The 72,089-nt window shown below is 40.3% G+C and overlaps 1 long non-coding RNA gene across 1 annotated transcript; it reads right to left on the bottom strand.

The window, feature by feature from the left end:
* Window positions 1-31,007: 31,007 nt before the first annotated feature.
* On the bottom strand, window positions 31,008-56,213 carry LOC123371698. The gene is made up of 4 exons (XR_006579907.1): window positions 56,065-56,213; window positions 49,862-50,042; window positions 32,626-32,738; window positions 31,008-31,290 (listed from the first exon to the last, which is right to left on the bottom strand). It is a non-coding gene; the product is annotated as an uncharacterized LOC123371698 (long non-coding RNA).
* Window positions 56,214-72,089: the final 15,876 nt, after the last annotated feature.

A 72,089-nucleotide genomic window follows, 5' to 3' on the forward strand; every position in this document is an offset into this window, starting at 1 on the left:
CCTCACTGGTGTCAATCTAGATCCATCAGAATGTATGGGAGATGTACTATAACTCTGGGGGGAATAGGGGCAGAGTAGTCTCTGCACGCCCTGGGGCGTGGAGAATTCTATCTGGCCATTATGCAGGCCACGCAAGGAGAGAGACATCTTTGTGACTGACCCCCACATGGCCTCCAGTGAAGACCCATGTAATAATCAGGCACATCTGGTCCTAAATTATGAAAGCTTAATTTCCCATGCCAAAATCTGAACCTTCTTCTACTGTTGTTAATACTTTTGGGATATGTGTGTGTGTATTGGATTGGTAAAATGAGGAGGGGAAATGATTACTGTGTTTGTTTATATATATATATATATATATATATATATAAAACAACATTATTATCACTGGTAAAGTGATGGGGGAGGATAATGATTATTATGTTGTTTTATCTGTATTCCCCCCCCCTTACTTTACCAATGCTAATGCACTGTGATTGTGGTGTGCATGGGTCCAAATATTTTTATTCATAAAATTTCCTCTATTTTACCCAGATTACTCAGCAATAGTCTTTCATAATTTATATTCAGCTTCTGACATTCCCACCAATGTTTATCAAAAAAAATTCTCAGAATCTTATTTTAATTTTCCATTTGGACTGCTGGAGTTGTTTACTTGCCCAGCCCTGTAATTAAGCCCTGACCAAGTTAGTACGTGGAACACATGAACTTGTGAAACTGATTGATTTAAATGTTAATTTAGTAGTAGCTATATACAGTGTGTGGAGGAATCAAAAAGGAAAAATTCATAGAAAGGGAATGTTTGATTGTACTATTTGAGCATAAATCTGCAATAATAGCAGTGTAGGAGCACTTGGAGAGTTTCTCTAAGAGGGAAGTAGAATAGCATTAAAAGGATGCAAATCTCCCATAATAGGTCACCTAGGCATTTCTACCAGGTATAGAGCTGGCATCAGCACATACCACGCCTGGCTCTAACCAGAGTGCACTCTGGCTGATCCCCACCAGCAAAATGTATAGATGTTTTAAACCTGTTTAAACTTACCCTGAGTGTCACATCGGTCCTAGCCTGCCCTCAGGAGTGGGGATTCTTCATCAAACAGAGCTCAACACCACATAAACATCTGAGCCAGTGAGATGTCTTGGCACCAAAAGGGGCAGAGCTGATTTGGGCTACCATTCACCCCTTGCCCCCAGTAAATGGCAAATTCACCAAAAAGTGCATTTTGGGTCATCAAAACTATGTATTCATTTGGGCTGAATTTGGCAAATAGTTTCAGCCAAAAAAAATACTTAAAAAAAATCAGAAATATCAATGCTGTTTTGAAATTTTGAAAAGAACTGTTTTGACCCTTTTCATTTGAACTGATTTGTCACGTCAGTCATTTTGAATCGATACTCAAGATGTTTCATTTGCTCAGAATGACTTTTTTAGCTTTTTTGTTTCAGTGAAGAACCTTCCTCCACAAGAAAATATTTTTAGCTGGGGAAATAATATTTTTGTCAGTTGAGCCACTGACCCACAAAATCAATTACTCACTCTGCTATAAGAGAGACCAAGTGGGCAAGAACGGTTAACCTGGTGCACTTACTGCTGTGAAAAACATAAGGAAAACAAGATAAAACTGTGGGGTGGAGGGAACTGAAAGACAATGCATCCACTTTCTTATAGTTCCTTTTAGAAAGCGGGAAAAGGGAAAGTAGACACAGTCTTGTTGGAGCAGAACAGTGGAGGAGAAGGTAATCAGCAGAGTACTCATATCCTAGACATCATATAAAATAGCTTAAGAAAGAGATCAGATATAGTTGGTCTTTGAAAACAGTACATTTGGGTGCAGTTCATTATCAAGAACGCAAGTTATTCCAGGTCAGCAGTTATACAGAATACAAGAAGTGAAGCAGTGATTAGCAATGTGTGTCAGGTGACATGAGGAACTATCATTAGTGAGGAAACAAGCTAAAGTTAGCTCCAGGACAAGCTGTGCCCTTACCAAATTACCATATACCCCACCCCTCTCAATGGGGTATAATGCTGGTCAAACACAAATCTAACTTTTTGTTTTAGTTGTTTACAAATGGAATTTCATTTTGTAACTGTGGAAAAATGCTCACTTCTCTCAATTTTTAATTTATTTCTCTTAGGCCTGGTCTACACTATGAGGTTATGTCAAATTTAGCCATATTAGGTTGATCTTATAATAAATGCGTCTACGCAACCAACCCTGTTCCGCCAACCTAAAGGGCTCTTAAAATTGACTACTGTACTCCTCCCCGACAAGGGGAGTAGCACTAAAATCGACCTTCCTGGGTCGAATTTGGGGTAGTGTAGAAGTAGCATTGTGCAATTTGATGTTATTGGCCTCTGGGAGCTATCCCAGAGTGCTCCAATGTGACTGCTCTGGACAGTACTTTCAACTCCGATTCACTAGCCAGGAAGACAGGAAAAGCACCAGGAACTTTTGAATTTCATTTCCTGTTTGGTCAGTGTGGTGAGCTGAGCAGAACAGGTGACCATGCAGTCCCAGAATCACAAATGAGCTCCAGCATGGAGTGAACGGGAGACACTGGATCTGATTGCTGTATGGGGAGAAGAATCTGTGCAGGCAGAACTCTGATACAGCAGAAGAAATGCTGATATATATGCCAAAATCGCACAGGGCATGGTGGACAGAGGCTAAACCAGGGACACATAGCAGTGCCGCATGAAAATTAAGGAGCTCAGGCAAGCCTATCAAAAGACAAAGGAGGCAAATGGTTACTCCAGGTCAGAGCTTCAGATATGCCACTTCTATGCCATTCTAGGGGAAGACCCTACCAGTACCCCGCCACTCTCTGTGGACACCTGCAAAGTGGCAGCCTCACACAACACAGATAAGGATTTTGTGGATGAGGAGGAAGAGGAGGAGAATGTGCAGCAGGCAACCAGAGAATCCATTCTCCCTGGCAGCCAGAACCGTTTCCTCACCCTGGAGCCCAAAACCCTCCCAGGGCATATTGTTCCCAGACCCTGAAGGCGGAGAAGGCACCTCTGGTGAGTGCACATTTGTAAAAACACTACATTAAAAGAAATCATTTTTAATGTTTGATTTGCCCTGAACAATTGGGAAGCATTTGCAGCCAGTACAGCTACTGGAAAATTCTATTAACATGTCTGAGGATGGAGCGGGAATCCTCCATGGACACCTCCATGAAGCTCTCCTGGAAGTACTCTGAAAGCCTTTGCAGAAGGTTTCTGGGGAGGGCTGCCTTATTTTGTCTTCCACAATAGGACATTTTATCATGCCAAGCCAGTAGCAAGTGGTCTGGAATCATTGCAGCACAAAGCATGGCGGCGAATGGTCCTGGGTTTTGGTCGCATTCATGCAATGTTTGGTCTTTATGTTTCTGTGTCAGCCTCAGGAGAGTGATATCATTCATGGTCACCTGGTTGAAATAGGGGAATTTTTGTAAGGGAACAGAAACCCTCTCTGTTTGGTGATCCCTGACACATTAGACCCCAGTCATGCTGGGCTGTTTGCGCTTGGCTATTGGATTATTCCGGAGTATAGCCATGCGGGGGGAGGGGTGTGCTGCACATCCACCACAAAACCGCAGCCTCTCCTTTTAAATGGCAACTGCAGGCCCTCCTTTGAAAAGGCAAAACCAACCAGCATTGGTTGCTATGGGAAAGAAGGGCACTGCAGTTTGAAACCATTCCCACATGTTATGAATGCAGAAGAAGCCAACCCCACAGACCCTTTGGCTTATCATGGCTGCCTGGAAACCAAATTCTGTTGCCCAGCCATGTGTGATGTGTCACCTTACCAGCAGGTGCTCAATATAAAAGGCAAAATATGAACTTGTACCTAAAACACATGTGCTGTCTGATGTGACTTGCTTGATTCACTGTGAAAGAGTCTCTCTTTTGTTCTCAGAAATGTTTCTTCTTAAATTCTACTCTCCCTTCCCCTCCGCCCTGCAGCTGAAAATGTTTCTATGTTCCCTGCATCAACTCCGCCCCTGAGATTATTGCAGATTAGAAGGAAAAAAATGCACTCAGAGCTCATGCAGTCCTCCTGCACTGATAGGGCACAGCTGAATGTATGGAGGCATTCGGTGGCGGAGGCCAGGAAAACATACACCAAGTGTGATCGGAACACGCAAGAGGAGATGCTGAGGCTAATGGGGGAGCAAACGGATATGATGAGGCATCTGGTGGAGCTGCAGGAAAGGCAACTAGAGTACAGACCCCCACTGCATCCATTGTGTAACTGCCTGCCTTCCTCACTAAGTTCCATATCCTCCTAACCCAGACACCACTCCATGAGTCAATGCTCGCTCCGGTATTGAGGACGCACTCTGCAGATCTAATGCGCTTAGTGGGGAGATGCATGATCGACTGTATAAAATAGCTTACTAAAGATCGACTTCTATAAAATTGACAAAATTTTGTAGTGTAGACGTGCCCTTAGAAAAGTGGAGGAAGAGTTAAAGAAAAGTTAAATAGAGGAATAACTTCATTCTTTAAAGTGTTACTTTTCACTTTTAAAAAGGAAATTTTCCAGTGTTTAATAGTGGTAAGTACTGAATAGCTCCTTAAAAGACAAAGTAATACTTTCACTCTTGAAATTCACACTTTCTCTCACTTCTTAAACACTCTTTCTCCTTAACTGAGAGAATTTAACACTGACATTTTCCAGTTAGAAAAGTCAGAAAGTAGGAGTACCGAGAAAACCTGATAAACTGGCAAAAGATGGAAAAAATAAAAAAGAAAGGAAAAGTAAGTCCCTCCCCACAACCTTTCTTTTTATGTATATAATAATTTTTTCCCACCACAGTCAAACTTCAAATGGGGATTTTCCCTGAAAATCTGAGTGTGAAAAATTCCCAGTTTCTGCCAGCTCCAGTTAGCATGACTTAGTTATACTTGCATATGGATTTACTTAGTGTGCTGTGCTTGAAATCAATCATGAAGTTAATACCCATGGCAAAATGTATGATCACAAAGCAGACCTGAACAGCCAACTAGTTTTCCAAAGTCTCATCCACAAATCAATAAATAATGCCCCACTGAAAGAGGAAATGATCTCGGCCTCCTCCTACTTTCCCTACCCCGCTCAGTCATGATGACAGGCTGGCCTTTTAATAGGCCATGATTAGGCTGTTGGAGATTTCATGAGATTTCCTAGCAGCCAACTAGCACAGTATATAGGGCTGATATTTGGCTAGAATGCCAAACAAAATTATAATTAATAGGCATCACATACATAGTAAGTAGCTTTCACATGTCCCTGTAATAAATGAAAGGTCTAATTACTGTCAGGCTAATTCTTGTTCATACAGTTTTATATTCCAGTTTGTTAAATGTACTGTGCACTATTTTTTGCTAGTTTTAGGGTTTAAGTTCTCAAAGTGCACTCACTTCCTTTGCAAATTAAAGAAAAATGTAGCCATTTCAACTTGAACTTTAATAGTCACAAAATAATTTAGATGCTGAACAATCAAGAAACATACTGAAATCATCACTGAAGATCAGATGAATACAAGCCTTGCTACATTTAATTTATGCAGGAGAACTCAATTCTTTGCACAGCCTTTCCCTCAACAACAGAGAAAAGGAAAGCACAGGTTAACAATTGCCAATAGTTAAAATATGAGAATGGTGCTTAGGAAAGCTTCTGTCCTGTTTTTAAGAGAAGTTGTTGCAAATCTTGTTTTAAGGGTTAACTAGATATTAGGGGTATGGGCACATGACTGGGATGTTTTGTCATAATTTACCTTCCAGTGCCTCAGTTTTTGTTCAGCTATTACTCAACTCATTTGTTTACAAGATGGTAATAGAGGGACTTGCTTCAAACCTGCATCTAGCTCCAATGATAATCTGAATTTTAGGAAAAGAAGCAGCATTTAACTTTCTGAAACCAATTCAAAGCAGATCATAATCTGTGTGATCTTCTTCCTAGATTCTTAGTATGTCCCGACCCTTACAGTTTTCGCTATCTAATACTGTCTGGGCCAGATACCCTACTCAAACTCAAACTGAGCAGTACTGTAACTCCAGCAGTCAGTGAGTGGGACTATTCAAGGCATAATATAAATAATCAACATGAGTAGGGGGTAACAGAATCTGTCCCTCTGCATCTTGAATCCTTCTAAAATATTCTCTCAGCCTCGCTCCTTGGATGTTTCGTAACCTGCAAATGTAAATGAGGGGATACCATGTAGTGATTCTTGACTGGCTATTGAACAGTCTCTTCAAGTTCCTTTTCCAGTCCTCTTGCTGAATAACCACTTGGTTTTCCAACCCTCAAGAAATCAGCCTTTAGCTCACTTAAGTTTTCAAACTTTTTAAGTACAAATGAAAACAGCTCAAATTTGAGTCATTTTATGCCAGCATAACCACATAAAATACAGCAATATAAAAATATTAGACTGCTGCTATATGTGACAGTTTCACTAAACCAAGGAATTACTTCTCCGCAATGTCATCTGCAGGCATTAAAAAGTGCACACTTAGAACCAAGTTTCCAAAGCCTTCACAGTTAACTTGATTAAATGAGATTCTTTTCCATAAAGTAAAAGAGAATATATATATATATATATATTCAAAGTCCAGCATGAAAGTAAACCTAATAGACAAAATTCCACTTTTGAAATATGAATTTGAAGGTTTGAGAGAGTTGGTCAAATACACTCTTGATGGAATTGGTCTCAACTCTGCTGCCTTCAGAGGAGCTGCACTTCCTTATACCAACAGTGAGCATTTCCCAGACATTTTATAACCTTTTAAATGTTTGCAATCCTTTTTCAGGAAATATCTCCAGCTGTAGAACCATTATTGCCACACTACCTGATTGCTCTTTTAATAGTTAACTTTTCCGGTATTATGTTTTTGAAGGGGAAGAATCACATTTATTCATATAATTTTAGATCTGATCATAAAGTATATTACAGATGCATCCCTTACAATCATATTTTCAGCAGTTAGAGTATGCTTTATTGCTGACCTTTGGCAATAATTCCAATGCCATGGGTGGTCTACTGTATTTTTGTTTCCTCTTGGAAACTGTGTTTCATTTGTGTGGTTTTAATGTAACAATGTATGCTGAAAACTTCTTTTGTCTATTAAAGGCTCACTATAAACTCAGAAATATGTATTGTATTTGTACATCAGCACAGCTTGAAAAAGGTTCTCAAAAAGTTCTGAGTCAATGTTTTTTCCCCTCACTGTTGGTTTTATACAGAATTCGATAGTGCAATTACTAGAGTGTTCCAGTATGACTTAAAACTGAAAACTTGAAGCCATCTGAACATTTATTTTTCAACAGTTGAACAGTAGATCAATGCAAAGTTAGTTGTAGTAGTCTTTTTATTATTATTATTATTATTAGACTAAAGACTGTAACATAAACCATGCAGGAATACTGGCTGCTCAGAACCCGCTAAAGGTTTTTGTTTTGTATTTTTCCCTTGAACTATCTGTGGTATTCTGTTTGGGGTTGCTTGTTTATTTTTTTATTCATTTATAAAATGCTTGACAAAAAAATCTTCACCAGAAACTTGGGGTCACTGCAACCTAAATAGCACATTGCAAAGTACTGAGACAATGTGGGACTTTCATTATACTCCTCTATAAAGAGAGATACACTAGATCTAAATTCAGGATAAGATGGATTTATTATACATGGAAACATACATAAAAAAGGGGAGGAAAAATAAGCCTTTTCTTTCATTATACTTCACATTTAACTGAATATTGAATGCCTAGAACACACACTATTATGATACTAAATTGAGTGGTCTATAAAATTGACTATACTGTGGGAACAATTAAGAGTAGGATTCTGCTTTCACATTGATATAAGCCTGGAGTAAACGACATAGAAGTCAATGACACAGATCCTTCAGCAGCTTTGCATTATGTTGATGTCATACAGATACTATAAAGCTGATTTAATTAGCCACACCAGGATACCCCAATGTAGTAAGCGTCTTGTGTTCTTAGAGCTACTGTAGCCAGCACAGGAAGTGTGGCCAAAGGAAAAGGGGTATGACTAAGCATTCCTGTTCCCTGGTAATCATAGAATCATAGCATATCAGGGTTGGAAGGGACTTCAGGAGGTCTTTTAGACCAAACCCTGCTCAAAGCAGGACCAATCCCCAACTAAATCATCCCAGCCAGGGCTTTGTCAAACCTGACCTTAAAAACCTCTAAGGAAGAAGATTCCACACCTCTCTAGGTAACCAATTCTAGTGCTTCACCATCCTCCTAGTGAAAAAGTTTTTTTCCTAATATCCAACCTAAACCTCCCCCACTGCAACTTGAGACCGTTACTCCTTGTTTTGTAATCTGCTACCACTAAGAACAGTCTAGATCCATCCTCTTTGAAATCTCCTTTCAGGTGGTTGAAAGCAGCTATCAAATCCCCCCTCATTCTTCTCTTCTGCAGACTAAACAATCCCAGTTCCCTCAGCCTCTCCTCATAAGTCAAGTGCTCCAGCCCCCTAATCATTTTTGTTGCCCTCCGCTGGACTTTCTCCAATTTTTCCACATCCTTCTTGTGGAGTGGGGCCCAAAACTGGACACGGTACTCTAGATGAGGCCTCACCAATGTCAAATAGAGGGGAATGATCATGTCCCTCGATCTGATGGCGATACCCCTACTTATACAGCCCAAAATGCTATTACCCTTCCTGGCAACAAGGGCACACTGTTGACTCATATCCAGCTTCTCATCCACTGTAACCCCTAGGTCCTTTTCTGCAGAACTGCTGCCTAGCCATCCAGTCCCTAATCTGTAGCAGTGCATGGGATTCTTCCGTCCTAAGTGCAGGTCTCTGCACTTGTCCTTGTTGAACCTCATCAGATTCTTTTTGGCCCAATCATCTAATTTGTCTAGGTTCCACTGTATCCTATCCCTACCCCCTAATATATCTACCACTCTTCCCAGTTTAGTGTCACCTGCAAACTTGCTGAGGGTGCAGTCTACGCCATCCTCTAGATCATTAATGAAGATATTGAACAAAACCGGCCCCAGGACAGACCCTTGGGGCACTCTGCTTGATACTGGCTGCCAACTAGACATGGAGTGTCCTTAGCTGCTTGCTGTATTGGACTACATGCAGGAGTAAGGACTAAAGGGTTACTCATATAAATAAGTCTTGCAGGATAAGGCCTTTAATGTTCATGTTGCATTTGCTATAAGAATGTCTCTCTTTATTTTTTCTATCTAGCCAGCTATTCATCTCTGATATTCCTAAAGTGTCTATTTATGTGGTATCTAAATGTCCCATAATTAAAGACTGCACTCAAGTTCCAAAGGTGGTTTCACTAGGGAGGATAACAGATCTTCTCCTCGCTGAGAGTCCTGAGCAGCCAAGGCTCTCAAGCCATTTCCCCGGTCAGCAACCCATACTTCTCCAGAGCTCTGAGTTGCAATTCTACTCCTTCAGAGGGCTGCCCTGCAGTGAGATGGGATCCTCCATTTTAAGGACCTATCAATCTCCAAGTTTGCCAAGTTTCACAGATGCACTGGGTTGGGGCTGACTGTGGCCAAAGGAGCAATTCAACTCCTGCCTGACTTGGTGGGGGGAGGAGGGGAATTTTCCCCACCACAGACACTGTATAACAACTAGAATAGAATACTTAGCTATGCCACATTTTACACATTTCTTCTTTTTGGTACATATAATCTGTGTGTTGGGCTCCATGTGGAACCATGAGCAATGAGGATATGGGCTCCCAACAATTCAACCAAACACTTATTGTGTGCTTATTTTCAGGGAAACTGTTGCAGGACTTGAACTTAGATCAATGAATATTGATGGCATTTCACAAGTAAAACAAACATTCCCAATAACTGAAAAAAATGTTTCCGAAACATCTTAGATAAGCTTATTATAATGGTTAATAAAATTACCCATTCATCAGAACTATAATTGAAATCTTCAGAACTACATATATAGAGGGTGTCTATTGATCTACTTTTCAGTCATCCCTCTTTATTGTAAAGTAGCAAAAGTGTGGGCCTAATCTTCTGAAATGACAAATGGTTCCAAAATGTATGACCCACTCTCCCTTTTCCACTGTCAATAGCTGGCACTTCAAACAAGTCAGTATTCAGATTTCTTCTCTGTTCTTCATGCAAAAGGGATAACATTTAAATTTGCATAATATGAATCCTTTTTCAAATGCTGATATTAAAAGTAAATGCTTCAATTTGTGCAATTTTCTTTATCTTGAACAGTAGTTTGTCTCTCTCTCATGTGGAAAAAATGTCAAAAGGAGGGTATTTTTCACTTTGGACCTTGAAGAAGGTAAAATGGCTAACTTCCCTGAATCATTACATTTAATCACAAGCAAAGCAATCACCCTTCTCCACAAAGCACAGTTGAAGCCAGATCTGCACAATGCACCTTTACTATAGGTAGAAGGGGAAATAAATTAGTCAATCATCTGTAAAATGAAGAATGACAGCCTTGCCAACACTTATGTGAATGATGGGTTTCATTTAATCAAATGTATTTGCAGTACATAAATGTTCATTGCAGAAGTCATGGTATTTTAGTAGTTACAGTAAAGCAGAGATGTTTTGATAGCTCCCATTTGGTACAGGGAAAATATCTTCTTACTTCTAACATGAAAGAATGAGGGCAGGAAATACTATGTATATAAATAAATGTGCTATAATATCGGGCTGGATGCCTTTAAAAAGCTTTATCTTTCATCCAGCCAATTATATGGATATATTACTTTTAAAAATATGCTGTGTAATGTGTTTTTAACACTTGACAATTTTGACTTCAATATATCTGTGCCTCAGTTCCTATCTGTAATATGAGGATAGTAATATCATCTTGCCTCACAGGGGTGCTGCAAAGCTAAATTAATTCATGTGTGCGAGCCACTCGGATACTAGGGTGAAGAGGGTTCTAGAAAAAAAAAACTATGATGAAATTAATAATCCTGTATTCAGAGTAAGGTAGGAATGGTGTGCTGCAAACAAGGCCTGGGGGCATGCGCTGGATGATGATTATGATAAATATTGAATAACTCAGTATGGGTTCATTCAGTATGTGCTCATGCATCATAGGCACACTCACAAGGTTGCACAGGCACCCTTAATTCTGGCATTTCTTAAACTTAAAATGCTTTAATGATTTAATGTTCTTTTAAATTCATTTTCACCCCCAGTGTAATATGATTATAATTTAGAGATGGGCCCACATGAAAAAGATATTCAAATTCCACCAGATTTCAGGCCCTGTTATGGCCAAGGGGAAAGTCAGTGAGAGTTGTGTGTGTTTTATGACTTTCATACTGTGGCATGTGGAACCAAATTACCTTTTTAAATAACATCTCACACAGAGATCTTTGGGGAAAAAAAACAACCTCAAGTCACCTTGGTTGTCCCCCTTCCCCAAATTACTATTTGAAACAAGATGGGGCTAAACTCAGATCAGCCATTTCTGGACCAGAAACTGGGGATTTGGATAAAAAGCAAGCTAAATTCAAATTACCTCTTAGTTTGAATTTTACAAGCTTTCCTTAACTCAAAGAATCTTTCTCAAAACCAGCACTTGTTTTTGTCTTTCTCCAACATTATTAGGGGTTTAAATGTATACATCTCTGATTACTAATACATTTATCTGGTGTGGTTTAACTCACTTTTGGTTGTTTTCTGAGCTGAAGGATGTATAAGAGATTTTGTAGGTACATTTTGTCACTGGTTGCTGCAGAAATTCCAGATGGGACTGTTGATCATGAGTGTAAAATGCATTTGGTATAGTAATGCTTCCAATAATTTAATAACACTCAAGATATTTAAACAGCATTTGATTGTTATTTTCTTTGGGATTACTAATATTGCTTTTAAAATATATTTTTTCAGCCACAGGCAAGAAATTCTGACAGGATTTTTTTTTAATTGTTCTACTTTTTGGAGGCATAGGGTACAGGATTGTCCATTGTGAGGTCAATCTTGTGAAGCTCTGAGTACTTTACATTTCTGTTGAAGTCAGAGGGAGTTGACCTCACGGAGGTGTTCAATACCTTGTAGGATCAAGTTCTATATCTCAATTCTCTGTTGGGATAAAACTGGACCTGAGCTGTAAAGTTCAGCTGTAGATGGCTTCTCTGGATCTGAACTCCCATAACTGGGGTGTTTGATTTTGGGGCTTCAGACCCTGGTCATTACAAAGAATGAGTGAACCATGACATTTAGATCAGATAAGAACTTTAACAGAGATTGGAGCTGATAGAATGTGTTTCAGAACAGATATTCCAGTTTGAGGCCATTTCTAATTTTAGGTCATGTATGAAATAATGTCAAACAAATGCCAACTGTGGAAAAGAAGAGCAAGGTAAAGATGTACAAAGTAGGAGACCTGCCAAAAAATCACACTCAGATAAAATCAGAAAAATGAATTTGGCATGCGCTACAAACATGAAAATATTCAATAAAGGGGAATAGCTTGTACTGTATCCAGAATCAAGCTATTATGTAGATCAAAGACACGTGGACTGTCCAGCTGGAGAAACAGTATAAACAGCAGCATAGGGATTGTTCTCAGCTGCAGATGGAGTTATACTATTAGGTCACTTTCAAAAATGGGAGTGTGTTGCGATGCAGAACAAAATCAAGTTTTGAAATCTCAAAATTTTTCATGAAATGGAAGTGTTTTCCAGCTACCCCTACCTCTAAGCACTATTTGTCATCTTAGAATTCTTTCCCATTCCTATTAGAACTGATAAGCAAATGTAATGAAGGAAAAAGGGAGAGGGAAGGCTGATTATGATTTTTCAAATCTTTATCCTTGGTCTCAGGCTAATGGGCCATGTAGCATAAGCGTTCAAAATAAAAAAAAAAGAGATGACCCTAAGGAAGACAATCAGAAAGGTAAGCAGTTCTATTAAAAAAAATACACTTTAACCATTTTCAGCCTAAAAATTTTATCATATTGTTAATATTTAAGATTACAACAAGAAACCACTTTAGGTTGTAACCAGAAATAAATTTTTACTGGAAATTTTAAATGGAATGTATTTTCAAAGTGAGGTATGGGAAGCAAGCTCACTGAATACCTTGAAAATGAACTAATTTACTTTAAGTAAACTTGTGTAATTCTACAATATGCATTACATCTCTATTAAGGTTTACCTTTCTTCTGTGTCTTGCCTATGAGTTTCTATAAAGGAATGTTTGCTCATAAAGGATAGGTGTTTACTTTATCCTACTTATGAAGGGAGGTAGAAAAAATGCCTTTAAGATGTCTCTGAAGTTCCCCGTGATGTCTAGCCTGGGGTTTTGCAATCTGTTCTCCTGTTTAATATTTCAGTAAATATCACTATGCTTCACCAAAAAGACAAATTCCAGTCTCCACTGCAATTGATGGTTGCCTGAGGGTGCATTCAAAGCATCAGGTGCGAGAGAGTGCTAAATCATGAGCCTATGGAATTAACATCAACATCTAACTTTTGAACAGATGGAAAATGATGCAATAAGACTACATATTCTATTTATTTTCTTTAAAATTCAGTCTCTCAATGGAACTATAGGCTACTATAGTACTTCATGATCACACATATACATCTACAATTGTGTAATCTTCACACTTATTCTCCCTGTTAATAGTATTGTTGACAAATGCATTTTTACGTAAAACAGGACACACAATCTTTTATCTGTCTCTGAAATAATACAGTAGTAGTTATAGTCAGAAATATGGTCTCCAGTTCATACCATCACTTGTCATAATTCCATGGATTTCAGTGGAGCTATGCCCTCTGAGGACCTGGCAGACTAACTTCAGTGGCAGCCAGCTATATTCAGTCCCTCCCAGGAGGGACCCCACAATTCTCAAGATCAGTCCTATTTGAAAAGTGATGCTTAATTCTGATTAGTGAGATAAACCCTCTGGTGGTCCTATTAGGATAATATTTCCTACAAAAATATTTGTAAATGAAAATTTAATATTTGATTTCAACTTTCACATTTTCCAGGACTATTTTAACCAGTAAAATTTGATTGCACAAATGTTCACAGAAAGTAAACACTAAATGGATCTGAGAATGGCCCAAATAGCCCCAGTTATCTGGGTCTGAGCTTCTCCAAACTGCAAGGATGCTCAGATACAAGGTTTGATTCAGACCATTACAGAGATAATGGGCACTCACAGAATACAGATTAGATTTGGGTTTGTGTCAGAATTTCTTCACACTATATGGGTTTAGGATTAGGGTTTTACTTCAGATGTATGTTCAGCTAAATTAAAATAGTACTTGTAGGAAATTGTGTTCTTAGCTAAAAGTCACATCATACACTTACACAAGCAATTACTGTTTCATGTACAGTTGCTTGTTCATTGGCATAATGGGAGCATTCAGAATCATTCAGGTGCAACATAGATGCCAATTTTTAAAAACTTGGCCCTAGCTTTAAGCATGTTAATAACAGCAAGGGATATTAATTGGCTTTTCAACTGCAAGGAAGATAATTTGACCATTGGAAGCATGCAGCAACTGTATGTAACCTCTAAATAATGTTCACCTATAGGCAGGATAAGCACCATTCAAAATATATTTGCTGCCAAAATAACCCCTCCTTATCTTTTCAATGGAATACGTGTACAGCATTATACAATGTAATCTGTTCAGGTGCTCCTCCATCACCAGAGTTTCTGACCATCTTTCAAATTCCTGAAGAACGCACAGAGAACTAACGACGCAAAAAACTTAAAATGTATTATAGAGGATAATTTTAGTAGTAGAGAAAGTGGAAGAGAAAGAGGTGAAACTCAAATTTATGGGAAAATGTAATTTGATTAAGAATGAGGCCAATCACCACAACAATTTAACTGTTTCTAAACACTGATTGTTTTAGCTCAGACAGAAATCTGATACTTCTTCCATTTATGCTTTGTGTATTTTACACATAGATATACTGAAGTTTAGCATTTCTGATATAATAACAGCTTTATACTTTATCTTTATATATAAACAGTTTCAGGATTATGGCCTTAGCTACTTGCTGGAGGATTAGTTGGTGTTCATGGTTCAGAGTCCTCCCTCATCAATTTGCCAATAGCCTGAGTCTTTTATGTGGCTCTCTCTCATCCATGTTGTGTAGTGTAAACTATGTTCCAGCGCTATTCTATATCCTACAGTAAATGCATCCTTCTCCTTGCAAAGTTCCCTTCTGTTGCTTCCTGGACTACTAGGAAACTACTTTCTACTAGCTTCCACACAAACTGCTTAATGTTGCTTCCTGAATTATCAAGTTCTCTGCCATCGTTCAATGATTGTTGGGCCACGTATTTCTTCTCACTGCTGCCAAGTTTCTATATAACCTAGGATCAACACCTTACATCTGAGGTGAGCGGTGTTTAAACCTTCTGGGACTAGCACCTAGCTTTAAGTCATTTTTTCATGGGTCTGGTTAGCTTCTCATGAAAGTGAGCCATATCAACTTTCCATTGTGCACACTAGTCCCTAGGCACTGGAAAAGGGAGAGGTAAGCATGACTGTTCAGAATGGTCATTTACCTGTGCTGCTGGGGATTGGTGTAAACAGGAGATAGGTGAATCATTGCATTTTCCTGAGCCAGGTTTAGCTGGCCCAATTTCCACATTGCAAATATATGTGACACTAAACTAAATTATGTGACACATAGTACCTTATAATTGAAAGGGGAGTATCTAATTGCTGGAAAGCAGATGATCTTACCCATTTGAGTATGCCTGATAAGAATAAAAAAGTTACTGGCCTGCAGCCGTACTCCCTGTGATTTTATCAGATTCTATCAGCTAAACACATTTGGATTTGGTTAGTGGTCAGTATTGGAGTTTTCCAAAGGAAAAGGAAACCCATGAAATCCATTGGTGTCTTTTTTTTTTGTACCAGTCTGCAGCCTCTATTTCATATCCCAAAGAACTCGCATCTTATATTTGCATCTAGCCTCTGAGCATTTTATCTCAAGTTCATCGCAGTAGTATTGATCACCTTTATTTTTGGATGCACTTCTCTGCCTGTCTTTTCACTTACATTGTTATTGCTAATACTTTTCCTTGTAGTACCTTTGTCTTTCCTGTGTTGTGTCAATTAATTCTTTATCCATAAAAAAAAAGAGATATATAAAGCCTGCATGTTCATTTCCTGGAACAATACAAAAGAAAATGCCAAATTATGTCTGTCCAAAAACAGTCTGGAGTCTGTTAAAGATTACACAGATGTATTAACCATTTAGAATTTCATACTTGATAAGGATCAAAGTAAGTGTTTTGTGATAGACTGTAAGGTATTTGACTTGGTACTGAACGACATTTTAATTAGAAATCTAGAACAGTACGACACTAACATGGCACACATGAAATGGATGAAATATTGCCTCACTGATGTAACAATAAATGGGAATCATCAAGTGGGTGTGTTTCTAGTGGGGTCAAGGAGGAATCAGTCCTCAACCCAATGTTATTAAATATTTGTATCAATGACCTGGAAGGAAAAAGAAAATTATTACTGATAAATTGGGGGAGTGTGACAGGGTGTATAACCTCCTCAGTGTAGATGAAGGGCCAGCCTTGCCCACAGCACCTTCAGCCCTGTCAATCATGTCAAGTGTGGAATAAAGGCTTAAAAACAAGAAGTTCCAGCAATTGCTGGGCAAGTGGATTTGACTGAAGAACTTGTGGATCTAAAGGCAGAGGAGATGCAGAAACTGTCAGAAGCCTGCATCTCAAGAAAGGGGAAAAATTCATAGGCAGACATTGTAGACGAAGCTGGATCAGCAAGCATCTCAGAGAGGTGATTAAGAAAAAGCAGAAAGCCTACAAGAAGTGGAAGATGGGAGGGATTAGCAAGGAAAGCTATCTTATTGAGGTCAGAACATGTAGGGATAAAGTGAGAAAGGCCAAAAGCCATGTAGAGTTGGACCTTGCAAAGGGAATTAAAACCAATAGTAAAAGGTTCTATAGCCATATAAATAAGAAGAAAACAAAGAAAGAAGAAGTGGGACTGCTAAACACTGAGGATGGAGTGGAGGTTAAGGATAATCTAGGCATGACCCAATATCTAAATAAATACTTTGCCTGAGTCTCTGATGAGTCTAATGAGGAGCTTAGGGATAATGGCAGGATGACAAATGGGAATGAGGATATGGAGGTAGATATTACCACATCTGAGGTAGAAGCCAAACTCGAACAGCTTAATGGGATGAAATCGGAGGGCCCAGATAATCTTCATCCAAGTATATTAAAGCAACTGGCAAATGAAATTGCAAGTCCATTAGCAAGAATTTTTAATGAATCATTAAACTCAGGGGTTGTACCATACGACTGGAGAATTGCTAATATAGTTCCTATTTTTAAGAAAGGGAAAAAAAGTGATCCGAGTAACTATAGGCCTGTTAATTTGACATCAGTAGTATGCAAGGTCTTGGGGAAAAAATTGAAGGAGCAAGTAGTTAAGGACATTGAGGTCAATGGTAATTGGGACAATACACAACATGGTTTTATAAAAGGTAGATTGTGCCAAACCAACCTGATCTCCTTCTTTGAGAGCATAACAGATTTTTTAGACAAAGGAAATGCAGTGGATCTAATTTACCTTGATTTCAATAAGGCATTTGATACTATTCCACATGGGGAATTAGTTAAATTGGAAAAGATGGGGATCAATATGAAAATTGAAAGGTGGCTAAGGAGCTGGTTAAAGGGGAGACTACAGCCGGTCATACTGAAAGGTGAACTGCCAGGCTGGAAAGAGGTTACTAGTGGAGTTCCTCAGGGATTGGTTTTGGGACCAATCTTATTTAATCTTTTTATTACTGACCTTGGTGCAAAAAGTGGGAATGTGCTAATAAAGTTTGCGGATGACACAAAGCTGGGAGGTATTGCTAACACAGAGAAGGACCGGGATATCATACAGGAAGATCTGGATGACCTTGTAAACTGGAATAATAATAATAGGATGAACTTTAATAGTTAAAAGTGCAAGGTCATGCATTTAGGGGTTAACAATAAGAATTTTGGCAATTAATTCATCTTTGATTATTAGCAGGTAAATATGCCCAATAATCTGTGATGGGATGTTAGATGGGGTGGGATCTGAGTTACTACAGAGAATTCTTTCCTGGGTGCTGGCTGGCTGAGTCTTGCCCACATGCTCAGGGTTTAATTGATCACCATATTTGGGGTCGGGAAGGAATTTTCCTCCAGGGAAAATTGGCAGAGGCCCTGGAGATTTTTCGCCTTCCTCTGCATCATGGGGTCACTTGCTGGAGGATTCTCTGCACCTTGAGGTCTTTAAAACCACGATTTGAGGACTTCAATAACTCAGACATAGGTTAGGGGTTTTTTCCAGGAGTGGCTGGGTGAGATTCTGTGGCCTGCATTGTGCAGGATGTCAGACTAGATGACCATAATGGTCCCTTCTGACCGTAAGTCTTTGAATCTATAAGTCTGGCAGAGAGTGACTGGTGGCTCCACAGCTTCTGGAAGCCTTCAGGGAAACTTCCCACAGGAACACCATTTACCAGCCTCCCCACCGATGCTTACAAGGAGACAGTGACCTGGTATACTGGCTGAGTAAGATAGGTCGAGCCAAGTAGGTGGTTGGTGCTGCTACCCTCTATCTGTTTTGGCGTTAGAAAATCTGAGAATAAACAAAAGGGACTATGGGAATAGGAGCCAAGAGCCCCATCGCCAACAATCTCACCCAGTTTGCGTCGTAGGGACTCCTATTTAGGGCACCTCTCTCTGCCTAAGAACTTGTCAATACCTACCCAGTAGAAGGCAACCCTTAGCATAAGAATGTTCATACAAGGTCTGACCAATATCCCATTTAGTCCAGTATCCTGGCTTCTGACAATGACCAATGCCACATCAGAGGGAATGAACAGAACAAGGCAATTATCAAATGATCCATCCCCTGTCCAACAGGCTCAGCTTCTGGCATTAGTGGCTTAAGATACCCAGAGCATGAGGTTGCATCCTTGGCCATCTTGGCTAATAGCCATTAATGAACCTATCCTCCATGAACTTATCAAATTATTTTTGGAATCCTGTTATACTTTTGGCCGTCACAACATCCCTTGGCAATGAGTTCCACAGGTTGACTGTGTATTGTGTGAAATAGTACTTCTCTTTGTTTGTTTTAAACCTGCTGCATATTAATCTCATTGAGTGACCTCTGGTTCTTGTGTTATGGGAAGGGGTAAATAACACTTCCCTATTCACTTGCTTCATACCATTTGTGATTTTATAGACCTCTATCATATCCCCCAAGTCATCTCTTTTCCAAGCTGAACAGTGCCAGTTCTTTTAATCTCTCCTCATACGACAGCTCTTCCATACCCCTACTGATTATTGTTGTCCTCCTCTGTATCTTTTCCAATTCTAATATATCTTTTTTGAGATGTGACAACCAAAGATGCATGCAGTATTCACAGTGTATGCATACCATGTATTTATATAGTGGCATTATGATATTTTCTGTCTTATCTATTCCTTTCCTAATGGTTCCTAACCTTGTTAGCTTTTTTGACTGCTTCTGCACGTTGCGTGGATGTTTTCAGAGAACTATCCACAATGACTCCAAGATCTCTTTTCTTGAATTGTAACAGCTAATTTGGACCCCACCATTTTGTATCTATAGTTGGGATTATGTTTTCTAATGTGCATTACTTCCCATTTATCAACACTGAAATTCAAATGCCAATTTGTTGCCCAGTCACCCAATTTTGTGAGATCCCTTTGTAACTCTTTGCAGTCAGCTTTGGACTTAACTATCCTGAGTAATTTTGTATAGTCTGCAAATTTTGCTACCTCACTGTTTACCCCTTTTTTCCAGATCATTTATGAATATGTTGAACAGCACTGGTCCCAGTACTGATCCCAGGTGGAAACCCCTATTTACCTCTCTCTGTTAAGCCTGGGAACTGTGACAGGGAACAGTAAATAATGAGGACAGGCCACTGATACAGAACAATTTGGATCACTTGGTAAGCTGCGCTGGGCACAAGCAAATAATATGTTCTAGGTAGCCATAATCATTTTTTGGTTAAAAAAATGTAGGCTATACTCACAAGATGAGGGGGATGCTATTCTGGGAAGCTGTGACTCTGAAAGCGATTTGAGAATCATTGTAGATAATCAGCTGAATATGAGCTCCCAGTGAGATACTTGCCAAAAGGACTAAAGAGATACTTTGATTCATAAAGGGGAATCTCCAGGAGGAGTAGAGAGATTTTTACCTCTATTTAGCACTGATGTGACTACTGCTGGAATACTATGTTCTTCTGGTATCAAATATTCAAGCAGGATATTGATAAATTAGACCTAAACAAATCATTAGAAAAAAACATGCCTTATAGTGACCTCACTCCATTTAGCTTAACAAATAGAAAATTAAGGGGTGATTTGATCAGTCTATAAGTACCTACATGGAGAACAAATATTTAATAATGGATTCTGCAGTCTGTAAGAAAAAAGGAACAAGATTCAGATATACTGGCTGTAAATTGAAGGTAGATAAAAATGTATTCCTTATTTCCAGTCTGAATTTAAGTGAGTAATTAACCATTGGAAGAATTTACCAAGCATCGTAGTGGATTCTTCAACACTGATTTTCTAAATCAAGGTTTTGTTGTGTTTTAAAAGATATACTCTAGGAATTATTTTGACAAAGTTCTATAGCTCTGTGTTATAGAAAAGGAGATCTGATTAGATTATTTCAGTGGTCCTCTCGGCCTTAGAATCAGCTTAAAATTCTCTTCAAGGGGTTTAATGAAGTGTAATAGCACAATGTACGACTCTGGTTTTCTTGTGACTCAGTCTTGGATAACTGTCCCTTGTCATAAGGATCCATCCCTAGCAGCAAGAGTCCCCTGACAGGTGTGGTAGGTGTTCTGAGAAAGCTGCTATAGAAAATTCCATTCACCACAGTCCCACTCCAGACTAAATAAATGAATTTACAATTATTAAGAAGTAAAACCTATGGATGAACTCTGGTACTGATCATCTGGAAGCTCCCAGTGTCCTATTCAAGCCCTGAAAAAAAAAAAATCTTATTTTATGCCTGTTCTTTAAATCAGGTCTCACTGCCACCCAATCTTGACAGCCCAGTCTTGATGGACCCATCTCTGGAGTCTGGAGAGACCTTTCTTGACAACAAGCCTGGACCAAGGTATCTCCAGCTAGCAACTCTCCACACTCCCTCCACCAGTGATAGTCTTCCCACTGCCAAACTTTCAAACAAACATTCTGGGATGGCTCCTAGCAACCAATGGACCCGCACAGAGTCCTTAGACAGTGGTTTGTAACCTCATTTCCACCCACATATCTTACCTTCCACGTACCTAAAATATATGCAAACACATATCCTAATATTCTCCACAGACACAAGGATGATTCTATCAAACATTCCTAGGTTATGTTAAGTAGTACTTGTTCATACCAGTAGCCCTACTGACTTCAGGGGGATTAATTCATGTGAATAAATCCTCCTTAGCATGAATAGGAGCTGCGGAATTAAGCAGAGACCTAGCAGCATGAATAAGAATATTTGTCCATTTCCATAGCTATCTACCAGTTCAAGTAGTGCCATTTCTATGCCATATCATGAATAACTGTAAGGTTTATAGGAGACGGTTAGAGGTAAACTGTTTCTCTTTTCTTCTATATATGCATCCAGTTCAATGTACTAATATTATGAAGATGTGCGGAGAAGTTGCAACCATAGAGATGGCTCTCCTTCTGTACCATCATGTTGGGTATACTACTGCCAGGCCCTCAATGAATTTATCTGGGGATTGGCGGCAAGGCATTGCAGTGCAGCGTTCCCAGATGTGGAACTCAGTGCCTCTACATCAGAGCATGCAGCAAATCATACCTTTCTGGCCAAGCATGTGCTTGACTACAGATCACTGCGTGTATGTGCCCGTGCACACACACTTTCCTATACAATATTCACATACTACAAGAAAAGATTGAATAGAAATTTTTTAGGGTGAATATAACATACTATGCTGTGCATAACAGCATGAAATTCTTGGAAATTTAAACACTATAAATGGAAATGTATGCCTACTTAACATTTTATAAATGTCCTAGGTCATCAGTAAGCAATAGAATTAATATTTTCATAATGCTTCTTAGTTACAACAATTATTTCAATAAGAGAATTAAAAGTTACTAAACTAAACTGTCCTTATCTTTTTACTCTGGATTAACAATTTATTAAATAAACTTTTTCATAAATAAAATGATAAACAAAAAAACAGTCTCAAATCATGGCCTTGACTGATGGCTTTTGCTGATCTTGCTGAGTAACAGCATTTCATGGAAGTGATATTATCAATACATCATAAAAACAATGTATCAGTGTAATAAATCAGACAGACAAGGCCTGCATGGTGCATTATGCCTCCCAAAGCCTTCTATAATTATTTGTAATAGCAGAAATGCAAACTTACTGAGGCTTGATTAAGGAGGGATGAGTTATAGTTTTAAATTATTTCTGGTTCTTTATCAACTGTGCCTAGTAGTTTAGTTTCTTCCCAGTCTTTAAACCATTTTGATTTAGAATATTGAGGAACATGTCCCTCAACATTCTTCAGTAGTTTTTAGTTGGTCCAGTAAATTCCATAATGGTGTGAAATAGCCCTGGACTCTACAGACAGGTACAATCTCTACCATATCAAATTGATATTTTCTACATATGTACAAGATGCTAGCCATGCTTTCTGTGTTAAGGGACTATGATTTCTTGTAATAAGAACAAGGGAGATTGATATGTACTCCAGCATGGGTGCAAATGAAGGGCCAAACTCTGCCTAACCCTAATTGACAGTGCACATATTGGGGGAAGGAAATGTGTAAGGAGCTTTCGTCCTATAAGCATATTAATCCCTAACTACTCAACCAAAGGGTGTAGGGAACAGCAGAATGAAGTGGAGAGAAGGCAGAGCCATGGCTCCAATCCACATGGCCAACTACATGTGGAAAGTCTGCTGGACTTCGTAAAAGGGTGAACGTTTACTCTGTGCAATTAGGAGCCCAGGGAGGCATTCTATTCTCCTGCTTGAGCATAGAATATTAGGGTTGGAAGAGACCTCAGGAGGTCATCTAGTCCAATCCCATGCTGAAAGCAGGACCAACACCAACTAAATCATCCCAGCCAGGGATTTGTCAAGCCAGGCCTTAAAAACATCTAAGGATGGAGATTCCACCACCTCCCTAGGTAAACCATTCCAGTGCTTCACCACCCTCCTAGTGAAATAATGTTTCCCAATATCCAACCTAGACTTCTCCAACTGCAACTTGATACCATTGCATATCATTCTGTCATCTGCCACCACTGAGAACAGCCTAGCTTCATCTTCCTTGGAACCCCCCTTCAGGTAGTTGAAGGCTTCTATCAAATCCCCCCTCACTCTTCTCTTCTGCAGACTAAATAATCCCAGTTCCCTCAGCCTCTCCTCATAAGTCATGTGCCCCAGCCCCCTAATCATTTTTGTTGCTCTCCACTGGACTCTTTCCAGGTTGTCCACATCCCTTCTGTAGTGGGGGGACCAAAACTGGACACAGGACTCACCAGTGCCAAATAGAGGGAAATAATCACTTCCCTCGATCTCCTGGCAATGCTCCTACTAATATGTCATTGGCTTTCTTGACAAGAAGGGCACAGTACTGACACATAACCAGCTTCTTGTCCATCATAATCCCCATGTCCTTTTCTGCAGAACTGCTGCTTAGCCAGTCGGTCCCCAGCCTGTAGTGGTGCATGGGATTCTTCCTTCCTAAGTGCAAGACTCTGCACTTGTCCTTGTTGAACCTCATCAGATTTCTTTTGGCCCAATCCTCCAATTTGTCTAGGTCACTATGGACACTATCCCTACCCTCCAGTGTATCTATTTCTCCCCCCAGCTTAGTGTCATCTGCGAACTTGCTGAGAGTGCAATTAATCTCATCATCCAGATAATTAATAAAGATGTGGAACAAAACTATACCCGGGACCGACCCATGGGGCACACCGCTTGCTACCGGCTGCCAACTAGACATTAAGCCATTGATCACTATCCATTGAGCCCAACAATCTAGCCAGCTTTCTATCCACCTTGTAGTCTATTAATCCGATCTATACTTCTTTAACTTGCTGGCAAGAATACTGTGGGAGACCATATCAAAAGCTTTGCTTAGGTCAAGGTATATCATATCCACAGCTTTCCCCATATCCACAGAGCCAGTTATCTCATCATAGAAGGCAATCAGGTTGGTCAGGCATGACTTGCTCTTGGTTAATCCATGTTGACTGTTGCTGATCACCTTCCTCTCCTCCAAGTGCTTCAAAATGGATTCCTTTAGCACCTGCTCCATGATTTTGCCAGAGACTGACATGAGGCTGACCGGTCTGCAGTTCCTCAGGTTCTCTTTCTTCCGTTTTTTAAATATGGGCACTATGTTTGCCTTTTTCCAATTGTCTGGGACCTCCCCCAATTGCCATGAATTTTCAAAGATAATGGCCAATGATTCTGCAATCACATCAGCCAACTCCCTCAGCAGCCTTGGATGCATTAGATCTGGACCCATGGAGTTGTGTATGTCCAGCTTTTCTAAATAGTCCTTAACCTGTTCTTTCACCACTGAGGGCTGCTCACCTCCTCCCCATACTGTGTTGTCCAGTGCAGCAGTCTGGGAGCTGACCTTGTCCGTGAAGACCGAGGCAAAAAAAGCATTGAGTACTTCAGCTTTTTCCGCCCCCATCATCTGTCATTATATTGCCTCCCCCATTCAGTAAGGGTCCTACACTTTCTCTGACCCTCTTCTTGTTGTTAACATACCTGTAGAAACCCTTCTTGTTACCTGTCACATCCCTTGCTAGCTGCAACTCCAAACGTGCCTTGGACTTCCTGATTACACCTCTGCATGCTCTAGCAATATTTTTATACTCCCCTCTAGTCATCTGTCCAAATTTCCACTTCTTGTAAGCTTCCTTTTTGAGTTTAAGCTCACTGAAAATTTCACTGTTAAGCCAGACTGGTTGCCTGCCATATTGGTATTCTTTCTGCACATCAGGATGGTTTGTTCCTGTGCTCTCAGTAAGGCTTCTTTAACATACATCCAGCTTTCCTGGACTCCTTTCCCCCTCATATTAGCCTCCCAGGAGATCCTGTCCATCAGTTCCATAAAGGGAGTCCAAGTCTGCTTTTCTGAAGTCCAGGGTCCGTATTTTGCTACTCTTTCTTCCTTTTGTCAGGATCCTGAACTCCACCATCTCATGGTCACTGCTGCCGATGTTGCCACTCCCTTCTACTTCCCCTACCAATTCTTCCCTGTTTGTAAGCAGTAAGTCAAGAGGAGCACAACTCCTAGTTGGTTCCTCCAGCACTTGTACCAGGAAGTTGTCCCCAACACTCTCCAAAAACTTCCTGGATTGTCTGTGCACTGCTGTATTGCTCTCCCAGCAGATATCAGGGTGATTGACATACCCCATTAGAACCAGGGCCTGTGATCTGGAAACTTCAGTTAGTTGTCCGAAGAAAGCCTCATCTACCTCATCCTTCTGATCAAGTGGCCTATAGCAAATGCCCACCGTGACATCACCCTTGTTGCTCTCACCTCTAAACTTAACCCAAAGACTCTCAATAGGCTTTTCTCCAGTTTCATCGGGGCGGCTCCAGGCCCCAGCACGCCAAGCGCGTGCTTGGGGCGGCATGCCACGGGGGGTGCTCTGCCGGTCGCCGGGAGAGCGGCAGGCGGCTCCGGTGGACCTCCTGCAGGCATGCCTACAGAGGGTCCGCTGGTCCCGCGGCTTCGGTGGAGCATCCACAGGCATGCCTGTGGGAGGTCCACCAGAGCCGCGGGACCGGCGACCGGCAGAGAGCCCCCCGCGGCGTGCCGCCATGCTTGGGGCGGCGAAATTGCTAGAGCCGCCCCTGAGTTTCATACTGCTCTCTTACATACAATGCAACTCCTCTGCACTCCTCCTTACATGCAATCATTTCTCCCATGAAGGCCCACACTGCCTTGAATACACGACTGCAATTTAATTGCACATTCTAGCCCTAACTAGATCTTCATGGATTGAATTTAGCTCCAGAAGGGACCATTAGATCACCGAGTATAACTTCATATACATCTTAGACCTTAAATTTCACTGTTACCCCAGCACTGAACCCAATAACTAGTGCTGCCTTAAGCATCCCTTCCATAAAAAGCATCCAGTTTTGATTTGAAGGCATCAAGTGATGGAGAATCCATCACTTTCCTTGGTAGCTTGTTCTAATGAATAATCACTTACTGCTGAAAATTGTCTTTTTTCTCTTTCCTAATTTGAATTTGCCTGACTCCAGCTTCCAGCCATTGGTGCTTGTTATGCCTTTGTCTACTAGATTAAGCAGCTCTTTTGCACCCAGTATTGTCTCCCTGTTAAGATATTCACACACTATATTTAAATCACCTCTCAAAATTTCATTTTGACAAACTAAACAGAATGAGCGCTAAGTTCCTCACTTTAAAGGTGTTCTCTACAGCTCTCAAATCATTGTGTGACTCTTTTCTGCACCCGAATTTTTTTTTTTTAAATGTGAACACCAGAACTGGATGTAGTGTTCCAGTATTGGTCTCATTCCTAGATGTATATCTTTGTATTTGGCTGTATTAAAACACTTTTTTATTTTAAATAGGCCCTATTTAACAGGATATTCAGATTGTTCTGTATGACTGCCTTGTCCTCATTTTTACACTCAGTCTTTGTGTCATTCCCCAATACAGTGATGTTATATTTACTTCCAGATCACTGATGAACATGTTGAATAATGTCAGCCATAGTGCCATAGAACTGCACTAGAAACACTCCCTTTGGATGATGACTCCCCCCTGACAACTATTTTTTGAGATTTATACAATTTATAAATTGTATAAGTGCTCAGGCGTGCTCTGTTCTGGCATATGAGGGTGACAGCTTGGAGGTGCTGTTCGACCCAGCCTACTGAATCCAGAGACATACAAGGGGTCATCTTGGGAGTGCTGATTAACCTGGTCCTCTCAGATGTTCTCTGTTAGTGTGTGAGTGTGTTCTTGTCTCATTCTGGGGCTGAAAGAACCCAGCCCTGGAGAACCTAGGTCCTGCAGGATAGCTCAATTGGGAGGGAACTTGTGGCAGGAAGAAGTAGAGCTCCTTATGAGAACACAAGTGACACAAGCAGTACATTGATAGAAGTACAGAATCCATTCCCACCACTACCTCTGCAGAAAAGTAACCCTAATAAATGAGCAAACCCCAAAGTAACGGGCAAAGCTGGTAACAGCTGTGGGGTTCCCCCACTGCCCAGGGCAGCTTGAAGCTGGGGAGTGGTGGGGGGAAGGGCACACTCCACCCATGGTGGTTGGGAGCTGCAGGGTGACCATATTTCCCAGAGAGAAAATGGGACATCCCCAGCCACTCACCCAAGGTGTCCTCCTTACCCGCAACGCGAGGCTGTCACCCATTCCTCAAACCCTGAGGAGAGCTCCCTCAAGAGTCTGTCACCTGTCCCTGGAACCTTCTAGGAGGCCCTGTTGCCGCAACCCTGCCAAAGCCTGACTGGTTGTCAGCTCGAGTTCCACAGCCCCTAGGGCTGAAGCAGAGAATGTCACAGAGGTCTCTGAAGTCATGGGTTCCATAACTTCCATGACATAAGTGTAGCCTCAATCATAAAACACTTTAAAATTATCCTCCTATTGTCCTGAGCCTTGAAGCCATAGATTTTTCCCCACTGTTTTTAGCTTCCTTGATCATTTGCTATACTTCATAAGTTCTAATTTATATCAATTGCTTTCTTTCCCCTTTTTCAATTTGTAATTTTTTTTTTTAATTTTTCATTACAGCCTTCTTTTTGCTCCTAAACTGGGATATGCTTTTAGCCAAAGCTGTCCTCTTTTTATTATGGAATCAGTTTTTTGAACCACTAAAACTTTTTGTAAAGAATTCAAGATTTTCCATTCACATTTTTTTCTGTCCAAGTTCTTCCTGCCAGTCAATTTTGCTCATAATTTTCCTCAATCTTTTGAAATTTCTGTATATGTAAGTGGTTGGGATTGTTGTCTGTTTGCCCATAGTCAGGTCATGATCACTGGTCCCTTGACAACCACCAGCTTCCAGTCCAGTTATTAATTCTATTCATCTTTATCCACCATGAAGTCCAAAATAGTTCTCTTGTTCATGTGATACCTTTTGCTGGGCATCCTGTTATTTTTCTCTCAGTACTACTGTGGCGTGGTGATGACTCACCGGTGTGGCGCCTCCTGCTGGTCATCTTGGGAATTAGCTCTTCCAGCCCAAAGCGTCCTCTGCAGCCCGGTGTCTCACCTGCCGCTGGCCCCCTGTGTCCCTCTTGGACCCAGTGCCCTTTGCCCTGGGGTTCTGCCCCAGCAGGAACCCCCAGTCTGAATCTCCCCTCCCTGGGGAACCCCCAACCCTCTAAACCCACCTTGCCTCAGTGGCTACTGCCAGTCATCATCTAGCCCCCACTCCCTGGGGCAGACTGCAGTCTGTAAACTACTCATCATCAGCAAGGGGGTTAGGACTTGCTGCCTTTGCCTATCTCTGGGCTGCCCCTCTGCAGCCCCAGTACATATTTGGCCCTTTCAGCAAGGCCTGCAGCCTGGGTTTTTTCCTGTCTGGAGCTCCCCAGCTCCCTCTGCCCTTCCCCAGCACTGCTACACCTCGAGTACCCTTCTCAACTCCCAGGCACCCAGGTCCTTCTCTCTCAAGAAGCTAGAGAGAGTATCTCAATCTCTGGCCCTCAGCCCTCTTATAGGGCCAGCTGTGACTTGATTAAGCTGGCCACAGCTGTGGCAGCTTTCCCCATCAGCCTAACTTTTCCCAGCTGCAGCCCTCTCCAGGGCTGTTATAACCACCCTGCTCAACTACCAACTCAATATTTTGTACTCTTTATGTGATTGTCCTTTCTCTTATCAACCAAATATCTGCTTTTTTTCTCATCTGCTAGGAGGTTATTCATTCTTCTGCCTTGTCTTCTGGTCACATCCTACAGGACTTTTATCTGTATTATCACACAGTTGGGTAGACTAGAGAAAGTATGTGCCTGGCAGAGAAAGTGGAGGAAAGAGCAGTCACATCTTCTGTGTAAAACACTGAACTGGCAGAACAGAGAGGGAAGATCACAAAATATAGTATCTTAAGCCTGATTCAAAGCCCACTTAAGTCAGTAGAAAGGCTTCTAATGATTTCAATGTATTTTGGATCAGGGCCCTAGTGAGCCAACCTGTTGGATTCAAAACGTGTTTTGGGGGTAAAAATAAAGTCAGTTTTATGTATTTCAAGAGTGATTAGCTGTGTTTACTTATGTCAAGGGCACAATTTCATCCTGTTTCATGATTTGCAATTTCTACTGGAGAATTTCAGTCTTTCACATGCATACAATATTTGCAAAGTAGAAATGGCTATTTTTATACAGTACTATATGTATGAATTCTTTGAATCATGAGATGAGCTGGGCAAACGCTGCAAAAAATGTATTATGAATGTTCATTTGAATAAAAGCCATGAATTCACGTCAACAGAATTTCTGACCCCTTTTATTAATTGTTCATGAATATTCACGTTAGCAAAATTTGGCTTGCAATTAAGTTCAAAAAAGGAAACACTCTTAGTAACCATCCTACTAGCCCCAGAAGTATTCACATTACAATTGTGAAAGCTCTCACCAGGTTTGGGAGATGATAGGTTGTGGCTTAGATGACCGTCTAGTAATATGCGTATTTTTGGAGGTCACCTATAAAATAATATATTTTATAAATGGAAGCATATAATTCAGTAAGTTCAAACTGGTGTGAAGACACTACCTCTGTCAGCAGGTGGGTTTCTCCCATTGGTGTCAGTAGTCCACTGCCCTCTGTAACATGTTACTATAACATGTTTCAGATCAATCTCACAGAGATCAAGGTGATAAACAGGTGTATCTTTGACAAAGGTTTAGTTCAATTTACATATTAGATATAAACAAAACTATCTTGAACTCCAGAAAGAGGGAGAATTAACATAGCTCCTGTACCCCCTGAATCCACAGGACATCTTCCTGACTTGTAAGACAAAAATATACCTTTTGGAATATGAGGAAGAGAGAGAAACTCCATCTTTATCCTTCACCCTAAGAGACATTTCTGCAGAGCTTGGGGCTGGAGTTCATAGGCAAGGCTGGTGCCAGAAGATGAGGTTTAATTAGGCCACAACTTTATTCCTAAGTGTCAGGGAGTACCCGGCTGATAAAGATGTACAATGCAGGTAATTCCGTAATCATTTACATACATCAGGGAGGGGGCACTGCTGTCTGCCCTTCACCTTTACCCATCCTGATCCTCAGCCAACCCACTGCTAGGACCCTCCCACCTCGAGAGTTAAGGGGAGTGACTCCCTGCGGTGCCATCATAGAAGCTCTGAACACCCCCAGCTTCCACAGCTTTAAATATTAAATATAATATGATTTAGTTAGGAATTGGTCCTGCTTTGAGCAGGGGGTTGGACTAGATGACCTCCTGAGGTCCCTTCCAACCCTGATATTCTATGATCTCCTTGCTTTACCAAATTCATTTTTTCTGATCACCATATCCCTTCCTTATGGAGTATCTGCATTGGACAGCTGCCCCACTTACATAATGAGTTGTGACATCATAGCCTAACCTCCATTTCATGTTTGCCCCAACTAATCCCCCAACCTGGGACTTGCTGTGTGACCCTGTGCAACTCATTTAATTCCTCAATTCACCATCTGTAAAATGGAGAAAATAATACATCTTTTCTCTCACTCTATCTGTCTTGTCCATTCAGATTGCAAGCTCCCTGGAGTACTTATCAAGTGTTTGTACAGGACCTAGCATGAGGCCGTTATCCTATCTGGGTCTCTACATTATACTACCATAATAAAAATAATAAATAGCTGATTATGTGTAATTTATTACTGATTACTCCAAAAGCAACTTTGTCATTAACAAGTTATTCCAACAATGACACAAAACTCTATTCCTTACACTTAGAATTTATAATGATTTGTTTCAATTGCATGTACAGTCAGGCCATACATTACCATTTTAAAATATTTGCTATGTTAATAAATCATATAGAAATCCTTTCAGAGTGGATTTAGAGTAAAATCCACCCACATAGTCAATTTATCACTAACTACATCTTTTCTCACAACATATTTTAAAATTAATGTGACTTGAAGCCCTGATGAGGTTTTCTTTTTTCTTTTCTTTCTGAAGTGAAGTAATTTATTCTCATTTCTCAGGTAATCCGGAGGGGCGGGGGATTAGCTAAAAAGAAAGCATAATAATCAATCTTATGTGTCTCTTACTAGAAAAAATGTTCTCTTTATACCTCAGTGCTTTACATTTGATACCTAGAATAAACCACTAGCTTTGTCTGTTTGCCAGCCTTATTGGTGGGCCAACTACTTACATCAATCCAGAGTAGGCATTGGCAAACAGAAGAAAAGGGTGAAATCAATCATCTAAAAACAGACTGATTCTTAATAAGGAACACATTAATTATCTTTTAAAACCTCAATGAATGCTTTTGTGTAACATACAATATGCATGGCTTGCTTGCAAACTTTTACTCAACACTTTCTTTCCACTCATTATGGGCAGTCATACCTTTGCCACAAAGCATGATATGTGCTGCCTCATGAGCAGACACTTGTTCTAAGGAAAGAATCAGTCAATCTGTCCCAGTCCCTTATCTGGCACAGATTACTTTCCCTTCCATGGTGGTGGACACATTGTGGAGATGGTACAAAGACTCCAGCCATTCCACACCCCTACCCACCTGCATGGGTTGCAACTCCATGGAGGCTGTTCTGTTTAACCTTCTACACCAAAGCTACATTATGTCCTTATGCTGCTAGTCTTCCTTGTGTTGGTGAATAGTGCAAGTTACAATCTCACTTATAATTGGGAGTATTCAGATCTGGGGTTCTAATTCAACCAGACAAAATCCAACTAGAAAATCTGGATTCAGAATCGCATCAAGTATGTTTGGAGCTGGGTTTTGTTTTAGGTTTATCTTACTTTTAATTAAACAAAACCCTGACTACAAAACCTGAGGTAAACTATCCTCCAGCAGTTAATAATGAGTAGTTAAAAATACGTCCAGGCCCTTAACATAAAAACCTCACAGTTTAACACCAAACATGAGGAAATTAGTGGTCTCTTAATTACTAGGACAAGGCCTTGACTCTCATTTAATATGCATTAAAAAAAGAGAATATAGTCAAATATATGTTCTGGAGCCTTGGGTATTTGCTCTTCGATTACTTTCTGATCAACTTGGTATTTTTGATGCAAATGAGTTTGCACCAACATTTACCCATTCCAGCCTTGAACAAGAAAACAGCTGCACTCGTGAGGACAGAAACAAAAACTTTGCAAATGTTAAAGGAATAAAGCAACTGGCAAAGACTTTACATGCTTAAGTACAGTGTCCCACTAGGCATCACTATTTTGCGGCTAGTGATTTTGTTTTTACCACCACTTCAATACATTTAGCATAGACACTCTCAACTCCTTCAGACAGGAAAGAACTACAGCCTATTTCAAAATATATCAAAACAAATACGTCATCAGCTCAGATTGTGGCTCCCCTCATACCTGCAATCAGAGAGACTCTTCATGTGTGGCTCTCCTTCTATTGTATTCAAGTGAGCAGAGGTGTCTGTCTTCCACCTCTGGATCCCACAGAAACCTATTCTAATATCTGGGATCTGCACAGAGAGAAGGCCTGGATGTTAGAGGAGTGGGAATGGTGACGGGTAAGGAAGTGGTACATACACACACTCTGATCCTACAGAGCTTCTATGGAAAAGATAATGCAGCCCAGGACAGAAAATACAGTTGTTCTTAAATTGATCTGCTCCTTTTTTCTCTTAGGCCAACCCCGTGGAATGCTCTCATTTTCAATATGAAGACTAAACTACCAATAAGGGAGCAATGAACCTTAATCTATACATAAATTCTCCTGTTATATGAGAACTCTGAATTGGGAAAAAAATGTTTAAAAACATTTACCAATAAGGAAGTGTGAAAACAAAATAGAAATAAATGAAATATTTTATTTTTTGTCAGAGAGAGAAATTATCTACAGTTAAGATATGTACATGGATATGGAGGCCTTCCTATAAAAAGGATCTTGTATGGTTGAATGAACAAAGTGATGGTATAAGACACTAGCAAAGATAAATGACATATCTTGAAATGACTGACCAGTTCATCAGGGATGCACATTTTAAATGCTCAGCTAAGTCCCCACTAGCAATTTTCATCAGAAAAATATATGGATGGATTCACAGGGCCTGATTCTGCAGCCACTGAAATCAGGAGCAGGACCTCACATGCACAGGAAGGCTAACAGATAATCTAGTCAAATACAGTTGACAGTGCTGGTGATTTCTAGCTAATGCTGTTATGCATGGAGTAATAGAATGCTTTTATATATATTTATGTTGACTAGTCAAGATAGCTATTTTAAACAGTCAAAGGTAAAATTAGACATCCATGTCCAAATCTGATAGTCTCCCCTCCCTATAGTTTTTCACCCCCTGGGATAAGAGAAATGAGGGAGGCAGCTAGTGTTGTGCAGTGATGAGTGGAGATCAAGTGGAAGGGGACAGAGTGTCAGTGCAGGGAGGCACTGGTGCATCAAGAACATCCATGTAGTGCTGCTGCCTCAGTGCAACAGAGATCTGAAACAGCTGTCCTTGAGTAGCCATTCCAGTTCCCAAGTCTTAGCACCAAAGAATTTTGCTCCTGCAGCCTCACACACCTTCACAGCCTCAAATCCCATTTTCCAAGCCCCTCTCAGCACACAAACCTCTTCCCCCACATATCTGCTCAGCTTCCTGATGTTCCTCTCACACTGCCATCAAGCTCTGCTGACCCACTTTAGCGCTGCTTAGTTTCCCTGCAACTCACATTCCCCTGTGCTCCTACCACACACATCCATCACAATCCTCAGCTCCCCATAGAGACACCAGATGTCCTGATTTTATAGGGACAGTCCCAATTTTTGGGTCTTTCTTATATAGGCTCCTATTACCACCTTACCCCTGTCTGGATTTTTCACATTTGCTGTCTGGTCACTCTAGTCCCCATAGTACTGCTGCAAGGAGTGTTTGCAAGTTGAGCCAACTGCATCAAGCTGTACTTCTTCCCTGCCATCTTCCCATAAACCTCTCTCTCCCTGTCCCCTTTCATTCCTCTCTACGATCCTTATCCTATCTGAGACCCATTTTCTTGGGATTTCATTCCTGGTTTTGGTCACTCCAAACTGTTTTGGTAACATTATCAGATTGATTCCCGAACAGGAAATGTAGATCTATGCAATATGAAGTTCTTGTATTTTAGGACAAGTGCTCCCTCTAGTGATGAGAGTACCTTATTTGTCTTGTAACTGCATAATAAAAGAATGACTCAACATGGCAGCCTCAGAATACACCACACTACAAAAGACACATATGGTTGATACCTTCAAGAGTTCTACATTTTTTTTTAAATTAACTGAAAGGGACACACCCTGAAATACCAAAGGCAAAGCACTGGGGATGAACAAAGAAACAAGCAGGAGGTTTTTGCTTCAGAGATGTAACAGCTCATCAGCAGAAGAGAAGACAGGAGTGGAAGAACAACTCTGGCTTCTTTCTATGTAGAGTGCATGTTACACAGTAGATTCACTTTTGCCTAGGTTTGGCAAGATATTAAAGCTGACAGCAGGTTTCCTTTTCATTAACATGGAAAAGAAACCTCTGTATATATTAGCCTGAGATCAGAAGGGGCCTATATATTTATAATTCATTTCCTATTTCACTCATACTAAATACCTGAGTTCAGTTTTGGAACAGTAGCCCTGAAACCCCTTCACAGGACCAGCTGTGTGAAAGTCAATTCAAGAAAGGCTTTAGCACTCCCCCTGTGAGAGATTTGAGGATAAGTCTAAAGTGACCTGCATCCTACTTTTCTTACTAAACAAATGTCTGACTTTTATCCAAACTAAATATTAGGAGATCATGAAGAAAATTAGATCTGAGCGATGGCTGAGTTCCTAGATATCAATATATACCTCTTACTTTACCTAAGATTGAGCAATTTATAATAACCTAATAATAAAAGTACTTTGCATTTCATATAGTGGCATTCATGCACAGATCTCAGACATTAATTAATGTATTAATCATTATTACTACAGTAGCAGCCAGAGACCACAATCAGAATCAGGGCCTAATTGTGCTGGGCACTGTACAAACACACAATTTAAAAAAAAAAAAGTTCCTGCCACGAGAAGTTTATGGCCATAGGCCCATACCCTGCAAGTTACTCCATATGGGCACTGTGTTGTTCTTGTGCAGAGTCCAGCTAAAGTCAATGGGGCTTTGCATGGCCACAACAGTAGGCTCATGTGCAGTCATTTGCAGGATTGGAGCCATAATTGGCTCAAGATGCAATAGGGAGCATCAAACAAAGCAGGAGAAGGAAGATGAGGCACACAAGGTTGCATTTATTTGTAACTAAGATTTCAAGTAAGAAACTTAAAGAAAGGAGGGGAGAACTTTTAACATAAATGTACAATAAATATTATTGAAACTTAATAAGCCATCTGCCTAGTAATTATCATTAGGCACCCAACCATGGGAATCACTGTAGAGGGGGTTCCTTAGAAAGGATTTGAAAGAGGACAGAGCAGAGGTTATGAAAATTCATTTGGGGAAAAGTGATTTTTTGTATGCATTTGCTTGTCTCAATTTGCTTTTGCTATGTAACCTTATTCTTACTCAAGCGCCTCCTGATTTTATACTCAATTAGCAAAAGACTAATAATTATAATAAAATAATAACAACAACAACAACCACAACAACAACCAACAACAACGCATTATTAACTGTGCACTGGACAAAGTCTTTGGAGATTTTTACTTATTCCTTATTTTGTAAGGATGCAGCAGGCACTGGCTGCCAAGAAACTATGGGGTCCAGAGACAACATAACCAGCTAATTGATTAAAGAGGACATAGCATGAGCATGGGAGGCTGGAAAAATCTTTCAGTGCAAGAGTCAATAGAGCTGTTCCTCTTTACACCTTTTTCTTTAAACACTGCCAGTGACTCATTTATAAGAGGGGCTATATCTTAGGGCCTCACAGTTTCATCTCTGTACGTGTTCAAATCATATTTATTACTTTAAAAAAAATGAAAAGCTAACAGTTTCTTACTAAGGTCTCAATTCTGCAAACATTTATGCATATGTTGTTCTATTGTATTAGGACTAGCGCTAGCTAGAATTTGTTTTCCATACATATTATTTTAAGTTATATATTTTGTAACACACACGACAGCTTTTTGAAATTGGAAATAACTGATTTTTTTTTAAAATGTAGACGCTCTAATTGGGACTGCTTATATAAATAAAGCTATTCACATTTATGTTTACAAGATTAGGCACATACACTGGAATCAATATTATATTGGGTTTGATTTTCACTAAGTAATGAGGTGATAAAGTAGACCTTTATTTGTTAACAGTGAGCATTTTGACAGATTAACAGATGTTTAGTTCAAACATATGTTTTCAGAAATAGCTGTCACTAATCCCACAAAATTGCTCATTGGGATACCAACAAGTAAGTAAAGTCTATCTAAATCAGTGGTCCCAAACCTTTTTCGTCTGGCAGGTGCCAGACGACAAGCCACAGAGGACGGTGGCAGCGGATGAGCATCTGCTGAAATGCTGCCGACAAGCAGCAATGTCAATAGGTGTCGCAGCCGAAATGCCACTGACAAGCAGCGTCATCCAGAGGCGTTGCCGCCGAAATACTGCTTAAAATCGGCAGCATTTCGCTGGCAATGCCTCTGGATGACGCAGCTTGTAGGCGGCATTTCGGCAGATGCTCGTCTGCCAGCCAGTATGCGGGCGCACTTAGATGCCCCAGCGGGCACCATAGCACCCACGGGCACCGCGTTGGGGACCCCTGAACTAAATCAATGGGACTGTCATGACCAGTTGAACCAAGCAGAACTAAATTCTTCACACTTCACCACTGGGGAATATAGTACTGTTAGAGGATATCTTGAATTACAGTACATAAGAGCATGTGGTACTTGAGATGTCAATACAGGTTGAAACTAAAACTCATGTTCATATTAAATGTGCTGAAAGGTTTAAAATACAGTGCATCAATATTAAATTAATTCAGTAACTCCCACCACTGGCACATTTTGGGCAACAGAAGTGTTATATGGATTCAATAGAAAGTTTTAGACAGTGATATTTAAAGGTACCACTCTTCCAATTTTAGACAAAGAACTCAATTCAATTCAGAGAATTGTGACATTCTAATATTATAATAAATGAAATTCTCCTAGTAAACAGGGAAGGAAGACTGGCTTAGCACCATTTCCTCTGGAGGTAACTAGAAAAAGAGCATGGCATTTGGCACTTGCATTTATTGTGAAATGTCAGGGTGGCATAACATGCTGGTATTTGCCATCTGTTACATGTATTCATATACACCTAAAGGTCTGTTTGTTGTGAACTATTGATTTTCTTCCTTGTAATCTAGGTAGCAAAAACAGGCTCTCTTTCATCCTCCATTTCCCTCAAAGTTTTGAGTGTTTTGTTCTATGGAGCTATGTGACATTTCAGTTCACCTCCTCTGCTCCTGAACTCCAATACACATGGAGATGTCTCTTAATCTTTTCATATTAAACATGAGGAAAGATACCTACAATATATTATAGGTATGATATATTACTAATCTCATGATTAGCAAGTAAAAAATAGAGTATATAATGGTTCATATTCTACCCTAAGTCTTGAGATAGTACTATTTTTGTTAATCACAACTCTGCACATGGAACCCCATGTACCAAAGTACAGGTGTCTCATCATAAATGGCCTAGGTATATTTATTCATGCCTCAATATTGCAGGAATCCCCCTGAGGTCCCCTCCAGCCTTTTATATATGATTCTATGTTTTCCCAATCATGCGGTGATGTTTTGCAACTCTATCACAATCAATATTTTCCCCTTGAACTATTGCAGTTATGTTTAACAATGAATGATGAGAGGAATATGGACCATTTGAGGAGTCTATTTTCTTCTCTTGCTTGCTGTACCTCTCCATTCAAAGACTCTAAAACCATCTCGCTTTCTCATTTCCCACCATTTTGTTTTCATTAAGAAAGAATCTTATAAATCTAACTTAAAGTTATAACAGGAAAGAGGGATAAGGTTGATCATTTAGAAAAAAAATGGAGAACAGAGCCAGGTGAACTGGGTAGTATTCCTGGCTCTACTGCAGCTCCCTGGGTGACCTTGGGCATATTACATCTTTGCATCAGTTTCCTCATCAGTAAAATAGGGGATATAAAGATACTTATTTTATGGAAAAAGCAACAGAGTCCTGTGGCACCATATAGTCTAACAGATGTATTGGAGCATAAGCTTTCGTGGGTGAATACCCACTTCGTCAGATGCATGTACCTCCATTTTGTAGAGGTGTTAGAAGGCTAATACAATTAAGATATGTAAAGTGCATTGAAAATCTAAGCTAGAAGACAAATATTATTTATAACCAAGAAGGTTTTAAAATATATATAAATAATACACATCACACACACACACTAACAGTTGATTGACTTCCCTCCCCGGTCCCTCAAGATGCATCTTTTTTTGGAAGGTGTGTGTGAAATATAACACTGTTTAGTAAGTGTGCTAAATAACCCCCTATGGAAGATTGGAGGCCCCGTAACACAGAAAACTAGGGTCTAAACTTCAATTCCAGCTCCCACTTCTGATAGGTGATGATGAGCTGTTGCCATGCTGGTGGAATAGCGCTTAGAAAAATGTGACACTTTTCCTTCTGAAGTCTCAAAAGCAATTGTTAAAATTTGCCTTTTCAGTTTGTTCTGTGGGCAATCTCTTTCCCACAGCTTTACTTTTAAAATAATGTTTATGTTTTTAAGAGCATGACAGATGAGGTCCTTCTACAGAAATTCCAATGTAAATTAAAGTCATCATAATCTAATGGAGCTCAACAGCATGCTGACATCCATATAACCGTCATACCTGATGAGACATTTCATGTGTGTTTTTAATTCACTTCTAATTCTTTCTTTCTTGAAGGTAATATACTGAATTCAGGCCTTTTCCATAAATAGTCCAGCATTGTCTTGTGTGGCATTAATGTGTCTACATTAATCTGCCAATAATCAAATCATCATCATCATCATCATCTCAGGAATGATAAGAAAACTTATGTCCTGTCTCTTTAAAGGCAAATAGAAGTATCAACTAGAATACAGCTCACTATCAACAGTAACAGACACAAAAACATGGCTATTATGCTTCTTTTTTTTCTCCCCCCAACCTATGGCAAGGGGTATTTACTTAGAGATAAGATGAAAGGTGTGGCTGGGAGACAACTATTTTGTAGTATGTATATACTTTCTAAAGGACTTCTATTTCTCAGTCTCTATTTACCTCGGGTTTCAATACTGAAACCCACCACTGTAATATCGAAGTGCCTTCTATACAAAATCAACAGCACTAGTAAAGTTTCAAGTCATCTCTAGCTCTTCTGCCTTTTTGTGATCAAAATTCTGCGTGGGTTAGGGGTTTTATGGTGTTTTTTTTCCCCCATAGAATTGTAGAAAAAGAAGAGGTGTTCAGATTGTGAGAGTCACTGATGGTAGAAGATTTTAGAGGAAGACTTTGTAATATTCCTCAATATGCTCAGATTTACCTGGTCTCCTCTATCCTCTTCACCAATAGTGCTTTGCCTCCAGCTTTCACGTGTGGCATTGTGTGATCTGCGTAGGAGTGTATGATGGTTCAAAGACTGAAACACCATGTGTGATATAGCTGGGGCTTGTTAAATTAGCTGCTTTAAAAATTAGGACCAAGGCCTTGAACTGTCATAGGAAATGGAGTAGGGGTCAGTGGAGTGACTTGAGCAGAGGCCTGATGTGCTCTCAGTGGCCTGAGCCATGGAGAAGACATGCAGCTGTAGCCTGTGTATCATCTTCGCCTTCAGTTTCAAATACAATGTGTTGCAGTAATCCAACCTGTGCAAAGATTCCTGTGGTCAAAAATGCTTATCTGGGAGGAAAGAACAAAACTTCCTAGTAAACTGGAAGTGATAAGAATTTTTTGGAAAATGATGCTACCTGGTCATCTTTAAGTTTATCAACCGCGGCAAGTCTCATTTGCTCCTTAAATTTTGGTGAACACAGATTGAGTCGTCCCCATAAGAAAAAAGAAAAAAACGTAAGAAACCAACTAGCTGCTTCTTTTCCAAGAAGTCTTGAATTTAATGAAATAAGGAAACTTGGAGTGGTTTGTCTCTGAATTTCCTGCTTTCAAATGTTTGTTTTTCAGGGCTATGAAATTTATATTTACAGCCAAGACAGTGCCACATTTTTCCAGCTCAGAATATTAAACTCCCCACTACATTGCCCTGTGTACCCTGAGTCCACAGGGAAAATTTTGAACTTTTGTTTCTATAAAAGCTATATGCTAATTCACGCCTTTTAAAAGAATGTCATACTAGAAAAGATAACATGTCACAAAAATAAGAAGCAAAATAGTGACAAAATCCCTGAAGGAAACATACAATGCATTTTTATTTTGAGGGAATGGAAAGAAAAAAAGAAAAAAGATGAATTCACTCTTTTTATGAAAGATTCAGAATTAAAATGTCAAAATAAATGCCAGTGAAAAATCAAACTACTATGGGATGTTATACTAAACTACATTCAGTATGTTGTAGTGTTGTATACTCCAAACAATGATAATTTTCACATTTGCAACTTCTGAACTGATCTTTATAGGTTAAACTGTGTGTTTGTTCTATCTACAGAGCAATATAGAAAACACAAACTATGTATAATAAAATAAAATTCAACTTTGCTCCCCTTTCCCAGTAAATCAAATAACCAGACATCATTCCTCCTCAGCTTGGCTAATCTGGAGGTTTTCTGTGCAGTTTGTCTGTATCCAAAACCCGTGTTGACTTTGCCAAGGGAGATATTCCAACCTCTCCTATTGATAGGAGCTAACAAAATCCAACCACACCCATCAATACATAGTAAATATTTGCAGTTTGCAAAGACTTAATGTCGGGGTGATTCAGAGATGATCCTAGAGTCTGCCACATAGTAAAATCATGTGGACATTTTTATGATACATATATGTTTCATTAAATTCTATTTTAATCATATGATACTGTAATTTGTACGTTTATGTTCAATTCCTATGAGGTCACAAACTTGCCAAGAATCCTAGACAGGCAAACGGCAATTTTGGAAGAAGTTTGTGAAAGTTCTTTGGAACTTTTTTCCTAGGTTCAGTTCTAAGCTTAGTACCATGAGGGCCAGAAACAGATCAGTGACTGTAATTTGCAATGAACAAGTCATATTTTCTTTCCTGCCTGACGCCAGAAGGTACTTCCTGCCTATGAAATGCAAGTTGGTGGCTGTACTGGAAAAAAAAGATTCTTGCATTAGAAGAGCAAGTATAGATGCTAAAAGACCTCGTAGTGACTCACCCAATTTCACACAGGAAGTTTGTGGCTAAGCAGGGAATTGACCCTGTCTCTTCCAAGTCCTAGGTTAGAGACCTAACCAATGAACCATCCTTGAGCAAAGGAAGGGTGGATAACAGGATTGGTGTTATCTTCTCAATGCCAAAACACAAAACACATCTAAAATTGAATAGACTTCTGAAGTCAGTGGTCAAGGCTCCACTGGCAGTGGTACACATTGCCACCAACATCACAGTTTCATGGGATACCTCACAGATTACAGAGGACTTTGCAGCACATGGAAGGGTGCTAAAGGGGAAGAATGTCCAAGTGATCTTCTCAGATATACTTCTTGTCCCACAAACAAAGGAAGACTGAATGTTTTGGAAATGAAGTGCTAGCAAGAGAAGTGCTGTAAGGTAGAGGGTTTGGGTTTTGTGGAATACTGTTCCACTTACAGGGAGAGGAGGCTGTACATTTTGTATGGCTTCTAGCTCAGGAGAAGCAATCTTCTAGGGGACAGGCTGGCTAAACAGGAAGGTGTTTAACAACAGAGAGGGAGGGTGAAAACTCAGATCATTTAGAACAAAATTAATCAAGACACCAAAGAACATGGAGAAGATACCAATGCTAGAAGCCTGGCTAATAAATAAAGAAATAAATAATTCTTCTGATGAGCACAAATTTGATCTTGTTGGTGTTACTGAAACTTGGTGGAAAGCTATGCATGATTGGAATGTTCAAATCCATTATTAACAACCTATTTTGGAAAGACTGAGTGGGCAAAAAGGAGAGGGAAAGTGGTATTACTTGTTTACCACAACTCAGAAGCAAAAGATCTTGAATGCTTATAGAGCAATACTCTAACTGATAAAACACAATAGTTGGGGTCTGCTACTGACCATCAAATCACATGAAAGTACAGAATGATGGGCTTCTTAGGCACGTATCTATAATGCATAGGGGAAAAAAGATCATATGTAATCATGGGGGATTTCAGTCTGAGTGATACATGCTGGCAGACTCATGCTGCTAGTACTAAACGCATTTTCAGAATTTCTAAAAGTTATACATGACAATTTCCTAAATCAAAAACTTCTTTATACAGTAACAGTATCAGGTGTTATGTTGAATGTTTTATTCTTCTGTTAATATCCTATGTAGTGTCTTGTTTTACTGCAGCTATACATTGGGTTGATGGTTTCAATACATTTTTTCTTTCAGAATAGCCACCAAATCCTTTTCCTCACTGTGGTAATAAATGAGTGTTCCATTTGTCTTATCAGGAATACATAAAGTAGTCTACATTAGGCCAAGAGATGGGAATTTCAGTTCAACCACCTAAGAAATTAATATATAATTGTATCATTCCCTTCATTAAATTTACAGGTAAAACAAATATCAACTGCAAACATGGAGATGGATGAGACTACTAAAAACAAAGTTTTATGCATTATAAGAATCAGATATACTGAATCTTATTTTTGAGGTACTTCACTTATAATCCCTTTCCAATTATTACTATTTGTATCCAGTTGTTAAATCACTTACCTTATATATTGCATAACTCTTTACATTAACCATTAATCTAATGTTACCACCTTGTCAAATTCCCCTCCCCCCCGCAAAATGTAGGTTTCCTATATCAACTCAATTTCACTTATCATGGTAGTAATATCCTTTAAAATTCCTATAATCCAACAGGTTAAAGTTGACCTCCTAATCTTTAGTCATCCTGTTTTCCAAGGAATTGTTCCACCACACCATTAACATGTGTTCCATGGTTAGTCTCACAGCTGATGTCAGACTTACTAATACAAAAGTCTTTATTGCTATCCTTAAGTTGGTGGGCTCTTTTCAAAATTGAGTACATAAAAATACTTAAGGTTATGACAGAGGTTTTAATCACACTCCAAATCTCTCCCCCAAGCTTCTTGTACCATTCTACTCCCATTGTACCGTCCCCCCCCCCAGATGTTGGCCTTCTCTTGTCCCCTGTACATCAAATCAAGAAACTTCCTCCTCCATGCTATCTGGCCCTCATAAGAGTGTCATTGAAAGCACACAAGCTCATTGCTTTCAATTCTGGTGGTGGCACAGACCACAGCAGCAATTTCAGGGAATGTCCTTCTCAGCCCTGGGCTGGAGCATGCTCATTATGTACAGAATCTTTGTAGATATTAACTTTTAAGTTCTATTTAATCTTTAGTGAGCATGTGCAAAGTGCAATTTTTCCAAAGTTTTACAATTTAGCCAAATTTGGCCAGATTTTCCACAGGAATACCAAAAGGCATATCCCTGACACAAGAGAAGGCCACTTCTCTTCTGACAAATTCCAAGTCCGTGCTCCAAAGGAGGAGGACACTTAGAGCTTCTGAAAGAACAGATCATTAGAAAATTTAAACACATTTTTCTCTAGCTTCATTCCTGAAAACGGCTGAACCATTTTGGCTGAAATGATAAAGCCCAAGTGGTTAAAGTTTATTAAAAAGTTACAAGCAACTGAAAACAGGGCTTTCTAATTGGAAGTATTGGGCAACCTTAATAATAAGCAGAGTTGCCAGCCACACTTATAAATCAGCCCCAGACTGATTACATCTAATACTACTACACTTTAGGAATCTGACAACTTCATTCACCTATACATCAACATGGCAGACATTAGAACAAATATGTTCTCTAATTCTAGCTCCTGTCATTATTTCCTGATAACGTAGAGCTCGAAACTTTAAAAGTGTTAACTTTTGGGTGGAAAGGGCCACCTGATTATTAGAGGCATAGATGGAAAGGTACTTGACACTTTTCTTTCCCATGTCCTTTGACTTATTTCAATCGCTTCAAGGAATCAAATAAGTGACACAAGTAATCACATTTAGTTCATTTATTTCTTGTACTGTTTTGGTTTACTTCCCTCATTCTTTTTTGTTAGCCATTCACTTTTATTTTCACTTCCATCTACAACATAAAAACATTCCATTTGAGTAAGATAGTATGGCGTACACTACAGAAAATGTCTAAGTAAATGAATTACATTTATCAATAACCCTCCTTTCTTTTATCATAAATTCCTCCAACTCCATTTTCAGGGAAGCACATGTGTGAATTTTGGTGGCTTTTCGTTTTGTTTTGTTGTTAAGTAACATTTTTATATTTAGTTGCATTTTGGTTTAAAATTTTGATGAAACTGATAAAGGCTATAGAACTATAGAACTCATGTGCTTGAAGTTATATATGTGCCTGTGATATGATAGATCATGGCTTAATTATGGCCTGTTTTCACATTCAGTGAAGTCAATTACCACGCTAGTGTCCTCCATCTCCATTTCCCTCCTGTTCTCTGTCCTCTTCTTTTCCGTACCCTTTATTGAAGTGTCCTGCTGTGCAATATCTCCATCTAATTATATCCAGCAATGTAAATATAGTTACATATGCACATAAATAATTACACATCCATGCTACCTTTCTGCCTCATTAGGCAGAAATATGAGGGATAAGTGTCACCAGTAATATGGCTTGAAATTCGCTTGCATGATTTTGTCAAGTTTTAATCTTGTTACAAATATTAATTAATAACTGCTTGAAGTAACAATGATGCATCATAGATAAAACACATCTGTTTGTGGTCTTCTGTCTCTCACACACACTTTTGTCTCCTAATTTCTGTTCATTATTATTTTACTTATTAATTTTCATACTAATCATGCATCTTACACTTGTGTACTGCTGCCTGACATAGATCTGAATGACTTGTAAAATAGCAAAATAAAAGTATTTTGTGCACTACCATTTGCATAATGGTAGATGCCCAACTGAAATCAGTACCCTTTGTGCTATATGCTGTTCTCACATATATTAAGTGAACATCTTGCCTTAAAGACCTTATACTCTGACAAGAGAGACAAATGGTTAAAGAATTATTATTCCCATTTTACAGATGGACACCTTAGGCACAAGAGAGATTAAGTGATATGTCCAAGATCACATAGAAAGTCTGTGGGAGAGCCACAAACCAGTCCTTTAACCATAAGACCATCTTTCTTCTTCAACATCCTGTAAAGCTATGCACCTGTTGTGGCCTTATCCTCAGTCCACAGGACTAATGCTTTTAGAATCTGGAACAACTCAGGCCCTAGGCTAAATTAGTTGGTAGGAACAGGAGCACATGCAGAAACCCTTCTAAAAGGTTGTTTGTAAGTCAGGAGGTACACAATCTTCCTTCAACCAAAAGCCTATTAGACTGCTCCAGTCATATACTGCAGGAGAAGAGCTATCCCCTCCCTGTTCCAAACATCAGAGACTGGAGGATTGCAAGCCCTTGACTTCTTCCTACAGAAAGATTGCTTAAGGGGACACCATCAACTTGGAATCTGATCAATGTAAAATTAGAAGTTTAATGTTGTTTCTCCAGACCCCCCTCCCAGTTTGCTCATTGTCCTGTCAAATATGTCTATTTAAATGGTTGTTCTTTTCTCTGTTGCTATGAAACAAACAGGGAAAATAGTAGGACTATTATTTACCTGTGCCTAAGAGCCCTAGTCATAAACCAGATCACAATTGTACTTGTTACTGTATGATGAAAAAACAAAAAAGACAGTCCTTGCCCCAAACAGCTTAAAATCTAATACAGACAGACTGGTGGGTAAGTACAAGGCAACAACAGGACTATTGTTCAGGATGATCAGCAGTGGTCTCTGCACATTAATGTGTCAATGTTCTTGGAGCTATCACAGAAAAGGAGAGATTGGAAGGAGGATAATGAGTTAGTTTTGCAGCTGTTTAGAGAGAGTTTCTCCCAAGAAGCACTGGGAAAAAGCACAAAGGGGCTTGTTTGAAAATTTAACAAAGGACTGTCAAATGCATAAAGTGAAAGAAAAAATGTTTTTTCTAAACTTTGTGACTGAGAGCAATTAACACCTGGAGGGAGGCCTCATTTCTTGGAAGATAGAAGTATCTATTGGGTTTCTGGGACCTGGACAGGCGGAAGCCTGCCCAATGCTAAAGGATCCCCCCCCAGCCTAAGGGGAGGATCTACAGGACCTCAGAACCCCACTGATTTCGGGGGACAACTAATAAAAGAACAGGGACAGGAGTGCCGTCAAAGGGTCATAAGAAGGGAGCCTGACGGAGACGCCGAGCAGAGAACCCTGGACAGCGCCCACTGCTCCTCGAAGGCATCAAGGGAGCCAGTGGATGCTGCCCAGAGGAACTCCGCCCGGATACGTGAACAGACTAAGGATCAGAAACAAGCCCCACAGTCACTGGAGTCTCCATCGGCCAACCTCCTCTTCCTGGTCGCGTAGATGGCCATTTTAGCCAGGGCGAGGAGGAGGTTGACCAGGAGGTCCCGCGACTTTGTGGGGCCACGGATAGGGAGTGCATAGAGAAGGAGGTGAGGGGAAAAGTGCAGCCAGAAACGTAACAGGATATTGGTGAGGAGCTGGTATAGGGGCTGCAACCTGGCACACTCTAAGTAAATGTGCGCCAGGGTCTCCCTCACACCGCAGAAGGGACAGGTGTCTGGGACAGTGGTAAACCGCGCCAAATACACGCCCATGCTCACGGCCCCATGGAGGAGCTGCCAACTGATATCCCCGGCGGGCCTCAGGACCAGGGTAGAGTAGAGGCTGGCCCACCGGGGCTCCTCACCCTCCAGAGGTGGCAGGAGATCCCGCCACTTTGTGTTGGGGTGGGACACAAGGGTGAGGAAGTGAAGGGTGTGGAGCACGAGCGTGTAGAGATGCTTCCTTGGCGTGGTTTGGAAGCGGACCAGCTGCAGATCGTGCAGCCAGCTTGTGGAGAAGGGGCGGGGGGGGCTGGTCGGGTCCACGGGGCAGGGGCCCAATGAAAAGGTCCAGAGGGCTCAGGGTGGTGGGTGGGCGGGGTGTGCCCTCTCGCAGGACCCAGTCGAGGTAGGCCCGAGCAGCGGGCAGCAAAGGGCCTCCACCTCCTGTAGTACGTGCCGGGGAGAAGTAGGGAGGTAAACAGATCATTAGGTTGAAAAAGAATATCTGAACCAGCTAAGATAAGAGGGAGAACACTCAGGGAACCATTTACTGACAATGGAGCAGATTAATTAGGAATATAAAGAGGAAGTGGAGCCCTAGCGCATGCTGCACAGGAATTAGTTCCTGAAAAGTAACCAGTCAAAAAATGTGTGTTACGTAATGTATAATAAATGCAATGATGTGTAAATGTATATCAAGGGAGAGGGTTTCTGCGTAATTTGGATGTGTGATACATGCTATATCCACCCTCTTATACTTGAGCATGATCTACTCAGCATAGCTTTGTTATATCTCAAAATAAAAGAACCTGAGTGATGAAATGTGGAATCAAGCTGAGTGTTTTAGATCCCAGAGAATTGGATGTTCTCCCAGAACTGGGCAAGGTATTCTGTATAAGCCATGTGGAAAAGATCTCTGAAGGAATCCCAACAAACTCTTTCAGTTATAGTGATCTCAGATGTTACAAGTAATAACACTAGTCAAAAATATCTGACAGATTTAAGTTAACAGTGTCCTCTTAACATAAGGAGGAAGTGTCCTGAGGATGCAGACCCTAACTCCACTGAAGTCAGTGGAAAAACTGCAGGTGATTTCAATAGGCTATGGATCAGGCCCAGTGAGGGACGTGGGGGAAAATTCACAGGATTTTGGGGGTGGGGGAGAGAGAGAGGGAAGTAAACGTAAAGGCTGTTCACATAGATTTGCTTTGCAGTCATAAGGAGAGAGGGTTGAAAATTTACCAGTCAGTAGTAACCTAAAAAAACTCTTTATAGATTTATAAAAACCATTCAAACTCAGACCCAGCTGGTTTTTACAAATATTTACATATTGGTCAAAATGCTTTTTACTGTTAGGGGATAAATAAAAACATGCATATTTGCATGTACTGCTTTCACCTTTGTACAGAAGAGCACATAGTTACCCAAACCGGATTGTCCCCCTATGCTGAAAGAAGGACAGGGCACATTGTAGTTTTAATTAGGCTGCAACTTTATTCTTAAATATCTGTGAGTACCCAGATGATAAATGGGTAGAGTGCCAGTGATTACATAATTCTTTTCATATACTTGCTAGGCTGTCCCCTTACACCTCTGGGTCCTAGCCAACCCACTGCTAGGACCCAGCCATCACCCCCTCATGAGGATTAAAGGGGGTGCTGTAAAGGAGGAGGCATTGACTCTTCTCAATACCAGTTGCAGGAGCCCTGAACCACCTTTCCCCACTCATTCCAAGAATGCTTCCTTTAAATGCTTTACCAATCCATTTTACTAAAGTCCCCCTTCGCCATGGAGTACCTGCACTTGGCATCCACCTCACATTTACATAATGTATGGCAACATTGTAGCCTAACCACCCTTTCATATCCCACTAGGCCCTTAACTTTCCTCATCTCAGCCAATCTGGTGGGGACAAAGAAAATCCTTCCCAGTTTCCCAAGAAAGGGGAGGCTACCATGATGCCCACAGCAGATCATGGTGAAACTTGTTATTTTAACTACCGTACTTCCCTGGGTAGAAGGGTGAGTGCTGGTTCATATAAAAGGGGGCTTTGCTGGCACAGTCCTAGTATAAATACTACCTGCAGTGAGGGGGTGGGAAGGAGTCTTCTTGCTCACTGGGTCCAGTCATCTGTTTCCTACCTGGAGCAGGTAAACCTTCTTTGACAGTAGGGGGAGAGGGGAAGCCATAAAAGGGCAATGACTGCTTTTCTATCAGTCCAGCTACCCTTGCAATTAAAGTGGCAACTCCTTTTCTCCATTAGCTGGACAAAGTCCCCCACCCCTTAGTTTGTTGTGAGTGGCACTACACTAATGTGAACTAATAACTTTTTAGTTTCCACCCACAACATCCACATTGGGGGTGGGGGGTGTTATAGCACATCACTTTGATGAGCACAGCTATTCACACCGCATATCCCAAAGCCCCAGGTCTAGCTATAAGATAATGATATATTTGGGTTTATCCATCTGTGTGTGTCAGATGTCACTTTTTTTTTTTTAAAGGATAAAACGTGTTTCATTCCTCTATCTGCAAGTCACAGATGGAAGCTGATTTGAACTAGGAGTTTTGTATGTGCATATATGCACATGTGAATCAGATGGAAAAATCCATATGCTCAAACAGATTTTTAAGAACTGTTATATCTTAAAGCACTTAATATATTAAATATTAGCATTTTAGATTAGTCTAGGAGATAACAATTACCAAAAGGTTGATTTACAATACAATGTAAGTCATCATCACGAAAGACTTTTTTTCCAAACCCACCCCTCTCGAAACACACACGCACAACCAACATTAGACACACACACCTTAAAGTTTCCATTCCTAGTGTCAGCTCTGCTGTGTTGTGCCTGTGTTGTACATGGGATAACATACTGCATTTTTCCTCTCTTCTGTATTTGCTTCTCGGTGTTAGATAGTAAGAGAAATGAGACAGACAGACAGACAGACGCATCATCCAGCTGGAAGAGGTGATCTAGATAAGAAATTCTGTTAAAATAGAATGGTTCTATAAAAAAGTATGTACAAAAACCTCAGGTAGCCTGTTTTGTTTCCTTTATGGCATAGAAATAGTGAAGAACTGTGTTGCCCATAAGAAGCAGCTACGATAGGGAGATATCTACTTTACATCTTGGGTGTAGATAAGATGAGAAGGGTACAGTTGGGGGTGGGGGCAGAAACTATACCTGAAAACACATGCTGACTCTTGCGCTTATTACGTATTCATTCTTTTTAAACCTACTTTTTGTCCATTAAAACCAGCTGTGTCTTTGTCGTCAAGGTTTTTTTTTTTACCTAGGAGAGCAGAACCAGTTAAGCCTGCTTATGTGCTGAAACCACTGCCGTGTCCTTGCACTCCCCCATCAGTCTGTTTTCATCTGTCACAAGCTGCCAGCCTCCACCCAACACCCTGTTTTGACTCCAGCATTTATAATGGTATTAAATATATAAAAACAATGTATTTAGTTTATGGGGGGGGGGGGGGGGAGGGAGGGTGTCGCACTCCCAGGTTTGCTATATGAAAGGGTTCCCCAGTACAAGAGTTTGAGAACCACTGATATAGAAGCTGAAGTACTTGTGGCACCTTAAAGACTAACAAATTTATTGAAGCATGAGCTTTCGTGAGCTACAGCTCACTTCTTCGGATGCATAGAATGGAACACACAGACAGGAGATATTTATACATACAGAGAACATGAAATGGTGGAAGTATGCATACCAACAGGAAGAGTCTAATCAATTGAGATGAGCTATCGTCAGCAGGAGGAAAAAAACTGTTTGAAGTGATAATTAAGATGGCCCATAGAAGGTGTGAGGAGAACTTAACATAGGGAAATAGATTCAATTAATGTAATGACCCAACCATTCCCAGTCTTTGTTTAGACCACAGGTAATTGTGTCTAGTTTGCATATTAATTCGAGTTCAGCAGTTTCTCTTTGGAGTCTGTTTTTGAAGTTTTTTTGTTGCAAAATTGCCACCTTCAAGTCTGTCACTGAGTGGTTAGAGAGGTTGAAGTGTTCTCCCACTGGTTTTTGAATGTTATGATTCCTGATGTCAGATTTGTGTCCATTTATTCTTTTGCGTAGAGACTGTCCAGTTTGGCCAATGTACATGGCAGAGGGGCATTGCTGGCACATGATGGCATATATCACGTTGGTAGATGTGCAGGTGTACGAGCCCCTGATGGCATGCCTGATGTGATTAGGTCCTATGATGGTGTCACTGGAATGGATATGTGGACAGAGCTGGCATCGGGCTTTGTTGCAAGGATAGGTTCCTGGGTTAGTGTTTATGTTGTATGGTGTGCGGTTGCTGGTGAGTATTTGCTTCAGGTTGGGAGGCTGTCTATAAGCGAGGACTGGCCTGTCTCCCAAGATCTGTGAGAGTGAGGGATCATCTTTAAGGATAGGTTGTAAATCCTTGATGATGCGCTGGAGAGGTTTTAGTTGGGGGCTGTAGGTGATGGCTAGTATAGAAGCTGTTGACACTACATATTGGATCTCTAGAACATGCTTGCTATGTAATTTCATCACAAGATTATTAGCTATTAATTATTTTTGCCCCATTTAAGTAATTACTTCAAAGTTAAGGTATTGGTAAATTATGTGTTTTTGGTAAATTTCTTATGTGGGTTGGATAACAGTATTCACTTTAAAATCTGTTAGCAATTTTTTTTTAATCAAGCGTAAGTCACTGGTAAAGGAGTGAATGTATCATGTTCACTTAGGTCTAGATTCTGATATTCTTACAATCAATTCATATGCCACAAATGTTTCTCTGGACTACAGTGGCACTATTTGTTCATCATTACTAAGGATCCTTAATGCTTAACATAGGTTAAGCATTTTAAACGTATTGTTTGATACTCTTGAGATTGTGGCGTTCAAATAAATAGTAGATCCAAGCTTCAAGTCAGTCTAATGCTTCTTAGGAGAGTTTCCAGTGCTTCAAATGCAGGCCCTGAGTAGTTAATAGAGTTACTCATACCCTGCAGCATAATAAGGTGACAGTGTGGTGTGGTGGGAAGGGTGAAGTTTAGGCCCCAGGAGTTTGTGAAAGCTGGCTTTGCAGGCTGGATTGTTTATTAACTTCAGTGAATTTTCTTTTCATTAAAATTTTAAAGGAAAGAAAGCTCATGCTTGCAACTATTTTGTTGGCATCGTACATAGTAAGCACATGTATTTCAGAAAACGCTCACTAAGACTAATTTTCTACAACAGTGGTTCCCAAACTTGTTCCGCTGCTTGTGCAGGAAAAGCCCCTGGCGGGCTAGGCCAGTTTGTTTACCTGCTGCATCCGCAGGCTCGGCAGATTGTGGCTCCCACTGGCCGCAATTCGCTGCTCCAGGCCAATGGGAGCTGCTGGAAGTGGCGCAGGCCGAAGGATGTACTGGCTGCTGCTTCCAGTAGCTCCCATTGGCCTGGAGCAGCGATCTGCAGCCCCTGGGAGCCGCGATCGGCCAAACCTGCGGATGCAACAGGTAAACAAACCTGCCCGGCCCGCCAGGGGCTTTCCGTGCACAAGTGGCGGAACAAGTTTGGGAACCACTGGTCTACAATATTAGTAATAATATATCTACCTTGCCTGTGATCATATTTCTTAAGTTTCAAACCTTTTGAGAAAAAAATAAAACTAGCATAAAAGGCACTAATATGGCAAATTCAGTATTTTATTCGAAAGTTAATAAATGAAAACAAACAGGATAATTTTAGACATAAATGATAACCTCTGGTATTTACCTTGTGCACAGAGTGGGTAATGGTGCTGGGGACAAAGGAGAGCTCAAAATCCTAGGGCCAATTTATGTCAACTCAATTGTTCATTAGCTGCTATGCAGCCATTCAGAACTGCTTCTCCTGCAGATACACCCAATGTTTTGAAAGGCTTCAGATGGATTTTAAGAGTATACTGGCATAGGAGGATAATCCGTTGCTAGATTCCAAACTGATACAGATTTTTATGTCATCAGCAAGTCAAGAGAGACACCTCTCCTTAGGGTTGCAGTACATGACACCTAAAAAAAGGGAAGCATTGTTTTGCTATTTCAATAAATCAGTTTTTTTGAGTTTCTAATTTTGTGGACAAATTCTGAAATATGCAAGGTGTGTCTTTGGTTCTGCTCTCCCATGTAAAAAAACCTTGACAACAGTTAGGCTGCTTATGTGCTGAAACCATTACCTATCATGCAGGCAATACTGTCTTGCTGAGTCCTTGAACTCCCCCCAGCAGTCTGTTTTCATCTGTCATCTCTTATCTTGAAGTTGTAAACTCTTTGGGGGCAGAGACTCTCTCCCCCCCCATATTTACATAACACCTAGCACAGTGGGGTGCTGGTCCATAACTAGGGCTCCTAGATGTTACAATAATAATTTTAGTAATGTTTAAGGGTCAAACAAGAACAGGGCCCTATTGTGCTAACACTGTACTGTTTGATTAAACGATAATGTAGCTTTTTTCTGGCATGATTTAAAATGTAATTGCCATGGAGAGTTTAATGAATGCATATCCAGAAGTGATTGACTGGAATTCAAATTCACCAGTGGGTTCCACAGCTACTCAGACACTACCTGAAGACTAATAATTTTCTGATGGTTGGTCCTAGAGGTGCCATGTTTGGATGATAATACCATCTTCACTGATATTTCCAGAAGTAACCCCATTGATCCTCATTGCATTTTCATCTGATCATGTGGGGTAGTACCCAGTTAATGTTCTTTCTCCCTTTTTGGTGGAGAAATGTGTTTTCTATCTGATATTTAGCCCAAATAACTAATGTAAGCCAACTTCATGCTGTCATAGTTTAAAGGGAATATTTGCCTACCATATACATTGCTTCAGAATTGAAATATGGACATAACATACTTTTTTCATCCACACAAAGTAATCTGTATTCAGAAGCAAAGATGCATGTGTGTGACAACATAGAACGCAGCAATAAATGTTATAGTACAGAATGAAAGAATGTCTATAATCTGGTCAATTCAGGCTGAGGCTGCAATTATTGTTATTTTGATACATATCAGTATAGATAATACATTTTTGAGAGGTACCCAAAAGCCAATGCACTTTTTTACTTCTCAAAATCCATCTCTCTCTATACTTGGATGGTTATGCTAATAAGTAGAAAGATCATAAAAATCCATTTTAATTTTTGAAGGATGAAATTAAGTTTGTAGAACAATGTTAGGCAGTATGCTAAACCAGTTGCTCTGTGGCAATGCAGTCCTCAAGAAGGTATTCTTCAAAAAAAGAAAAACAGATGGAATGAAAACCAGATCCTTCATAAATAGGCTTGATTTGTTTTCATATTGTTTTAGTGTTCTCAACCTCTGCTTGGTTTACTGAGTTCCTCACTCTCTCTTTTTGTGCATACCATTAAGATTAAAAAAACAAGGGGAACATTTCTATATTTCTATCTAAAAGAAGTGCATATGACATTTGCATAGGATATCAGCCCAAATTTTATCACAATAGGGTCCCAAACAGCAATGAACCAAGTTCTGTGGTTCTTACATGAGCAATACGGAAAGATAGTTTTGTGTTTAAGGCACTGGACTGGGACTTATAAGATCTGCATATTGAATCCATCTCTTAACAGACTTCCTGTGTGACTTAGGGCTCAGTCTTGCAAGATACTGAGCACTCTGGGCTCAAGGCAACAAAGCCAAGCTAAAAATTAAGGAAGTGCAAGAAATAGTCTAGATGAGGACACAGGCTTGGAATAAATGCCAGTTGTTTTATATTAAATGGAATTCACAGAATCATAAAAATCTAGTGCTAGCAGGGACCTCAAGAGGTCATCTAGTTTATCCTCCTGTGCTGAGGCAGGGCCAAGTATATCTAGACCATTCCTGACAGATGTTTCTCTAACCTGTTCTTAAAATCCTCCAATGACAAGGAAATATTGAGTAGCTTTGTTGGTCTTATAAGGAACAGTACTAGAAATAAGCCATAACCCAGGCGTTCTCAAACTGGGGGGTCAGGGACCCTCAGGGGGTCATAAGGTTATTACATGGAGCGTCACACACTGTCAGTCTTCGCCCAAAACCCGACTTTGCCTCCAGCATTTATAATGGTGTTAAACATGTTTAAAATATTTAGTTTATAAGGGGGAAGGAGGTCACACTAACAGGCTTGCTATGTGAAAGGATTCCCCAATACAAGAGCTTGAGAACCACTGCCATAACCTTTCACACAGTTAAGCCACAATGACTAATACCCTAATTTTCTTGCTAATGAAAGGATGTGATGAGCTGTCATGGCCTAGTTACATTTATTTCCAGAACAGTATCTTGGTAAAGCCTGTATCTTGTATATGTGTGGGAAGGGGAAAATAAATATTAGTCACCATAACAAGAAGAAGATTTAAGGAGAAAGCTGGAATTAAGGTTATAACCTAAAGATAATACAATTTGGTTTCTATATTGAAACTTTTACACAGTTAAGTGCTGAGGAACTACCATGGTTTTGGCTTCTACACCAAACAACTAAACTAGGTTAAAGGTGGTAGGATTGCTACAAAGCGATTATTTGTTGCATTAACCTTATGATTTGATTACCTGCTGTATTAATATAGTGATTTAACCAACTGATGATTTCATCCAAATTACTTTTAATCCATTGAATCAGCAAATCAGTATCAATTGTGACCTAGATTTGACAGTTATTTTGTTTAATTCCTCATTTTAGTAACCTCTATAGTAGTTTAACAATAGTAATTTGTTTGTTTGATTTGCTTATTTATTCATCTTAATAAAATCCATGCAAAGTATGGAGAGCCAATTTTTCTCTCAGACAAGCAACACAGACCAGAAGACCCTTCAGAGTTTAGGTAAATTAGCCAATTTACCAGAAAGCACTTACCTAAGCAATTGGCTGGATTGGAGTCAATACGCTCAACTAGTAGCAGGACTGAACCCTTCATTTCTGTGCCTCATTCCCCATCCTGTGAAATGAGGATGTGTCAACACCTCTTTGTGTGATCTATTTAGGAGACCCAGCTTCTCTTACCTGGTCTTCCTCAGCGTGTTTTCAGTCAGACCAGTTCATGAGCACTCAACTTAAATTGAGGATATCAGCCCTCCAATTCCTGGGTTTACAGCCTTCTTCTGTCTTCTAGTTGCTTTATTAGACACAGGCTACTACAGGACTATCACACTTTTATCTCAACCTTTTCTTCCTCTCTGTTCTTTCCCCCCATTTATAGGAGGTCTTGTTTTTGCTATTTGCCTCAGCTGTGGTTTTCTGGCCCCATGACTGGCCATTCTGGCAGCTGTGTGAAGCATAATCAAGCCGCTTGCTTGTAAGCAGGAAGGAAAGACTCTCCCCTCCCTTCTGCCTATGCTCAGTATGGGGTTTGTAAACCCCATTAGAAGATGCTAATTCTTTTCTCTCAGCCTTTGCCTGGCTTGTCTGTGTAGCATGAAAGCTCTTTAAGACTGAGCCCTGAGCCAGCATGGGACCTTCAGGCACTACCATGCAAATAACAATATTTTGGCCCATTGTATCTAGTTTGGATAAACAAATCTGGAGACAGATTACTACTGCATGCATTCTGCACCTATTATTTAAAGTTCTAGAACACTATGGCAAATTAGCCTTGCTCTCTGTTTAGAAAAACTTAGGAGTATCTGACCATTACTAAATGGATAATCATCAGTTTTGGGTATTTAGCACTCAGATCACAAAATCAATTTTCACTATTGAGAATGAGATTTTCCTCTTAATATTCATGGGAAATATGTGAGATAATTGTCAATTACCAAATCAGCATTTATCTCATTTTAACTGAACACAGCATTTGTTTACACATCTGCATTCAGCTATGTCTATTTATTGTACTTTGATTTAAATGGCTAGTACTATGTAGATGCATCCCTTGGTATTCACATGGCAAGCATGGCTTGCATTTGCACCTGAGTAAATGTGAGACAGTGAGCTGATTATTTCTGACAATCACTAAAGTGAGGAGCAAACGTGCTGACACAAATTCATGTACCGCTATCAGCGGATTGAGAGGAGTAAATTATACCTGTTTGACTCTGTAGTATTCAGGGTACTTTAGCCATATGATAAGTCTTTTCATAGTAGCCAGTACTTTTTAAAGTACACGCACTACTGCTTCAAAGAGTAATGGAGAATTATGATATTTAAGTGATATAGATTATTTGTTAATGCAGCACAAGAGGTAGTTTATTCTGATTTATCTTAAATGATAAAAAATATCCTCCTTCCTTCTGTCCCCTTCACCCAAGTGAACCCTTTCATCAATGTTGCATGTCTCGTGTTAATGAAATGTGCTTTTCTTGACTGTGACACCTCCAACTCTAGCTATTTTGAAGAACTGCAAAATGCATAGCCAGAAGGCAGTATCGTTGCATGGAAAAAAAAAGCTGGGTTTGTTTCCAGCTCTGATGGCTTATAATGTATTTTAACTGCAGGAATCTCCCCATCATGTATTAATTATGGTTTACAGATAAAATCATTATCATTATGTAATGAAAATGCAAGTAAATTACTTTTAATATCATGTACAGAAAAAACTTCTCAACAAAAGCCATGCAATTTTTATATCATCTTCTGTTTATCAGATTTACTCCAACCCGCTGTGGATGTTTGGCATTCTTTCTCTCTCCAGCCAACAGGGGATTTGTTAGAAAGATCTCTCCTAATAGTCATTCAAAAGCATCACTTTTGAGTACATTAATGAATACTCTTGTCAACTTTCCACAGACTATGAGTTACTGGGTCCACAATCATTTCTCTTGCTAACATCTTAGAATTTCCATCCAGGCTCAATCACCTCTCTTGAGTGGATAAAGAAAAAAAAATAGCAAGCAGGGCTCACTTAAACATTTCTAGAGGTTTTTCTAGGTAATGTTGCATTTCTTCAGGGAATCACAACAAGACAATTGAGTGCAATCCTTCTGAGAATATATTTTAAGTGCATACTGATATTCAGTGTAGTATGTTTGAATATCCTTTGCTTAGAAATTTATATTGATTTTACAAAAGAAGTTTCTCTCCGTTTCAAATAAGCAGGAAAAAAAATTTAAATTGAGTAGCAAATCACTAGTACAGAATAGAAAGCAAGCCAAATTGTTAATTACAAATTAATTAGCTGTGGCATTAACCCATTTTTTCTTACAGTCATCCTGGTGAATAATAAACAAATTTGTAGATAGTGTATTCACCAAATAGTTTTAATAATTTTCAACCTATAGCTTGTTCATGAACTGTTCACTGAGTAGTTGCTCTTGTTATTCATGGTGTCTGAATCACCTGATATTCACATACTATGTTTTGTGCACCCTAGCTGTAAGACTGGAAATGTTTGTATATGGTGAATAATGAAGAAAAAATAATTTTGTTATGAATAGAAAAATATTCATCTATGAAACAAATAAAAAAAGTCTTCTTCCATCACTGTTTACTCCAGGGGGAATTTTGCACCAAAAAAATTAAAAATTCTGTGCACAATATTTTAAAATTCTGTACATTTTATTTGTCAAAATAATATAAGCATGCCAGTTTCAATTATTTTGGTAATTTATTTCAAAATACCTGTCAGCAAATATGTTTGTAACAATACAGACAACAGAAAAGATTTAGGAAATATTTTTTGACAAATAGATTCCTTAATAGGCATATTAATACAGAACTTTAAATAATAATTTATTTAAAGTACAATATAGAAATGTATTTTCCACACCCCTCAGAAGCAGTGCAAAAGCTTGGGGGGTCCTGGGTAATGGAGGTTAAGCTGAAAGAGAGGTTAGTAATTGCTGCGAAGGAGCCTGGAAGTAAACATGGACGGTTGTTGGGGTATGAGTGGGAGGGAGGGATTATTAGGGAATCTCAACCATGCAGACCCTGGCTGACCACTAACCTCTCCCATTTAGACTCCTAGCCTCTCCCATTCAGTCAGGTAAATCTGCACCATCCCTGAGTGTCTCTGCACCCTCATCCCCCATCCCCATGTGTCCCTGCACCCCCTCAGCCACCCCCTATGTCCATGTGTCACTGCATCCTCTGTCCCCCATTTGGCCTTGCACCCCCACTCCCATTCAGCCCCTGTCTTAATGCTGTTACATCACTAGCTCCTGTGCCCCCACCCCAGTCTGTCCCCTTACAAGCCCTGCTGAATCCCAGTCTATGTCATCTCCTAGCAGCACCCCCAGCAGCCACTTCGTCCATCCATCCCCCTCATATCCCATGCCTCCTCACTTGGCCCCATGGGCAAGGCAGCCATTGCTCCCTGCCTCTCTGCAACTGGCTGCTCTAGCCCTGAGCTGGCTGCTTCTCATCTGGTGGCACAGCAGACCCTAGTTGGTGAGAGATGTAATTGCAGCCCCTCCCCAGCAGAATCTATTTTCTGTGGAGGAAAAAAGTAATCTGCAGGGGATACATGCGCAGTGGAACAGAACTCCCTCAGGAGTAACTGTTTGTGATTCACTGTTTCTAGGTATTCTTAATCCTGCCACAGTGCAAGGTGCTTATGGACCAGATGACCTCTTAAGGTCCCTTCTAGCCCTACATTTCTATCCTATGTATATGAAGAACAGACATTCCCTCACTCCTGTGAATAAAAAAGTCTTCTTGAATGTTCACAAATAGTGACTAAAAAGGTGCAAACTGTTCTTTAAAACTGTTTACTAACTTGTTCATTTTCAGCAATCTTCAGTACAGAGTCAGTCCCCTCTTGCAAAGTATTAAAAAGGGGAAATCATTTTATGCAAATAGCTTGCAATTTAATTAATGCAAATAAGGCCAGATCCTGAACCCATGTTAAATTCTCTTTGCACCACCCCAGCAGCAAGAAGTCAGGATTTCAGCCTTAAATTTATTCTGAAAGGGCAACTGGAAGATTCCTCTCTTATTTGGGAATCTCAGAATGGCATAAAGGAAACATAACCAACTATATGTCACATGATATATACCGCCACACAGGATTATTCTGGGCCTGGCACTAAAGGGAGAGGGTGTGGCTAGAAATTAAAAAGGGAGCAAGTGGAGTTGTATAAGGAGGTATTAAAGAGATGATGCACTAATCCAGGGATCGGCAACCTTTCAGAAGTGGTGTGCCAAGTCTTCATTTATTCACTCTAATTTAAGGTTTCGAGTGCCGGTAATACATTTTAATGTTTTTAGAAGATTTCTTTCTATAAATCTATAATATATAACTAAACTATTGTTGTATGTAAAGTAAATAAGGTTTTTAAAATGTTTAAGAAACTTCATTTAAAATTAAATTAAAATGCAGAGCCCCCCAGACTGGTGGCCAGGACACAGGCATTGTGAGTGCCACTAAAAATCAGCTCACGTGCCGACTTCGGCACGCGTGCCATAGGTTGCCTATCCCTGCACAGATCTATCATTGTATAGGAGAGCAGTGCATGAAGAGACCTCCATACTCATCCTGGGATCTGAAGGCCAAACTGTGTTCTTTCTGGCTCATGCCTTGCCTCATCACCAGTAAAAGAGATTCTGATATGTGAAATACAGTAACACCTGAAGCCCCATGGTTGTAAGGGGAGTTGACCATGTTATATTAAGGACAGAATTTTGGCCCAGAAACCAGACTTTGGTTCTGTTTCTGAAGTGCAAGTCAGTAGAATCCAGGTAATTTTCCAATAGTTGTATTGTCTCTGAGTACTAACAATAATAACTTATTTTTAATCACTGAAGTAAGAGGCTAGAACTCAGAATGTATACAGGGAGTAGGTCCGCTGGGTAAAAAAATACTACTTTTACACAACTTTTCAGGGTAGAATTGAATTTGAAGTTGCTGGTCCTGCTATACTATGGATTCCTTGATCAAGTATTGTTTTAAGAAATTTTTACCATATAACTAGTCATAACAGAAATTGACTCAGAGCAGATTTAAGTCATTTAATGCATCTGGCAGTAATTATTATTCTGCATTTAATAAGTAGGATTTTTTATTAGTTCAATGGTTTTATGCATTAATAAGATAGTGACTGCAACTTTGGTGCTTGGTCCCTGATTTTTCAGAAAGCTCAGTAATAGAGCTTATTCATACATTAAAGAGTTATTTTGGAAATCTAACCTATTTATCTATTGTGGCAAAAAGTCTGACCAACCTATTACCATTGTCAAAGCACACCCAAATCTCACTTCTATCTATACAAGTTTCTAAAGCAACTCTCACCAGAATATCTAAAGATGGAAATGTACCACATGAGATTCACCTTCCCAATGTCAGTCAGAGCTGCTTGCCTAATGCTCTAGGATCTTGTTTCATCTGTTCTCTGCTTTCTTTCTGAACCACTTTTTTTTTTACACATATATAGATCATAGACTTCTTGTCTCTTCAACAGCAGCTCAGAAAGAATAAGGCAATAACAGTACTCCATGATTATTAAGATAAACAGAAAACAGCAATACCAAAAATTTCATGGAAGAAGTCTCTTTGCTGTGACCCTTAAAAATCAGTATTTTTGTTGCTATCCATCCAACAGATTACTGTATCAGAAGAAGCTAGAATTTGTAGAGGATGGGCAAATAATCCACTCTTCAGGGTTTAGATGCAAGTGCATTGAGAAATAAGTTAGTGCAAACCAAAGTTTATTCTATTTAGTATAAGGTTGCCTACAGACTCAAATTGTGACACTAACAAATGACAAGTTCATTTATTTAAGTTCTTTGATTTCACTACATATGCAAAGGCACCTACTTTCTTTGTGGAATTGCTGGATTGCAAAAGATCAGTACTAACCTGGCTAAATTGGTTTGATAGCAAAATAAAGCTAAACAACAAACATACTTAAAACACATAAGAGACTGGATGCAAAATGAAATGGAAATCTGTTTTGCATAAAAAAATCCTTTTAACCCACTGTCCAAACATTGCTCCAAATGCTTGTCTGTAAAGGCACAAATGGATCTTATAGCGTTTAAAGTTGGTTTTATTACTTAAGAGTAGGTTTTAGTTTTTTAAGAGAATTAAATAGGCTTTTTTAGAGAAACTTTTATTTAAACATGATGTAAAAGTTTTAGTAAGTTTTAGACAACAGTTTAATTCAAATAATGGATGTGTTTTATTCACAGATAAGTCACACAATCCCTTGCTTTGCAGTTTACAGTTGCTGTAGCCATGGTTAATTAATTAAAAATATTAAAGCTAGGATTAACTTTTGGGCCTGATTCACAAATCATTTGATTGCCAGAACCATGAGTTGGCCAATGAATTTAGGTTATAGAAGTTAATATTATGATAACAATAAATTCTTCCTGCAGTTTTAATCATTATTTAATGATGTTTACTGTAAGTTAATAGACCCATTTTAATTATGTTTCATATATGAAGACGGGAACGAGAGAAGAGGAGAAATATTTTAAAAGGGTGAAATTAAATCTGTATGATTATAACATTCTTCTAAATAAAACTTCTAATTTAAATTATTTTTTATCTAGCATATAAAAAGGCTCACTCTTTTGTAGAAGAAAAATCCTTAGAGATATAATTTTAGTTATACAACCTACAATTCTACTTCATAAGATTTTCCTAATACATTTTGTGATAGTATTACTACGAAAAAAAAAAAACCCAAAAAACAAAAAAAACAACACCCTAGCTATATAATAGTGTAAATGTGGCATCGGATAACCATAACAAGGGAAACCCATTACATATTTTTTCCATGACCTATAATATTGCAGTGCAGATTGTCTTCTGCATTTAGGTCCCTATTTGAGCTGGCCCCAGGAATATGTTATGCAGGATTGATGATCATAATAGTCCCTTCTGGCCTTAAAAATCTATGCATCTATGAATTTGGAGTTTCTAGTTTAATACACTATTGAGATGTGTTCAGGGGTGAAAGTAAAATACAGCTCTTACCGGTACAGGTCCCACTCTGCCCCCCTTCCCCCGGAAGCGCAGGGCCTCAGATGGAAGAGGCGGAGTCAGGGGTGGAAGTAAGTTACATTTTTTACCTGTACAGTCCAAACACAAGCAACCCACCTTTTCCCTCAGCCAGTCCCCCTGCTCCCTGCTACAAGCTAGAGGGGAGCCCTTGCAGCCCCTGCTGAGTGGGAGGGTTGGGGGAACGCGGAGCTTAGCTGCGTCGGTCAGCCTGGCTGGAGAAGAGGGAGAGAAACAACAAACAAAAAAGTAACACTGAGTTTTCCCTTTTCAAGCTTTTATTAGCTTTGAGTTTGAACTTTTTGTTATGCAGCCAAAAGAGGTGAAAGTAAGCCAGTACTGAATGCTCCACTTATTTGCCGGTACACTACTGCACCTTTTTTTACTGGTACTCCATACCAGGCCCTACTGGCTTACTTTCACCTCTGGATGTGTTTTTCCAAAATGTTTGTAAAAGACTTTTTCCACAAACAAGATACCTTTTACTTTTCAAATTCTCATATCTCCACAATGCAGTATCTGCCCAGAGAACATGCATGAGAAATTTGATGTAGCATTTAGCTGTCTCAAAGGATTATAGAAGGATGTGGGATCAAACTATATCCTAAAATGGAAAGCTAGTCACAAGCTCAATTATGGCATTACAGCCACAGCTCAATAATTATGGCAAAGGAAATAGAGAAAGAAAATGGACTTCTTTAAGAAAGGAAATAACTAAGAAGCTGTGTGGGGGGGAAACTTACTGAGGAGATGAATTGCACTGGATGGCAAGATTAATGAGATAAATAAATGTAAGCACTAGGAAACAATATATTCAGGCAGCTATTAAACCAGGGGTGGGCAAACTATGGTGGGCAAACTTCTGGAAGTAGCCAGCACGACATCCCTGCGACCCCTGGGAGGGGGCAGAGAGGGCTCCGTGCGATGCCCTTGCCTGAGGGTACCACCCCCCTCAGCTCCCATTGGCCGGGAACCACAGCCAATGGGAGCTTCAGGAAAGGTATCTGCAGGCAAGGGCAGCACGTGGAGCCCTCTGCCCCCCCTTCCCCAGGGGCCACAAGGATGTGGTGCCGGCCACTTCCAGGAGCAGCGCGGAGCCAGGGCAGGCAGGGAGCCTGCCTTGGCCCCTGTGCATACCGCTGCCACCCTGGAGCTGCTCCAGGAAAGCAGCGCCGGTCTGGAGCTTGCACCCCAAACCCCTTCTGCACCCCTCACCCTTCTTGCACCCCAATCCCTTGCCCTGAGCCCCCTGCCGCACCTCTCCTGCATCCCAACCCCCTTCCCTGAGCACCATGCCATACCTCAACCCACTGCCCTTAGCCCCCTGCCACATCCCAACCCCCTTCCCTGAGCACCCTGCCGTACCTCAACCCCCTGCCCTTAGCCCCCTGCCACGTCACAACTCCCTGTCCTGAGCCCCCTGCCGCACCTCAACCCCCTGCCCTTAGCCCCCTGCCACATCACAACCCCCTGTCCTGAGCCCCCTGCCGCACCTCTCCTGCATCCCAACCCCCTTCGCTGAGCACCCTGCCGTACCTCAACCCCCTGCCCTTAGCCACCTGCCACATCACAACCCCCTGTCCTGAGCCTCCTGCCGCACCCCTCCTGCACCCCAACCCCCTGTCCTGAGGCCCCACCCACACTCCGCACCCCCTCCTGCACCCCAACCCCCATGCCCTGAGCCCCCTTGTACACCCCACACCCCTCCCGCACCCCACCCCCTTCCCCAGCACTACATTCATGGCCCTGCATGCAATTTCCCCACCTAGATGTGTCCCTTGGGCCAAAAAGTTTGCCCACTCCTGTATTAAACTGTTAGGCCTGGTCTACACTAAAAAGGGGGTTTGAATTAGGGTACGCAAATTCACCTACGGGAATAGCGTAGCTGAATTCGAAGTACCCTAGTTCGAACTACTCACCCGTCCAGATGCGGCGGGGTCGAACTCCGCGGCTCCCCCGTCGACTCCACCACCGCCGTTTGCAGTGGTGGAGTACCGGAGTCGACCGCGGCGCTTCCGGAGTTCAAACTATCGTGTCTAGATCAGACGCGATAGTTCGAACTCCGAGAAGTCGAACTCACCGCGTCGACCCGGACGGTAAGTGTGGACTAGCCCTTAGTGTAATAGAAAAATCACTGTAAAAATTAAAAGCATGTAGTTAATCTCCGGCTTGTGACTTAAAACTGTAAAAATTCAGGAATCCCCATCTGATGAGCAAGTTCAGTGGGGGCAAAGGTCGGGGAGCGGAGGGAGAGAAAGAGAGAAAGGGAAAACAAAAGTTCTCCAAATTGGTCAGGCTAATCCGGGGTGGGGGAGGAGAAATTCCTTGGAATTTTAGTCCCTACAAGTCTCAGTCCATATGCTGAAACTGTCAGAACTGCCTGCCTCAGGGCCGGCTACAGGCACCAGCTGAGCAAGCTGGTGCTTGGGGCAGCAGATTCTAGGGGGCGGCTTCCGCCCAATCCTAGGGCGGCACTGACGCTTTTTTGTTTGTTTGTTTGTTTGCTGCTCTGGCCGCCCTGTAGGGGGCAGAGGAGGGGACCGCCCTGCAGCAAATTTGGCAGGGCAGCTCACGTCCTTCCCTCCTCACCAACTGGAGCAGCTCAGAGCCCTCCCGTCAGGCAGCGCGGAGGTCGGGGCCGTGGGGTGAGCGCCCCCCTGAAGCCCTGTCTGCTCCCCTTCTCTCTCTCCCCCCTCGCTCCCTCCCGTTCCCCCCCATTAGACCAGGCGTGCACTCTGCAGCACAGGGAGTCCCCTGGCTCCGGCCGCCCTGTGGGGGTTTTTTGTTTTGTTCTCCCCTGCTTTGCCGGCCGTGCCGTTCCCCCACCCCCACTTTGCCGCTCCAGCCGCACCGCAGGTTGTTTTTTTTTCACCTGCTTTGCCGCTCCAGCTGTGCAGTTTTTTTTTGTTTTTCCCCCACCCTGCTTTACCGCTCCGGCTGTGCTGCAGGATTTTTTTTTCTTCCCTGCTTTGCCATTCCAGCTGCGCCGTTTTTTTGTTCCCTCGACCCTGCTTTGCTGCTCTGGCTGCGCCGTGTTTTCTTTTTCTTTTTTTTTCCCACCTTCTTTGCCGCTCCAGCGCCCTGTTCTCCCTCCCCTTTACCGCTCCAGCCCCACCGTGGTTTTATGTTGTTGGTTTTTTTTCTTCCCTGCTTTGCTGCTCCGGCTGTGCTCCAGTTTCCCCCCCACCCCTTTGCCATTCCAGCTGTGCCGTTTTTTTGCCCTCCCACCCTGCTTTGCCGCTCTGGCCCCACTGTGGTTTTGTTTTTGTTTTTTCCCCTGCTTTGCCACTCCGGTGGCCCCTCCCCACCCCCTTTTTTTTTTTTTTTGCTTGGGGCGGCAAAAAAGCCAGAGCCGGCCCTGGCCTGCCTACTTACATACGTTTTTATATACACAACTGACATTCACAATGAACTGGCTGTCTTAGTAATATAATGCAACCTGAAAGGATGTTGTGGTGTCTTTTGCTCTTTATACAATATGAAAGAACCACATGGGCTGAGGGTCCAAATAACCCTGTTTACTAACTATATGCTGCATTCAATGCTAGCTACCTGTATACCCTGTTGCTCTGCTTCTTGTGGTTTCTGGAACATAGAAGACAATGAAGACCACTAGAGGGCTCACAAACTATTTAAAAAGTTGTGTCCAGTTCCTATACACTAAACATTGGCTGGTTACATTTTTTGGAAGTCAATTTAACTTTCAGTTCATGTGCCTAACTTTTATTATTGTTGATAAAAGCTAAAGAGAAATACAGACTAGTGCAGATAATCTGATTTATCCTTAAGGTACATTATGTCATAATGAAATTTTAGTACTATTTTTACTGAGGTAGTGCCCAGAAGCCCAATGATGATTGGGACCCCATTGTGGTGGTGGGAGTGGGAGTGAGTGGGTGTAGAGACTGTCCCTAACCCAAAGAGCTTGCAATCTTAAAAACAAATACAGTTGTGGAAACTTTTATGCAGGTAGAAAAGATGTCTACCAATTGATCAAGTTGTGCGACCCTGTTTTTTTCCCCCCTAAACATTCAGTTTAAGATAGGTCTACATTTGAGCTGGAAGGTGCAATTCCCAGCTCACGTAGACATATCTGCTCTAGCTCACTAAACATAGCAGTGTAACCAGGGAGCGTGGGAGGTGTCTTGGGCTAATGGCCCAAGTACATACCCCAGAGAGGTGGGTGGATATGCACTCAGACTCCTAATCAGAGCTGCCACCCATGCTGCTCCAGATACACTGCTATCGTTAACCTGCTAGTTAGAGCAAAGCTAGACGGGTATGTCTACGGAAGTTTGAAATCCCAACTCCCAGCTCAAATGTAGATGTACCCACAAAATGCTTTTGTTTGACATGGAATATTAACTCACTAACTTGTTTTTAGCAGTTATCTATCATGCTTCACACACAACAGGTAAATTACTGTGTGACTGGCACCAATTTCTATTGTTCATAGTTCTTCCCTTGTCCTACTCTTCACTGTCCTCTCTTTTTTTTGTCACTGCATGCATCCAGTGCTGATTTTTGTATGCCATTCAGACACCCTTTTAATCTGTATTTCACCACTCAGAACCCCCAATCAATACACTCCCCAAGTTCCTATTCTAATCTCAGAACTCCTGCACCATCTTACTTCAGATACTCCCCAAGAAGGAAAGTGGATGGTAAAGTTCCTCACTTAGCTCATTGGCAGCCTAGCTCATCTGCTTCCAATTTCTGTGTGAATATGGAGGAGAAGAGAAGTTATGTCACTGAGCTGAGAGGGAATCAATAGCTGCATAACTCTTTAGAATGGAAGAGCTCCATCTATGTGAGCACGTATAGCAAACACTGTAGAGTATAGTCTGTGCACAGGTAAGAAGTGTGATTGGTGTGTAATTGAATGAAATGCTCTGAAAGGACTGAGATGCCATGCTGTTGAATACCAGCTCAATTTGAGTCCATGGTCACAGAATCTCTTTGGAATGATATTGTGCTGAATGCATGAATTTGTAAACTCAAGGGTCATACCCTAGGACTGGAGAATTGCTAATATAATTCCTATTTTTAAGAAATGGGGAAAAAAGTGATCCAGGAAACTACAGGCCTGTTAGTTTGATCTCAATTGTATGCAAGGTCTTGGAACAAATTTTGAAAGAGAAAGTAGTTAAGCATATAGAGGTGAACGGTAACTGGGAAAAAATACAGAATGTTTTTTAAAGAGGTAGATTCTTCCTGACCAACTTGATCTACTTCTTTGAGATGATAACTAACCTTTTAGACAAACAACACTTACCTGGATTTCAGTAAGACATTTGATATAGTTCTACATGGGAAATTAGTTAAATTGGAGAAGATGGGGACGAATATGAGAACTGAAAGGTGAATAAGGAACTGGTTAAAGGAGAGACTACGATGGATCGTACTGAAAGTTGAAATGTCAGGCTGGAGGGAGGTTACTATTGGAATTCGTCAGGGATCGGTCTTGGGATCAGTAATTATTATTCTGCATTTAATAAGTAGGATTTTTATTAGTGACCTTGGCACAAAAAGTGGGTGTGTCCTAATAAAATTTGCCGATGACACAAAGTTGGCAGATATTGCCAATATGGAGGAGGACTGGAACATCATTCCAGATGACGTGGAGGACCTTGCAAACTCAAAGACTTCAAGGTCAGAAGGGACCATTGTGACCATCTAGTCTGATCTCCTGCACATTGCAGGCCTCAGAACCTCACCCACTCACTCCTCTTCTCTGTACTTGTTCCAGTTTGAATACATCTTTCTTAAACATGAGAGACCAGAACTGCATGCAGTATTCCAGATGAGGTCTCACATTGCCTTGTATAATAGTACTCACACTTCACTATCTCTTCTGGAAATACCTTGTCTGCTACATCCTAAGACTGCATTAGCCTTTTTCGTGGTTGTATCACATTGGCGACTAATAGTTATCCTGTGATCAACCAATATACCATAGTCTTTCTCCTCCTCTGTCTCTTCCAACTGATAAGTCCCTAGCTTATAGCAAAAATTCTTATTGTTAATCCCTAAGTGCATGACTTTGCACTATTAAATTTCATCCCATGTCTATTACTTGAAGTCTTTAAATCATGATATGGGGACTTCAGAAACTGAGCCAGAGTTTATTGGTCTGTTACAGGAGTGGATGGGTGATGTTCTGTGGTCTGAAATGTGCAGGACGTAAAACTACATGATCATAATGGTCTCTTCTGGCCTTAAACTATGAGCGGGAATCAGGGAATCCCTTGTTCTACCCACAGACTTTCTATGAGACCTCCTTGCAGGCCAAAGTTTCCAAGTGGGAGTGTTCAACATATCTGATTTAGCTACCTAAATATGGACTAAGGTGGCTATCTTTTGACATCCATAAGAACGGCCATACTGGGTCAGACCAATGGTCCATCTAACCCAGTATCCTGTCTTCCAACAGCGGCCAATGCCAGGTGCCCAGAGGGAATGAATAGAACAGGTAATCATCATTTGATCCATCCCCTGTCACCCATTCCCAGATTCTGGCAAACAGAGGCTAGGGACACCATCCGTGCTCATCCTGGCTAACAGCCATTAATGGACCTATCCTCCATGAACTTATTTAGTTCTTTTTTGAACCCTGTTATAGTCTTGGCCTTCACGACATCCTCTGGCAATGAGTTCCACAGGTTACTGTGCATTGTGTGAAAAAGTACTTCCTTTTGTTTCTTTTAAACCTGCTGCCTTCCTTATTTACTTTCTCTTCACCACTCATGATTTTATAGGCCTCTATTGTGTCACCCCTTAGTCGTCTTTTTTCCAAGCTGAAAAGTCCCAGTCTTATTAATCTCTCCTCATATGGCAGCTGTTCCATATCCCTAATAATTTAATAAAAATGGCCCTTTTCTGAACCTTTTCCAATTCCAATATATCTTTTTTGAGATGGGGCGACCATATCTGCATGCAGTATTCAAGATATAGGCATACCATGGATTTATATAGATGCAATATGATATTTTCTGTCTTATCTATCCCTTTCTTATTGATTCCAAACATTCTGTTTGCTTTTCTTTTCTTTTCTGTTTGCTTTCATCCAAGTTTGAAAGTTTTGGCTTTATTTTAACCATTCTGTGCCTAAATTCCCTTACCTGTAATACTATTTAACTACAGTAGTATCATGATGAGGTTTAATTCATTGAAAAAGATTAGATATCCTCACAGGAAAAAAATTATTGAAGTCTGAAGTATCTTTTTGTGGTTATTATGTCTAAATCCTTTGGTAAGCATTCTTGTAAGGTAAAGTTTACCTCAGTGGAAATGTTCCACAACAGATCCTATATGATTCCTCCCATAATTCTTTGCTCATTTTATAAACACACCAATATTGTATGATTAACACAAAAGATCTTTAAAATTTGTTACACACCAGTGAGGAAGATACACGTTGGATGATAAATATACATCTTATTTTAAATAGTAAACTATTTTTCCCTTTAGATATTAAATGAAAAGTTAATTCATAGTCCTTGTTTAAGTACAATATTCTAATATATAGGGTTGTTTTTTGTTTCTTCCATAGAGAGCAGAAGGAACACAAGTTACTTACTAAACTAACATACATCATCAGAACTGTGCTGACAGTATGGGAAATACCAATGCATGAAAAAACGGAAGGAAACAGAAATGTTATATTAATTATGTTGTTAAAAACAGAGGGGGACTGATTCTGCATTTTTTATTTAGGTAAAACTGCCATTGACTCTAATAGGACTTTAACCTGGGGAGAGTTGGTTGAAAAATACAGGAACAGTTTTGGGATTTTTTTTGTAAAAAATCTCAATTTTTGAAAAACAATTACAGCTCTAAAATCTGGTCAAAAAGGGGATTTTTTTTCAATTTTGAAAAAAAAGGGTTGAAAATTGTTGACCAGTTTATAGAGCTGTCAATTTTTCTGCGAAATTTCAGAATATTTTACAAAAAAAAAAAAATCCAAAACAGTCTCTTACTTAGTTTTTTTAAATTCATTCTTTCCTATAATAAAAGACAGGATTATGGATACAGCTTCTGTAGGGACAGTGCAGAGATGAACCATCATAGGTGGTATCCTTCAGGCAGGTGCAATGCTTCTCAGAGCATAGAAAGAATGTCCTTTTAAGACAGTGACTCTCAACCTTTCTGGTCTACTGTACCCCTTTCAGGAGTCTGATTTGTCTTGCATGCCCCCAAGTTACACCTCATTTAAAAACTACTTGCTTACAAAACCAGATATAAAAACACAAAAGTGTCACAGCACACTATTACTGAAAAATTTGCTTACTTTCTCATTTTCCCCATATAATTATAAAATAAATCAATTGGAATAATATATATATATATAGATATATAGTACTTATATTTCAGTGTACTTACATAAATGTGTTCATTTTTCAAAGTTCTTGTTGCAGGAGAGTTAGAAGAGAGGCAGTTATTGTTTGTAATAAATTATTTTTCAACACGTTAATATCTGGCTTACTATTTTTGAGAAGCCTCATGGAAACTATTATGAATGTTTTTGTTAGTTTGTGTTCAAATCCAAAGTCGGTATAGTTCCTAGGAAACCAGCCACTCATTCATTTTTTAAACAAACATATACTCATGAATTATAGCTGCACACTAACTTATAAAGGCAGGAATTGACAATAATGTCTAACAATATGCACTGCTTAAACTAAGGAAAGGAACTGAATCATGTTAAGGGAAAAGAGTTCTGTTTCTTTTATCTCATGGGGCTCTCATATACATTGGATTTAAGTTTGAATCCCAGTATCTGATATCTCTATCCATCTATAAACTAAAACCCCCAGATCCTTGGTCCATCTTAAATTCCCTTTGAGATGCTAGAATTGGAAGGCAGTTTAAGCTTCCTCGAACAGGCAACTGAGAAGTCTCAGTGAAGTTGGATGGAAAATGATTTGCCTGTCCCATGAGAATTTGAGATTTGGGAGGGAAAAAATCCATCCTGAATAAGAATAGTCAGAAAATCTCACAAAATCTGGGGGGAAAAATCAGATTGAAACAAAATGTTGGACCAATTTTGAAATGTTTTATTTTAATTTCTCCGGATGAAAAAATGTCAAAAAATTGCCAACCAACATTATTTCCCTGTGCAGGGAAGCACTCAGTTGGCTATGTTGGG

This window comes from Mauremys mutica, chromosome 5 (genome assembly GCF_020497125.1).
Source record: "Mauremys mutica isolate MM-2020 ecotype Southern chromosome 5, ASM2049712v1, whole genome shotgun sequence".
NCBI lineage: Eukaryota > Metazoa > Chordata > Testudines > Geoemydidae > Mauremys > Mauremys mutica.